Source organism: Chelonia mydas, chromosome 22 (assembly GCF_015237465.2).
Source record: "Chelonia mydas isolate rCheMyd1 chromosome 22, rCheMyd1.pri.v2, whole genome shotgun sequence".
Lineage (NCBI taxonomy): Eukaryota > Metazoa > Chordata > Testudines > Cheloniidae > Chelonia > Chelonia mydas.
In genome coordinates this window covers 5,170,377-5,242,465 of record NC_051262.2, presented here as the reverse complement: position 1 = coordinate 5,242,465, position 72,089 = coordinate 5,170,377, and positions in this window count along the sequence as shown.

Genomic DNA, 72,089 nt, shown 5'->3' with positions numbered 1-72,089 from the left:
TATTTTTGAAACAAAATTTTTGGTTGAAAAATTCCCAGTGAGCTCAAATTGACAGTAATATCAGAGGAAAAGGATTAGTTCAACCCAGCCAGAAGGGAAGAGAAAAAGATTAAATAAATAAAGATTCGCTTATGTGGGGCATAATTCTGTGAGGACTGTGATAAGGCAAGGAATACTAATACCTAACATCATAATATTTATCTTATTTAGAGCTTTTTGTCAACACATGTCAAAGCGCTTCGCAATCTTTAATATATTTGTCCTTACAACACCGCTGTGATATAGGGAAGTTCCGTTTTCTCCAGTTTACAGAGGAGAAACAGCCATAAGTTTAAGATAACTTGCTCAAGTCACACAGGAAGGGTATGTTTGAGCAGGGAACTTATCCAAGATCTTTCCTGTCCTAGGTGAGTGCTGTGACCACTGGACTAGCCGTCCTCTCAGAATAATGCTATTTATCAAGTACCTCCCAAACTGCTGGTAAGTCACTCGTGGTGCTGCACAAACAATTAAAATAGGATCATCACAAATAAAAAGTGATAACATGAAAGGCAACCTAGAGGGGGTTAGAAATTAGTTTCCTAATGAGATTGTACAATAAAATTGTAAAGTTTTTCCTTTCACCTATTCTTCTCTTTTCCCCCAATTTCAACTGCCCAAAGAATGGGTATATCTGGTCCAATGGTAACATTTCTCTCTGGCTGGTTCTCTCCAATGTGTGACAATAAGTGGTCATTTCTGCAGGGCACCCAGTTTGTCAACCCAGGAAAGGCATGTTTTAGCTAAAGATCCAGAAAAAGTTGACAAATTTTATGAACAGAGATCTCTTTCACCACTGAAATGCAGCCACCTCTGGGGTGGGTGGATGCTATTTAACAGCACGCAGCAACACTGTATAGCAGTTTAGGACAGGAAATTGAGTAATTACAATCTGCAGCCCTAAATTACTCTTGTAAATTCCTCAAACTGGAATTTGAACAGGACACAGGGTTGCTACCCCCTTCTTGCAGAAAGGCCATGAGCTCTTGAATGACTGCAGATGGCCAGGACCTATGTTTTATATCTCATCTGAAAACTGGTGTTTAAAATGAGCTACGAATGGAGCTGGCTCTGTTCCATCTCTTCTGGTGCTGCACCACTCTAGAGATTGGAGAATGGGAGTTGAATTTTCATAGGGGAAACCCATGAGGTGTCTGATCTCAGATGGGATCTGTGTGTCCCCACATCCACTGAACTGGACAAAGTCCCCCCCAATACCCACATGACCGTGGCAGAGAAAAAGTCAGCATCAGCATCTGGGGCACTACACTAAGCGCAGGTCATACATGCAGCAGTGGCCTGTGTAGGGGCGTGCGAACCAGGCAGCTCTCCATTCCCCCCACTACCACCCATTATTACAACACTATCACTGCATCATTCTGCTTCACTGAAGCCAAATTTCAGCAACAACAGCCTCCATCTATAGCATTCCCCCCCGGCAATACTACTGAAAGATAAGCACTCGTAGGGGTTGTTCTCATCCCTCAATCTCAAGGTGCTTTTCAGAGGGACTCAGGAGCATGGCTCCCATTTTACTGATGGGGAAACTGAGGCACAGAGAAGGGGAGCGACTTGCATGAGGTCACCAGCAGAGATGGGAACAGAAACAGGTTTCCAAAGACCTAGTCCAGGGCTTTCTCTGCTAGGTAGTGGTACCTGTTGTGTATGCTGACCAGCATATTGAGAGGGAATCAAAGTCACAACTGCTGAGCCCAGAGGTATCTATTTGCCAGGCAGCAATGGCTGAACAACTGGGCACCTTACCCAAGACCTGGCCTCAGATGACTTATTGCCAGGGGATCCACCCTGAAGAGGGAGGTGCATACATTGGTAAATTCACCCCCCTGCAGAGGGCCAGAGCCAGTCCTAGGCACCCCTTAAGTCTCACTTCAGCCCTTGTGCTGCTCCTGTGCAAAAGGCTAAATTTCCCTTTTGGAAGAGGGAGATGCCCCCCCCAGACAGTCTATCCAGCTCTGAGCCTTGAAACAAGGCAGTCTGCCCCAGCTTCAGTGCCCCACTGAAGCACTGAGCCACCCTGGAGGGGTTCTAGAAGCACAGTTCGGCCTCTCATAATAAGCCTGGGAAAGCACAGGAGGGAGAGATTATTTGAGAGGGCTCCATCTGTGATTGCACTAATGAATTCCAAATGGCTGGCCAGCCGCGAGCCGCTATCAATCACGAGACGAGGGGTGGGCGTAACAGATACTAGACAAACACTGCATTTTTCTGGGTCAGCAGGATGCTAACGCTGCCATGCGCATCAGGTTACAACGTCCCCTGCTCCAGCACCACAAGGCACTTGGGTCCAGAACCAACCAAGATGGAGCCATGGGGCAGCTGAAGGTTTGAGCGGGCAAAGGGCAGCTGCCACTGGAGAGGAGTGCCGCAAAACACGCTTGCCCTCAAGACCCCTTTTGACGCAGCTGACAGGCCCCGGTGCGAGTCTGGGCTGGAGTGGCACACAGAGGCTGGGGGCTTTGCTAGGCGCTGAAGTGAGCTTCAGTGTCTGGTCACCAGCCGGCAAATGCAACAGCCACCCATTTAAATGCAGGAGCACAGTAAACTCTGCTTCCTCCCTGGAATAAGGAACAGGCCCCCACTGAGCAGCTTGCCTATTTGAGTGACGCCGAACTGGCATGAGTCCGAGCTGCACATCTTAGACTCCAGCACGATACGAGGGTGCTCAGCACCTCCTGGGACATGCACCGTCTGTTGCAGGACTGGGCCTTTGAGTCTCAATTCAGAAAAGCACTCAGCACAGGTATAAAGTTGAGAGCAGGAGATGTTATGGTCAGGGTACGCACTGAGCTCCTTCTGTGTTCAGCTGCTGGATGGCCCCTTGGTGACTGCTGTAACCAGGGCATAAATTAGAGCCTCTGAACCAGCCCCCCAGAACCCCCACAGTCCAAGAGATACAAAGGTGGTGTTGACTTTCTAATTTTTATATTTGGGAAGAAAATCTTCTAAAGCAAACTGATGCAGTGCTACCTTCCTGAGCTTGTAGACAACCCTGAACCAATGCTCTAAGAAAGGTGTGACCTTTCCCATTCATCCCAAGGAGCTGTTGATTCTGAAACCTAAAGATGGCTAATTGAATGTCGACATCGTTAGGTGATTTCACTGCTGATAATGTTAGCAGGAACAGAGAGTGAGTGTGATTTTTTCCCCCAACACTGCTTTCCATGCCCCATCTCAGTGCTGAGAGCCCCAGCTCTTCCCTACTCAGTTGCCAAAACCTTCAGAGTCCTCTTAGACTTCTGTGTTGCCAATAGAAATATCTTTGGCATATTGAAACTTTAGGGTGAGTGTCAAATGAACTGAATTTCATATGAAAACAAACAAATGGGGAGCTACCAATTATTATTCATTCAACAGCCGGCACAGAATTTCCAGGTGGACATACCAGAGAGCTGCAGACCCCAGGCACCTTGCTGATGGAAGCTTGGCCTGGAGTGCTATGGAGTCTCTTGCTTATGGCCAGAGCTCAGCAAGTCAAAGTGACCCCAAGCCCTCCCTGCCCACCTGAATAAACACACCAGCTTCTCCCTCTGCCTTCCAACCCTCTTCAGCAACCCGCTCCCATTCCATTCCTCAGAGAGCAGGTGACCTTTGTGTCACTCAACCAGCGTGGTCATGTACTGAGACTCAGAAAGCTGGGCTCTGTAGCTGGCTACACCATTGGCTTTCTGATTCATTTTGAGCCTGTCCTGTCACCTCCCTCCAAGACAGCAACGTCTGCCAAATCCAGAATACCCATCCCTCTAAACCAGGGGAGTGTTCAGTCAAATTCTTCAGCTAATTGCCACTGCTGTTGAATCAAGCAGTGGAAGAGGCAGGGTCTGAAACATTTTGGGCTTTATAGATCAAAAAGCAACACCTTATCCCTCACCTGGAAAGGAACGCCAGATTTTTAAAGGTATTTGGGACCCTAAAGTTGCAAAAGCACCAAGGCACGTAACTTACCCCTTTTTGACCTAAGCACCTAGTCAAAGTTCAGGACCCCGAGGGCGTTCCCCTATACAGTAGATATTTACAGAGGAGTTTGGTATTTTCTTTGATGAAATCTGATTTACAAGGAATGTGCAAAGTCCTGCTTCTCTGAATGCAGGAGGAGCCAAAACCGGCGGGGTGAGAGGAGGGAATCAAGAGGAGTTAGATGGTGAAGCACTTTTGAAATCTCCATGAGGTGCCTACCTGCATCTTTACATGCCTAGATACCTTTAAAAATCTGGCCAAATGCTGAGACTGGACAACTGGGGATGGATCACTCAATTACCCTGTTCTGTTCATTCCCTCTGAAGCATCTGGCATTGGCTACTGGGAAAAGACAGGGCACTGGGCTAGATGGACCATTGGTCTGACCCAGTATGGCCGTTCTTATGGCCCTAAATGGCATCCAGAACAGATCCTACAGCACAGATGCAATGTGCTAAAGTGATGAATACCCTCATGCAGATCTAGCAGAGCTCCTGTGTCTGACTCTGATCACCCTCCTCAGTGCACCCCAGAGGTGGGGCAGTGCACTGCAGGACAAGGAGATAACTTCAAGCTAATGAAATTCCAAGCAGAGAGCAACATTTGGGTCATTAGTAGAAAACCACAAGCTGCTTTCCTGCTTAATTGGAGCTGGTGCACGGAGCCAAAAAACAAGGAAATAGGGAAAAAGACCTGCACAGAGAAAAATTAATTTCAGTTATTTCATGCTGCTTAAAGAATCTGAAAAAGAAAAAGAAGAGTGGAATGCAGAAGAAATGTTTAGAATTATTTGGCTAATACTTTAGTGAGCCCCCCATCATTATGGCAGCAAACCAGGATTTTGTCCTGGACTGAAACTTTGATATAATTGGCAAATTTTGCAAAGCATTTGGATGTCTATGGAACTGCGTTGTCCACTGAAAAGTGGTACCACCAAAGCATCCCCAACCAACTCCAATGGGGAGCATGTTCCTCTTTTCAACCCCAGTGGTTGCTGCAGCATCCCCTATTGCCAGCCACAGCAGAACTGTTCCATACCATATCCCGGAGAGGAGATAGGGTCCCTCCATAGTTAAGTCTTATTTCACTCACCCACGCCCCAAACTTCAACAAAATTAACCCAACCTTCCAGTGATTTCCAAAGTAGCAGAGGGATTTAGAGGTCCCATTGCCTCAGTGGCTGCACATATACACAGTGAGAAACAGTCTCAGCCCTGAAGAACACATCGTCTAAGTAGGAAAGACAGAGAAAGGGGATGGGGGGACGACAAAGGGGCACAGAAAAGGGAAGTGACTAGCCAAGATCCCACAGCAAGTCAGTGGTACAGCTAGAAACAACAAATTTTCAGACTGGTTCGCTGCCGACTAGACCACACTTCCTTGACTTGGTTTTCCAGAAGATTGAATTCCACCCATTGAGAAGTGGGCCTGCCACAACAGGGACTGGGTATACCGGGAGGGCTGTGTGGAGGAAGCTGGTCCTGCAATGTTGCAATTCTCTGGATAGGCAGCATCAGTTTCTGAGCTGTCAATCTGGCGTTCACACAGCAGAGGGGGTAAGTGGGGCATTGGAAAGTCTTCTGCTCCGTATGTAAGGGTGCATCTCCCCTGCAATAAAAAATACCTGCAGCACTGTCTCAGAGCCTGCGTCAATTGACTCTGGCTCGCAGGGCGAAAAGTTATATTGCAGATATTCAGGCTTGGGCTGAACATGGGCTCCAAGACCCCAGCCCCCCTTGCAGGGTCTCTGAGCCCAAATATCTTACACTGCCATTCTTAGCCCTGCAGTTGGAGCCCTGGGAACCTAAGTCAGCTGATCTGAGCCAGCTGCAACAGTGCCACAGGGCTTTTGCTGCCGTGTAGACATACTGTAAGAGGTCTCAGGTGCTAATGGGTCACAGAGGTGGTGAATGTTCCCTGGCCCCTTTGACCAGCATTAGATTTCCTTCCATATGCAAAGAGGGAAGGAATTTGGTTGTCAGTCATTGTGCTAATTCCTTAACGACAATAGAGCAATAATACAAGGGTTATTAACTTCTGAGCCAGCACCTATCACCTGGGTTTTAAATGGGTGCAATCATTCCCTTTCATATCCCTCAAATATGCACCAGGGCCATCCAAAGGAAACGGAAAGATTTCCAGCAATGGACGGGGAGGGTCTTTTCTTCTTGCAAGTTCCAGTTTTACTTTGAGTCAAATCTATGGAGAAGAACAGGCCTTTGTCAAACCTCAGAGCAAGCCAATGTCCCAGTGAAATCAATTCCAAGTGCTGAAGCACTGCCATGGGCTTCATGCTGCCTGGATCCCCCTGTCTTTGAGGACAGCTGATGAGCTGCTAAAGGGCATCTCAGACACGGAGTTGTTTCTTCCATTGCTGCCACCCATGCCAAATTGGAGGGAGAAGGTGGAGGCAAGGAAGCAATTTGATTTGTGATGAAAACAACGGGCTAAGAGCGCTGGCAAGATGCATACTGACATACTCACTCTGGCAAACATACCTTGAATCCTGACCCGGAATCCTGCCCAGCTCAGCCACTGCACTTCACACCTGATTGCTCCACCACCACCGCACCCAACCTCCCCTGGCCTACTAACCCCGGTGTGGCGCTCACACAACAGCCATCCTCAATTCTGACCTCTCACTCCCCAGCTCCTGGCTTTCAAACCCATCTCTGCCAATGCACCCCAATCCTGACCGGCACTGCCCGTCATTCCGGATATGGGCCTCCCCAGGGCAGGCGGTCACCTGTGACAAAATGATGTGGGGTTTAGTGTAGAGCTGGTCTGCAATTAGCTGACAATATTTTTTGGTCGGAAAATGCTAATTCATCGGAACCAGAACGCTTCGTGGGAAATGGCCAGTTTTTACGAGTTTCCTGTTTTAAAATTGTATTTGACGTTGTTGGAACAGAATCCGCTAGTGTTTCTGAAACATAGATGTTCCATTTTTCAGTTCAAACTGACTTTGTTTAGAAACAGTTAATTTATGACAAAAAAAATGTAAAAAAAAAAATTTAGAGGTCAGAATTGAAACAAAAAAAAATTTTTTTTTGATCGACCGGATCCCTTTTTTCCAGATGTTCAGTTTGTTAAAACTTTCAGGATTTCAACTTTTTATCCCAATTTGGGAGGGGAAATTTTTTCAAAAAGCTCAAAAATTCTCCTGGGATGGAAAAAGAAAAGGAGGACTTGTGGCACCTTAGAGACGAACCAATTTATTTGAGCATAAGCTTTCGTGAGCTACAGCTCACTTCATCGGATGAGTATGCATGTAGCTCACGAAAGCTTATGCTCAAATAAATTGGCTAGTCTCTAAGGTGCCACAAGTCCTCCTTTTCTTTTTGCGAATACAGACTAACACGGCTGCTACTCTGAATCCTGGGATGGAAAAACCGTTTCTCTCACAGCTCTGCTCAAATGTGTCATCAATTTTGTAAACTGGGATTTGAACCCAGGGTTTGAGATAGAAAAGGTCAATGGCTGACATCAGCTATCTGCAGCCCCTGAATTAGTGATCAAGTGTGGCTTACTCGTTTAAAAAAAGCAACCCCCCCCCCACCCCTCCCCTCCCGCTGTGAACTCACCACTAGTGTTACTCAGTTATACTCTCCGCAGAGACTTCAAACAGGACTGGAGAGGTCAGGATTCAAGGGGGTGGAATGGGATGTTTAAGCATTACCTGTCTGCACTCTGTCATCCACCACTGCTCTCAGCCCTTACAACGCTCGGGGCTGTCACAGCCAGAGAGGGCTATTTAGGGATCAGTGACCCGATTCTGCAAGGTAGCATGCACCCTCCACTCCCACAGACTTTAGTGATGGATGAGAGCATCAGTGTCCTGATCCTCAAAAGGTATTTAGGCATCTCAAAGGAGCTGAGCACCTCAGTACCTTGGAGGGTCTGGGTATAAGGGCCTGATCCAAAGCCCATTGAAGCCCACGGGCATCTCTTCATTGACTTCAAAGGCTTTGAAATCAGGCCCTAAAACAGAATCTAATTGAATCACAAGTGCGTTATAATTATTGAATGAGTGTGCCAGGTGGCTAATTAATCACTTGCCTGTAAAGTGCTTTGAGATCTTTGGAGGAAAGATGCTATCAAAGTAGTTAATAATAATTAAGACTGACACGTCAACTGAGCTAGGAAGCAATAGGCAAGCAGCCAAAAGGGGAATAATGAAAAAGAAAGGGGTATTAAAGGGAGCTACTCAGACAGTATATGTGTGTGTGTATATATAATGTATGAACAAGATGCAGGCTATGAAAGGTAAATGTCTGCACATCGCAAAATGAAGACTAATAAGCCTCCTTGTTCTGGATAACGCTGAGCAAAGCTCTGGAGAGAAACTGGATGAAATAAATGTTTGTATTTTTCTAATGCATTTTGAGCCAAGGCGAAGGGCTTAGACGGTTTTCCTGAGAATTACATCCCGTTAGTAGCAGGAAAATAGCTCCCTGCTCTGACAGATCATTAGAGCTGGGAAAAGACCGCCCAGCTGTGGTTGTTTCATTCAGACACCCCTTGTCGTACAGATACAAATTGATTTATTTCCTTCTGTGCCTAATATTATTTAACGGTTATATGGTGGGGAGCGGGGCAGAGACTGACTAGGAGCTGTACAAACATGTCAAAAAGGACACTGCCTGCCTCCCTACCCGAAGGGCAGTATGACAATCCACGTATCAAAGGCCTAGGCACTACATAAGTTCTCAAAATATTGCTATTAGCCTGCAGAAGAGATTTCCGGTTGTGGGTGTTCTGTACGCTGCAATACATGCCCACTTACAGTGGTACTGGCTAGTGGCATAGAGTATATAGACATACACACTATATTTCTTTTTAGTCACTTTGGTGTTAGTACAAGATGCCGGACTGATTCACTTGCAATGACTGAAGCCCTCTATTTATCTACAGGGCAATTACTATACGGACAACAGCAATGCAAGCTTCCTCTAGGTTGCCCCACTCACCCCTTACAGGGCACCCCTATTGGCAGGGATAGTGCTGTTTCCATGGCCTAGTCCATCCTTCTCCACTCCACTGAGGTTGCCACGAAGGGGGTCCATCTGTGGCAGTGGGGCTGTGGTCAGAGGGGCGGTCCATAAGTTACATGATTCTTTTCTGAGAGTATCAAGACCTGCCCAACCCCCTTGTACCACTTTACAACACGGAAATAAACATGCAAAGTGAAACTCCTCATGCGTTGTGTGATTTATGGACCGCCCCATAGCCACCAGGAATGGGACTGGGACTGACCAACTCATGTCACCCAGGCCACAGAAGAGTTATCAGCTTGGTGATGCCAAGAGTTACCAGCTGGTGAGCTGAGCCAGTGACCTGTATCCCACTGCCGACCTCACAAAACACCCAGCACTGCCAATGCATTTGCTCCTATGCATCTTCTTACATAAAGAGGGAGAAAGCTTTGTTTCCCTCCTGCCCCCATCCCTGCATGTCTCACTCTGGCCAAGCCCATTTGCCAGTGTTTCCTACTCCTGACCAAGAGCAAAGCAAGGGGAGGAGGGTGGGGGAGAGAAAGGATCATATGGACATTTCTGGGCCCCTCCCGGAGCAGGCTAGCAGCTCTGTCAACCAGCACCTGGCAGTTTTGTGATGTGGGCTGTGTAATGTCCCATCTGGGAACAAGCTGTGTCCAGGCTCCCCTGTTCACATATTTTCCAGATTTGTGTGACTGCACATGTGTTTGGAATACAGGAGGAACTTGTTAGAGAGATAACCTTGTCACACCAGAGCGCCCTCCTTCACAAAGCCCTTTTCCTCTTACAGGCTTGTTCTGCTCGTTTTGGAACCATAGATCACAACCCCATTTAGCCGTAGGTCTCAGGAGGCACCCAAAGCCTTCAGATCAAGGGAGTTTTGAATGAAGAGGGGAGGGAGCTAGCCAGTTTGATGTCAATGAGCCAATCCCTAATCTGAGTTACGCTGGTGTAAATCCATGGAGTAGCTCCAGATTTATACTGGTATAACAGAGAGCAGGATTTGGCCTAGTGGAAAACTCTCATTAGCATCCATGTAGTAGGTTCAGCATTCAATCCCAGAGCAAAGTAGCTAATAGGACACTATGGCAGTTCCAGATTGTACAGACACTTATAATCTGCATTACAGGTGGGTTTTCCAGAGCACACAGACAGATATTTAATGTTATTTAGGCACCTAATACCCATTGATTTCAATTCCAATCAGCTGCCTAAAGATCTGGCCGTCAGTGCTGATCTAGTTCTCCTGCCCTGAAACCAATGTGAACAAAAAGCTAGGCCAACACAGAGTGCTTTTGAAAATTCCACCTCCCAGGGTTATAATCTAATGGCGAAAATTCTGTTTTCTTTTAAACTCTAAAGGCCATGTTCTACTATTTCCTTTACTCCGGTTTATATCTGGAGTAACTCATTGGCTCTGATGGAGTCTCTCTGGATCTCCACCATGGTCGCAGACAGCTGAATTTAACCGGTCACCAAGAATATTTTACTTAACTTCTATTTTAGCAGGATCAAGGGTATATTTGAAGTGATCAAATTCTCACTCTTCTGATGTTTAGCAGGAGAGGAACGTCAGAGCAGAGTGATTCATTTGATTCACGCAGATAAATCTTCCAGAGAAAACGGTCACAGGAATCTTCATAGATATTGATCCACTTTGGACCCAGTGGAAACTCATAACTGAGTTTTCACACCAAAATCCCTCCACCATTTGACAGATGGGTTAACTGAGGGCGGTGAAGTGACTTGTCCAAGTTAGAGACAGAATTCAGAATAGAAGGCAGAAGTCCTGACTGCCTCTTCCCTGTGGAACCCCAGGCCCTTTTAGGGCCAGCAGAAGAGGAGGCTGAAAACAGAAATCCTTTCCCACAATTTTTTTTTGCATTTTTGAATAAAATTCATCCCAAATCTGGACAAAAAAACCAAAACTTTTTTTGAAGGGGAGGTGGAAAGAGGCAGAACAATTTCACTTGTAAATAGTTTGGGGCATTTTCCCCATTTTCACAAGAGCTGCTTTGGATATGGCCCTTGGGGAGCTTCAGGGAGTGAATCTGACAAAAGAGTTTGCTGCACGACATCCCTGACGGAGCTAGGAAAGCAGCAAGGGTTTGGCCAGCAGCTTTATCATCTCTACACATCTCGGGGGCCAGCTGCCAAACTGCTCGGAGGTCAGTGAGTTGGGGAATTAGAGGGAGAGCTGGATGTTAGAAGAATATAGTTCGTAGATCATTCTTTTTGTGGTATCATGGAAAACATCTCTTGTTCATCCTTTTTGTTTTACACCAGGGTATATCATCTCTAGACTGCAATTGGCAGGGCCCTCTTCATAGAGTGCCAAGACATTTTATGCACATACAAATAAAATAAATCACTTGAGCTTTTGGATGTGTAGAGTGCATCTTACAGCCCCCTTGTTTCGCTGAGTGCTGGACCCAAGGGCTAGAGGCAAAATCCACTCCAGCTGGGTGCAGAAAATGTGATCCAGCCTTCCTCCACTATGTGCCACTGATGGAGTGTCTCATCTAAGGAATTCCACATTAGTAATGGCACTAGCACAAAGAAGGTTCTCTCAGTATGTGAGCTAGGCAAAATGTGGCCCAAAAGATGTACACACTCACAAAAGCCACCTGTTTTGCAGGGTATGTAACGGATATACTTGTATCACACCTTTCCATTCGGAAAGGCTCTGCTAAGGAAAGGGTGAGGGAGCCATTTTGGGCTCAGTTCAGTGCAGACTGTGAGCAGAGAGGCTCACACCATGCTCTCTGTCAGCAACTTTCCTTTTGCTTTTTCTGGGGTTTGGTGCTCTCAGTCTAAACAAAGTCATTCTGAATGACCAGCTCGCTTTGTGTAGGAGAGAAAGCTAAATAGCCTCCTTCTCCACTGTGTTACAAAGATGTTACTCCAGCATGACTCTGCTGACCTCAGCGGAATCACCTGGACATAAAAGTGGGGAAAACACAGTTAAGAATCAGGCCCAGTATTTTGCGCGGGGGGGGTGTTTAGAAACCTACTTGGAACTCAAACGAGGGATGAAAAAAGTAGAGGTGTCCAGTGCCTACTTCATTCATGGGCCTGATCCAGCCTATATGCTGTATTTCTGTGGCCTACATGACATGATCAGATTCTGATTTTATTTTTTTAAAACGACATTTCTGGGTCTTACAATTGCAAAGAAAACCTTCCAAATGTAAATGGAGTGAAAACCAGGTCAGTGACATCTGCCCAAACCTACAGACTTCCTGAAACAACGGCTTAGAGAGAGAAGAATGGCCTCACCCCACATCGATTGCATGGGGTTAATGTCAGCATGAATGATTTAATTGCTGATCATTTTAGTGGATGGACTGGAGAAGTAGGAGGAGTAAAGCTGAGGACGGTGGAAACTGAAAGTTGCTGAAGGGAAGGAAATGCAGAGGAAAGAACAGAAGAGAGACACGCTAGAGCTGGCTGAAAAATTTCCACGGAAACTGATTCAGGGGAAATCTGTGGTGTCTACTAAATAATAGTTTGCATGGACCTGGCAAGTGTGTTACATGATGGGCTTCTATTCTCAGCAATGTTTTATGGAGGGAAGGTGCTGGTAACAATGGAGAAATCATGCTCATTCCCATGACTGGATCTGAAGTTGTTAACAGTGCTTGAGGATGGAACAGACTTCTCTAGCTAGATAAAGGACAGGGAGAGAAAGGTCAGGGCTATCATATCCAGACATCACTGGTGCCATGTTCCAGATTTATTCAGGATCTGGATCTAAGTGCCCTCTAAGCTGTGTGCTGCCTTGCAGCAGCCTATTAAGTGCCATGCAAGTGCTCAGGCATCTAGCCGAAAGCCACCACCTTGTTGCCTTCCTTACCAAACTTTGTGAGCACAAGCCCACTCTGCCTTGAGAGTGACAGCTCTGTAAACCTCATCCTGACTGATACTTCAGATGCTGGGCCACAACCTCAGTAGCCAAACTATGCCGTTGCCGCACATGAAATGTTATCTCCTGGTCAGATACCAGCCACAGACCGTTGTAATTCACAATGGAATGAGAAGACAGTGCTGTGGAAGGGGAACCTCAGCAGGGTGGGGAACCATGCTGGGAAAGACAAAGGCACATCAGGCTGTCAGCAAGGAGACTGGAGGTCACAGGTTAACACCATCCACCCAGCAGCCACATCCCACTTGTCTGCTGTCCCACGCCAATTGCCTGCTAGGCTTTGTGAACCAGCCCCACCTGTTAAAAACCAAAAAACCAGAGCTTTGTTTTCAAGAGACAAGTCATCCAAGGAGCAAGGAGATTCGGCAAAGCACTTGCTCACATGCCTGAAGTTAAGCATATGCTCATCTTGTTGACTGCACCAGGGCTATTCACATGCTTACAATTAGGGGCATGCTTGAGTGTTTGATCAAAGCCTTGGTCATAAGGCAATGGTAACCACCTACTGCAATCAGGGTGGTATCAAATTCAACAAAGAAACTACATAGACCCTAAATGGGCTGGTGACAGGTGTCTGTTTGGAGCCTGAAGTTCTGTCCATCACCAAGGCAGCTAAGTCCCTCTAAAAAAGGCTCCAATTTGTGTTAATTTTTATGGTCGTTCTTCGAAGGTGGACTCCTGTTCACGGAGGACTGGGCTGAGACCAAGATGCCAGACAGAACTTGGCCTCAAGGACCAGTATTTTAGATACCTGCAGCAGGCTGACTTCTACCCACTCTCCAGCGGCTGTTCCCTCCTCCCCCAAGCCATCAGGATCCTAGCAACCACACTGAAGTTATGGCTCTCCCTCTGCACCATGTCTGTCGCGTGTTGGGGTTTTCTGTGGCTGCTGATACATGGGTGGCAAGGCATGGGCCCCAGGATAACTCCACTTGGAGAACCCAGCCACAAAAGCCCTGCTCCTGCAGCACTGAAGTCAATAGAAACTTTGCAATTTTACTTCAGTGGGGGCAGATTCAAGCCCTAATGCCCTATTGCCCTCCACAGCACCAAACCTTTCCAATCCTCCCACTCAGGGAGCTCTCTTACTCATCCTCACAGCATCCTCCTTATCATCTGGCACTGGCTGTTTCCTTCCCTCATCCCAGGAAGAAGCAAGCCCCAGTGCAACACTCCTTGAGCAGTGTTTTGCATCCACGTGCAGCAAGGAGGCAAAGTGCCAACTTGCCATGAGCTTTTCTACAAGTCTGTGACATGGATTCCCCACAAGACCCCCTGAGCTCTCAGCCCCAAAGGTTTTGCACAAAGGACGTCAGCCATCCATTTGTTATTAACATTCATATAAAGAGAAAGCACTAGAGAAAACAAGGCACAAACAACACAGCCAGAGAGTCTGGCTCCTATGACTAGACTCTAGAGTCCTGGTTCCCCTCTGCATTGTTGCTAGAGACGAGACAGGCAAGTTGGCTTGCACCTCCCTGACTTCACATCTGCAAGGGATTCTTTTGACCCGACTGCTAAATTCTGTCCCTGCTGCGATGATCCCAATGAAGCCAGTAAGACTATTCCACAGAATAGCTGCTCACCAACACGAATAAGGGTTGCAAAAATCAGATTCAGGACCAAAGAGATGTTACTCCTAGTGGTGCCATCCTTGTCCAGCTATTATCCAGTCTATGGAAAGACTGGGTAACATTCCCAGTCACCATGTTAGCTAGACATGGCACTGGGCTCAGGCTGGAGCCTGGGCTCTAGGACCCGGTGAGGTGGGAGGGTCCCAGAACTTGGGCTGCAGCTGGAGCCCAAACACCTGCCCCGCAATTAATACAGCCTTTTAGCCCGAGCCAGAGGCAGATGGCACGGGCCAGCCACGGGTGTGTAATTGCAATGTCAACAAACCCTGTAGTCCTTACACCCCTGATATCTAGGAGCTTTCACTCCACCTTCCTCAGTGACTGGTAGGAGAAGCCAGGCCCTCCCTCTACTCTGGATTCCAGCCAGGGATCAGGTAACAAGCAGCTAAGGTCTGCTCTGTCAGCCTCCCTCGACTCTCTACCTCAGCCTGTCTCAAGTCCTTTTCCTGAGTCCCTTCCTGGGTTCACTCCTCTGCAGAGCCTGGGAAGGGACAAAGAGTGCTCTCCTACTCTTGTCCAGAGCTTTCTCCCTGGAGACCCGGCTCCCGTCTGCCTCTCCCTGGGCTCGTGTGTTCGGTCTCTTTCCTCCAGAAACCCCGCCCTTCAGGCTGCTTCCTTAGGGTCTGGCCCTTTTGTCCAGGCTCATCACAGGATCTCACTGCGCTCCTGGTCCTTCTCAGTGTCTCTCCTGGTCTTTTGCCAGAGCTCCTGCTTAGGAGATGGTCCCAAGGCCTCCTCTCCCCCGGGCCTTCTGCCTCCCTCTTGAAGTCCTTCCTTTAATAGTCACCCCTCTCTCCTCAGCTAGGCCTTATCCTACACTGGGCCTGGCCCACCATCCAGGTGCTACCTGGTACAGTCTTTGCTCTCTGGCTCCAGTTAACTCTCTCTGTCAAAGGGGGTATAGTCTCTACCACAAGAATCCATGGGGGGGGGGAAATTCTCCAACACTGCCAGTGCTCTCCCCTGCTAAGACAGGTTGCTCAGGCTGACCCACAATGCCATCTACACCATCTGCCTCCTGCACTGTCCAGGCGTCCTTGTTTTCTGCCATGTTTCTAGATAAAATTTGACTCTGGGGTGGGGGGGGGCAAACGTTCCAATGCAGCCTACTATTTTGTGCTACAAAATTGCTGGGTACTGATCACCCCTGCAAAATCATGCATTTGCTTCTTCCAACTAGGGAATTGCCATGCATGCAAATACCTGACTTATGAACCCAAACAGTGTGTGCTGTGTGCACAATGGGTGCTCCAATGTACTTTAAAAATAAATACAAAAACCTGACCCTTGGCATAGCCAATATGAAGATGTGCCTTGCATTTGTCTCCTTTCAATCGATTGTTGCCATCTTCCCGACAGTTGTTTCAATAGATCGTCTCGGAGCTGGGGGATTCTGTTCTTTTACACCACAGCTGTGGACCTCCTGCAATCTCCAGACTGTGGGTTCTAAACATACATGGTGTGATCTTTTACAGCATTCCTCCACAACTAATGAAAAGCTTAAGCTTGCAGCAGGCTATTAAAGTTTGCTTGGACGTTGCAGACAGACAAGCCTGAAGAGGGAAAGGATATTTCTAGGATCTCTTTCCTGGAATTGACTGAGACGATTTGTTAAATTAATCTTAATTTTTTAGTGCAAGTGATTTTCATTATTATAACAAAAAGAAAAGGAGGACTTGTGGCACCTTAGAGACTAAGCAATTTATTTGAGCATAAGCTTTCGTGAGCTACAGCTCACTTCATCGAATGCATCCGGAGCCACAAGTTCTCCTTTTCCCTTTGCGAATACAGACTAACACAGCTGCCTCTCTGAAACCTTTTATTATAACAGCGCTTCATACTCCAAGAGCACCTGCCATGGCAAGGAATGGAAAGCATTTGGCAAATATTACTGAATTAGACATCATAATATTCCCTCCCATGTGGCAGGTAAATATTAGTCTGCATGTTACAAATGAGGGGAGGGGAAGCGACTTGGGCAAGGTCACACTTTGCATCTACAGCAGAACTAGGAATAGAACAAAGAACTCAGGTACTTTTATGGCATCAGAGCATCGGGCCCTAAATCAGAATAGCTTCACTGAAGTCAGTGTTGTAAAATCCATCCACCCAGCTACCTCCAAGTCCCGCATCTCGCTAGTATCTGAACACCTCACAACCATTAATGAGTTCATCCTCCCCAAACCTCCATGATGTCATTTTACCCCCTTTACAGATGAGGAACAGATTAAGTGTCTTGTCCAAGGTGACACAGGAAACTTGTAGCAGCCTTAACCACAAACCCACCCTCCCTATACACTAACTCCAGCAGAGTTCACACCAGCTGAAGAATTGCCTTGTAAGCCGTAATTTACACTTCTCTCCATACATGACAAAAAGCCAGGAATTGCCCGGGCCGTCTGAGCTTCCACCTACAGAGATGACTTTGAAGACCATACAATGACGTTTGACACTAATAAGCATCCAGCTATCATCTGTAAACAGTATATTTGGCCCAAAAAGCCAGCAACAGCGGCTACATGCATCTAGCACCATGCTTTGTGTGTAGGTAAAGGAAGGAAACATGTTTTTTGAGGTAGATGTGAAGAACTCCCCCTCCATGCCACCTGCCAGTCCAGACCCCTCTCCCTACACAAGCCTTTTCTCCACCAGGCTCCCATCACCACTATCTGATAAGCCCCCCGTCTCTGCAAAGTTCAGCCTCCTGCAACTGTTATAGGTTGCATGGGTTGAGTGAGGAGTTACCTGGTGTTTTCTTGGCTGCTGCATGATGTTCTGGAGATCTGAGGCAGCATCTCCAAGGGAACAGCAGCCCCCCTGCACCAATGCTGCAGCCCAGAACTTCCCCCCAAACCCAACCCCTCCACATCCCTGCTAACCACCACTGGATTCCCAAAGCCCAGGCTGGGTCATCAGCAGTGAGAAACTGAACCTTAGATAGCTGGATCTTAAAGCATGAGCCTCTACTGCCGGAGCACCAGGGCCAGCTCTGTCAGCCAGGGCTGCAGCAGGCTCATCCACCAGCCACCGTGAGAGTGGGACATCATAACCCACATGCACTCAATGTGATGCTATCACCTCTCGCCCTCTGATGGACATCTAGAGCTTCTTCTCCCGCCCAGAGCCCTCTCCGCCTCCCCCAGCCTAGCTCTCCATGGCACCTGGGAGTAATGGCGTGGTCATTCAGGCAAGCAGCCCCAAGGAAGTGAGACAGATCCACTGGCTAATCTTTTAACTCAGGAGTTCTCAAACTGGGGGGTTGGGACCCCTCAGGGGGTAAGGAGGTTTTTACATGGGGGGGGGGGGTCACCAGCTGCCAGCCTCTACCCTAAACCCCACTTTGCCTCCCGCATTTATAATGGTGTTAAATATATTTTGAAAGTGTTTTTAATTTATAAGGGAGAGGGTCACACTTAGAGGCTTGCAATGTGAAAGGGGTCACCAGTACATAAGTTTGAGAACCACTGTTCTAACTCGAGTCATCTACCCCGAATGAGGGTGTCACCGGATCCACTCACCGCTTGTGGCTCCTCCTCCTGGCTGCTCTGGGGATTGGCTCTTCCCAGGTCCAAAGCCCTCTTCTATTGCACGCTGCATGCCCCATCACCGCTCTCTCCCTGTGACTCAGGGGGCTTCGTCTTCATGGCTTGGCCTTCTGGCCAGGTACTAGAGTCCTCCCCTTCCAGGGTATCCAAGTCATTCCATACCAACAGTCTCAGGCAGTCTTCTCATTCACTGCCTTATGGTGCCACTTCCCCACTGGCTGGTAGGGAACATGGGCCCACTTTCTACTCTGGGTTCCAGTCCAGGGACCCTGTACCTGGCAACTGTAATCTGCTTCTCCTCAGACCCAGTTGCTTTTTCCCTGGACTTCTTCCTACGGCTTCTGTTCCCCCCACTGTGGGTGTACCGGCTCACCTGCTCTACTCCAGGGAATAATTGCAGACTACTGAGCTCCATAGCCTCAGACACACCTCCCTACTCCCAAGGAGTGACTGCAAACTACTAAACTCCATAGCCTCAGACACACCACCCAGGGAATGACTGTAGCCTGCTTCCCAGCAACCCCTTTCTGTTGTTGGCTTTATCCTAGCCCTGTCTGTTCCTTCTCAGCTGGGCACCATCATCCTTCAGGGGATTATGTAGGCCACCTAATTCCCCTCAGCTGTGGCCTAGCTGGTTAATTGGCCCTCTTCAGCCACGTTAACCACTCACAGATGGGAACTACATTTTGGGTCCGGGTGGATAAAAATGTATTACTTTTTTAAAAAAATTAAAAATCAGATTTTTTAAAATTTAAATAGAAGATTTTTTTTAAAAAAAATAGCCAACTTGGAATGGGCAATTTATGTTAAGGCCTAAATTTATTTTAATCTATTAAAATAAATTATTTTTAAAAAATAATATTGAGCACTGCACATTTGCTAATATGCTTTAAAAAAGGTGAAACCACTGAACTGGTGGAAGTCACTGGCTAAGCACCTGGAGCCTGCTTTTGACAGAGTAGCCTCTTCAGGTGCAGAGAGAATATTTTCTTCATTTCAGTTTATTCAAATAGTTCTGTTCAATGACTAGTTCGTTCAAAATTAAGAAACCAATCGGGAGTTAAAAATTCAGGAAAACTTGTTTTCCTCTTCCAAGCTATGAATTAGATGCAAGAGGATGAGATCTACTAGTTCTAAAATCTTGAAGGGCACAGTGATCTGAACCAATCAGTTCAATTAATCAACTACTAGTAATAGTACCTGTGTTTAATACATCAGGTAGGTTTAAATGCAAAACATGTTTTGATAACAAGAAAATTTTATGTATCCAGCACATTTAAGGTAGTTTTAATTAATTTTAAAAAACCTGTTTTTGTTTTGCATGTTTATTCAGTTTGAGTTTCCATACAAATAGAGTTTGACACAGATCACAAGTAAAAAAATAACCATAATCTAATAAACAAGAAATGCCCCATTTTACATTTTCTAACATGATAAAAGTATAAAAATTAGGAATCTGAATAAATGTAAGTTAAGTTATATAATTGCTTAAATAAATGTGTATAGATATAGTGTATCCTCCTGGTTAGCAAAAAGGAGGTCAGAAATTAGTATAAAGGCTATTATTTAGTTGCAAATTGGCATGTTTTAATGGTTATCAACCAATGAGAATCAAACTTTTTTGGGGAAAAGTACAAATGCAAAACATGATTAAAATCACTTATTTAATTCAAGGTTTCCTGCTTGCCGATTTCAATCATGATTAAAAGCAGTGCTATACGTCACTTTAAAGTAAATCAATCCACTCTGCTTTGGGCGCTTCACTATAATATTTCAGAAGTGGCCTATGTCTGAGGTGTTATCAGAAGTGGTGTGCTGGGTGGGTTGTGGTTTTCAGCTAGTGGAACCAAATCAATGTGACAAAAATAAAGGCAGAATATCAAAGAGGGAGTATTTTATAATTTATTACACAGAAAATTCAACTCTTCCCTTGAAGAGTCATTGTGCCAAATCTGGAGACTCAATTCCATCAGTAAAGTATAAAACAGAGGGATTTTGGTCCTGTTTGAAGTACAAAGCTCAATACACCCTTCACAATGGAGCAACTAGCAATGCCTCCAAAATACCCTAATCTGTTATCTCCAGTTGTCGTCCTGGAAATCTGCAAGCCATTAGCAAGCTTGGGGATGGAAGGTAAAAGAAAATGTGTTTGTCAGTTTCACCAGATGTGAGAACAGAATCATGGATCCATTTTATGGTTCTATAAATACCAGGGACAGAAGGTTGTTATTAACCACTCTGTAATTAATAAAATGTGAAATAGCCTCAGATAAGGCCCACCACTTAATGTCCAATTAATAATGCACTGTCCTCTCCAGCATGGACTGTGCCTCCCAGATGTTGCTCGAATTCTTTAGACGTGGGAGTGTCTTTCAAAAAGATTCCACTGTTGTACAGCCTTGAATCTTGGGTTCAGAAGATGAATCAATCTGAAATTAAAGAGATTGCTCAGGGTCCCAGTTTTCAAAACTCTGTATATCCATATTTTTGCGCACACTTGAAATGCATGCAAGGAATGCCCAATGTGTTTGCAAGCCAGAGTTGCATGCACAAATAGACATTTATGTAAGCAAATCCCAGATTTGCACATATACATTGCATGCTCCCAAACTGGGTGAATGCACATTAGCACTATATATAAAAACCCCAAACTTTAAGAATAGAGCTGGGAGATTTTTATTTTCCAGTGAATTTTTATTTTCCAAAGTGCATGTTTTGGGACACTGAAACTATTCATGAATATGGGTCAAATTTGGTGAATAATTTTGACCAGGAAAATCAAAATGTTTTTAAAAAAGGAGAAATTGTTCATTTTGATCATTTCTAAACAATGCGTTTAGACTTCTTGTTTCAAAACAAGCTTTTGTTTGAAAACACCCAAAAACAAAACAAAAAAATTGAAAAAAATGTTTTGGTTTGTTTTTTTCGTTTGGTTTCATTTTTTAGTGTTTTTTCTGTCTGAAACAAACAAACAAAAAATCAGTTTCGGTTTGAAAGGGACCAAAATATTTTTGGGATTTTTCAGGTTGCCCCCTCCCCCCAACCAAAAATTCAATTATTCCCTCAGCTCCTGTTAAAAAAACATTGAAATAAATTACATTGTTACTGTTGCTACTCTTAAGAGACAGTAATGCTGAGTTTCATTTCTAAGACTGGATGTTTGCAATGGTCTGCATAAGCGTGAGGAATCACAGGGTTTTCAAGTTTGTGCTTAAAAAAGTCGATCTGGAGTTTGCACATTTGGGTATTTGCGGGAGCTAGTCTGAAGGTGGATGGGGGAGAACAAGCACAAATGGAGAGGTCACAGATAGATGGGCAAGTGCCTAGGCAGAAGAAGGAATTAATGAATGTACAGGCCATCCTTGACTTTATGATGTTTGAGTTACGATGAATGGCACTTATGATACTTATAAATTGACATCCTATTTCAACTTTCCAAGGTCGGTTTCAACTTTATGATGCTTGATCCAACATTGTTCCAATGGGAAAATCGAGTTACGACGTTTTGACTTAAGACGCGATTTTCTGGAACCAATCGTGTCATAAGTCTGAGGACTGCCTGTGCAGGCAGGTACAGTAAGTAGATGAGTTGGCAGGGAGGTGGGTGAAGGCATGAGTGAGTTCATGGGCATATGCCCATGTGAGTGGGTTTCGGAGTGAATGTCAAAGTGTATGAGAGGTAGTTGGGTAACCATGTATGCAACTGGGTGACGGAGTGGGTGAGTGGATGACCAGCTGGACAGTCATACAATCTGTTTTGAGAAAAGAGTCCATAGGAGTCTATCAGAGAGTAGACAGACAGAGAACATTATAGGGACAAAAAGGACTTGACTGGAAACCACCAGCCCATCCTTGTGGGCACCAGCAGAAGATCACAAAGGTCCAGGAAAAACAGGTGGAGGATTAGGGTTAGAGTTACTTCTCAGGCAAGGGTCCGGGATAGGATTAGGCACTTCCTGAAATTTAAGACAATTTCAGTAGCCGAAAATACAAGTCGTTGTGTGAGGTACCCCCAAAACAAACAACACCTGCACCCAGAGGCCACTTTCTGCAGGGGTACCTGTTATTTGGTTCCCACAGAACATGTCCATGACTTCTTCACATTCTTACCATGGTCTCCATGACTTGTGATGAGCTCACCCAAACATTCTTTCTTCACTTTGCCTCAGATATACCATGATAAACCCCTATCACAGGTTAGTGTGTAAATTCTCCCCTAAACTATCAGATGTGCCAAACCTGGTACTTGCTAATCCCATGTGCTGTGACAGGTTCCATGCTAGGCTGACTGGCCCTGACTATGAATGGGCACATAGCTATAGAAGAGGCCCCAGGTGGAACTATTCATTGGGGTGTCTGTGCATCCTCTTCTTCTCTTTCCACAGTGCTATCACCATGGACAGATGCCTTGAGCCAGGAGTGGCCCTAGCTATTTTGCCAGCCAGTTGTGGAAAATATTCTTAGCACCGCCCTGTTTGCGGGCTTTCCCTTCACCCCCTCTCCGGTTCTTGTCATGCAGACAGAAAGCAGAAGACCGGAAGTCTGAAGTGCAGGCAATGCAATGTTTACTGGGGTTAGTTCCAAGCAAGCATATCCATAGCTCCACACGCCAGCAGAGTCTGTTTCCCAGTGTTCATTCCCAGTGCTCCATTCCCAAGTGACTGGGCAAAAAATCTCCCACAACCAGCAACTGACCAATGCTGAGTTGCACAGCAGTTTGGTACCCCTGGAAGGTGGCTTCTAGTGCCACTGCCCTACTCGCCTTGCCCCTAGAACCAGCCCTGACTTGAGCCTCAGGACTGCAGGAAACTCTTTGGATCTGCCACACAGGGAGAGAGAGTGAGAGAGAACTGCATCCCGAACTGGTTTCCCTCCTTCAAAATAAAAATAGCATCTTCTTTTTGGTGGGGAGGGGCATTTTCCAGCACCTTTCTTGGTATCCATGGCTGGAATTCTCCAGCTCGATCGGCTCCTTCCCTCTCCTGGCGTCTGTTTCAAAATGATCAAATGGGAGTGTAGTGCAGTGTAAGGGGACCACTACGCCATGACATTTCTCATGTGTCTGACTTCAATGGGCGTACCATCCAAGGGCTGATCTTGTCCCTGCTCATTCACAGTAAATGCTTCCCTGCATTCCATTTAGGGTGGATAGGTAACACACGTATTGTGTTACCATCTGTACCCATGGGTTCCATAAAGCCAAACTCCGAATTTCAGCACAGTAAATAACCACTTCATGGTTCTGCTCCGATGGTTAGGATGCTCCAGGAGTCCGGCATGCCCAGATAGAGTGTAGAATCCTGCTAGAGTGAACTTTGTTGCTGCCATTTCTGTTTCATAGGAATCTCAGCTAATTGAATGTTAGGAAGGCTTGTAAAAAAGAAAAAGATACTGGATCTTCCAAATCCAGCAGATCTTTAAGTTGCATTTATTTTGGGTCTCTTGATACAATGTATACATGTAGCTGATTGAGTGCTTTTCTAAATGACTTTAAAATTGTTCCTAAAAAGTTTCCCTGGCTACGATGATGGCAGATAGCACAAGCATGTCAACAAAACAATGCACAATCACCGACCCTGCCATTTCTCCCAGAGGGATAATGTAATTTGGCAAAAGACATGGACAAAAACTTCTGCTGGGGAAAGAGATGCATTTCTGAACATGTCAGTGTTTGCATTGAATTTTATTGCAAGCTGGAATGGTCCAAACTAAGGATTGTCCTGCTCCTCTGTGTTTGTATGGTGCCATCTTGGTTAGCCTTAGTGCACTACCATAATGAATATAGGAACACAGAACATGGTTTCTAACCATTGAATCCTGTCCCTTGATATTATGGGCCACTCCACTGTATAATCCCATTTAAAAATGTATCAAACCCCATCTTAAAACTTGTTAGGTTGTTTTCCCCCACTGCTCCTGCTGAGATGCTGTTCCAGAACTTCCTTCCTCTGATGGTGAGAAACCTAATTTCCAGCTTAAAGTTATTCAGGGCCAGTTTGCACCCAGCTGTTCTTGTGCCAACATTGTCCTTTAGTTTACATTTCTCTTCACCCTCCCTGACGTTCACTCCCCTGAAGTAGTTATAGAGAGCAACTAGATGGCCCCTCGGCCTGAGTTTTGCTAGGCTAAACAAGCCAAGTTCTTTTAGTCTTTTCTTGAAAGACAGGCTCTCCCTTCCCCTTGTCATCCTAATAGACTTTCTCTGCACCTGCTCCATGCACATGATTAATAATAAACACAGTGAATCATGCGGAAGGCTTGAAGTGATATGCACCTGTTCTGTCTTTCCGCCATAACTTTTATGACAGGATGGGTCTGTCCCGCTGTGGGAGCTCCTCCATTGTACAGGAGTCCCCACTTGCGTTGGAAAACTGATGAATGGCTCAGCAGAAACAAAAGACAGATGTAGTCAGCAAAGTTCTTCTCAAGGGATAATGTTTCCAACAGAAATCAAAGCAAGTTAGTAGTAGCAGCAGCAGTAAAAGAAGAAGGGAAATATGCCCCATTCTAGGGTTCAACTAGGTCCGCAGCACCTGGGCGTGAGGCTGGCCCCCTCGCCAAAGATATTCTCCCGCCCTGCCAGCCATGCTGCCAGCGTATGGTCCTTCCTGAGCACCTGTAGGGACCAGGTTGTGCATCTCTCACTTGGTCTCCCTTCATGAAGAAAGGAGCATTTTCTCAAATCACTGCACCTTAGCTAACCTAGGACACTTTTGGGTCCCAGCAGCAACTTGAACAGTCATTCTCCCTCCCCAACTGCCTAAGAGTAGCTTTGTTTTGAAGGCAACCAGTTTGAATGTGGTTTGGGAAATGTGATTATGGGATGTTTGTCGTGGGTATGCCAGCAATGGCTCATTTATCAAAGCAAGAGTGTGTTAGACGTCTTGTTCTTGTCCACAGAGATCTTGGTAAATATGTACATCACAGTGTGCATTGGAACTATTTAGATAATGTGAATATAGGCCAAATAGGGAGCACATGGAAACACAAGGGAAAGATGCCACAATTTCCAGGGTACTTGTCCATCCTGCTTCATACACGTACCACAGGTCAGCTGTGAAGACCATTCTGTATATCTTCTCTCACTCCTGCCCCCAAACAATCTGTGTGTCAACAACAGAGGCTCAATTTGTCTCCATTCCTGGCTCAAATGAAGGAAATTATATCATTCCCCAGGAATTACTTGGCAAATGCAATGGGATTAAGGTATGTGACTCCCGTAATCATTTTTGGCAAGGATCCAGAGCCACCACATACGTTATCAAAGACTCTCTGTCATGCTTTCTGCCTCTCACCTTATCGTGAGTGCATGATGTAATTCAGACACCAAAGATGGAGCCATAGAAATATCCCAGTATTTCAATGAGCCTCTCTCATGTGTTGATAGAAAAATCTGAGCTTTCCAGTAACTAACTTCACCCAGACATTTAAATGTTCTGTTTATTGGACAGACTGCCAGAAATAGCCTGGGGATGGGAACTTATTCCTGAAGGTCACCAATGTCATTACTTGGGTCAACTTGAAGTGGGACAAGCTGACAAGCACTGAGTCAAGGATCAATGTTGGATATGGAGAAATAATTATTAGGAACGTAGGGCTGGAAGGGGCCTTCTGGGTAGTTGAATCCAGTCCTCTGCTTTCACAGGCAACCCCGCATAGAATCCCATTCATAAACTTCCCAAGCTCCATCTTAAAACTAGTTAGATTGTTTGCCCCATTACTCCTATTGGAAGGCTGTTCCAGGACCTCACTCCTCTGAAAGTTAGAAACTTCTTCTAATTTCCAGCCAAAAGTTATTCATCCCCACTTGTTCTTGTGCCAACACTGTCCTTTAGCTTAAACTGCTCTGATGAACTCATTCAGCCAGACCCCTACAACTGCTGGGGTTTTTTCAGCACCACACATACTTTGGCTATCAGTCCAGTCTTGTTTCAAGTATCCCAAGCGATGGGGCATCCTCCCACCATTATTTCCCTTACCAGACTGTTCCACAGGCTGATAAGACAGAGTTGGCTGAAACACAGATACAATTGTTGTGGCTGAAATTTTTTTCCCATTGTTTTGCCTGGAAATTCAAAAATTTCAGTGAAACCTTCATCAAAAAATCCAAATTTAGGATAAATTTGACCAGCTCTACTAATTGGATAGGTTTTTTTTTCCTGATAGGCTTAGTGGGTACAGCTGTGGAGTAAGACTTATGAAACCTCTGTTCCAGTCATCACTCTGCCATTGGCTTGCTGGGTGAACTTGGACAAGTCACTTTGCCGCTCTGTGCCTCAGTTTCCCCATTTTACAAATGGGGATAATGATACTGACCTTTTTAAAGCACTTTGAGATCTACTGATGAAAAGTGCTATATAAAAGCTATTATTATAGTCACTCTGCGTTATCCCTTTCTTAAGTTCATTGGTTTATTCCTAGATCTATGATTTTATACCCTTCAATAATTTCTCTCCTCTTTGGAGGTTCCACCCTTCCTGTGCTTGAGCGGTTGTCATAGCCTGGATAGGCCATGAGCCTGAAGACACTTACGGAAATGCTTATCTTTCATAGGCCATGGTCCTGAGTCTTTATAAGTCAAGGATGGTGCCAGGTGAGAAAATATGGATCATCTATGTTACAAGGGGAAAACTACACAAACTAAATAATATACTGCTGGTGAATTTTAGCCATCTCCAAAGAAAAACACATCTAGTTATGCCAAGACCCTAGGCAACAGCTACCTCCCAATGTGCGTGATCAGAACCTATTGCTGGTATTCTAGACTGTAGATGCAGTGGCAGGGGAGAAGACCAAGAGGAGAAACCATTGTACATCATGAGAGATGCACTCTGACTAGAGAGCCCAGCATGTAGGGGGGAATGGGAGCAAAAAATGACTCCCAGGAGACACTATGGAGGAATTTCCCAATTGAAATATTTATGGTTTCGATTTTTTTGCCAAAAGGTCAACATTTGCCCAATTTTCTGGCCTGTGTTACAGAGCGTGTTATGTCCATAGCACTCCAAGCCCATGCTGGCCAGGGGAGTGAGAAATGGAGTCTCCCAGAGAGGCTACCCATATGGCAGTGGAGAATATTCAACTAAGCCAGCAAGCTGGCCCTTGGAGACTTCCTGTCTAAAATCCCTTTTCATCTCTCTTTCCCCTACGCTCATTACGATTTCTTCTCCTAACTCTGGAGACATCTGCTTTGCCCATGGCCTATAGAAATGCAGAGGGGGGGGGAAAGTTAATTTGGAGAAGTGTCATAGTTCTCTCTGGCTATAAACAATAACTTTTGAAAACATCTGAAACAGACATAATTCTCCTTTTCAAGCCCCCTATCTGAACAGCTTCACAAACGCTTGGCTCCCGCTTCAAAGTCAAAGCGAGGTTAGCTATAAATAAATAACATTTCATTAAAAAAGAGAGACTGAGAGAGCGCGAGAAATTAGCCAAAAATGTATACGAGTAGAAGCTTAACCAATGCCAGATAAGGGGGCAATATGGATTTTTATTTTTATCCACATCAAACCATGTGCTGTTTATCTGTGACTGTAATTTACAAGGAGTTATTGCAGTTAAATAGCACTAATAGTATTTACCTACCACAGAGGACGGTTGTGTGGGTTATGAGCTTTGAGTTCCTTAGACAAAAGATATTACATCCATGATTCAGCAGCCCATCACTTAAAGTTAGGCATATTTACGTGCTTGGCTGAATAGGAATAGGCTTAGACATTTGCTTAATTGGGGCTGATCGCAGTGCAAAGGAACATAGACATTGCCAGACTGGATCAGACCTGAGGTCCCTCTAGATCAGTATCCTGTCTCAGACATTGGCTAGCACCAATTACTTCCAAGGGTATAAGAATCCAACTGTAGCAGATGTGGAATAATCTGCTCCCCACCCTGGTCTCATCCTGATCTCTAATAGTTAGAGATTAGTTTAAAACCTGAAGCATGAGGGTTGCTATCCCTTCCAGAATAATTATGATAACTCACGATAGTCTGGATATGAGTATAAATGTCCAATCCCTAAGTGTTACTATAAAGTGTTAATCGCTGTTAGCAATGGGGGAGTCTTGCCCACTTTTGACTGCTATCACCATCCCTGTTTGTCTTGCCATCCTTGCATTCTGTGGTCTGCCAATGTGGCCAGCTTTGTCTGTTCTTTGGTTAGCTTCACACACAAGCATCGCTGCACCTTCTTCCACGTTGCCCCGATTCATGGAGTGCCCTCTCTGAACTGATCTGCAAGGCGACTGTCCTCTCCTTCAAATCCCTCTGCCGGAGCTACATTTGCCGTGTAAGAGATCAGGCCATTCATGGTGGCTTGGTGGAGGCGTGTATGGTAATAGCTGGCACTAGCTCTAAAAAAAAAAATCTAAAAAAGTGTATATATGCTTATAAATCAGGGCTGGTTGAAAATGATCTGTCCAAACTGTTTTTTTATTGAAAAATTGGGTTTTTGATTAAATGAAAATTTTCATTTTCTACATAAAATTTAGATTTTTGTCGTAAAACATTGCACCCTAAGACAAAAACCCTGAAATGTCACTGCAGAGCCTCACAGGAATAACGGTTCAGGTTTCTGAACTGGGAGGAGAAATAGATAAGCTGGAGGGTAGGGATAGGATACAGAGGGCCCTAGCAAATGAGAGGATTGGGCCAAAAGAAATCTGATGAGGTTCAACAAGGACAAGTACAGAGTCCTGCACGTAGGACGGAAGAATCCCATGCACCGCTACAGACTAGGGACCAAATGGCTCGGCAGCAGTTCGGCAGAAAAGGACCTAGGGGTGACAGTGGACGAGAAGCTGGATATGAGTCAACAGTGTGCCCTTGTTGCCAAGAAGGCCAATGGCATTTTGGGATGTATATGTAGGGACATTGCCAGCAGATTGAGGGACGTGATCGTTCCCCTCTATTCGACATTGGTGAGGCCTCATCTGGAGTACTGTGTCCAGTTTTGGGCCCCACACTACAAGAAGGATGTGGAAAAATTGGAAAGAGTCCAGCGGAGGGCAACAAAAATGATTAGGGGACTGGAACACATGACTTATGAGGAGAGGCTGAGGGAACTGGGATTGTTTAGTCTGCGGAAGAGAAGAATGAGGGGGGATTTGATAGCTGCTTTCAACTACCTGAAAGGGGTTCCAAAGAGGATGGATCTAGACTGTTCTCAGTGGTAGCTGATGACAGAACAAGGAGTAATGGTCTCAAGTTGCAGTAGGGGAGGTTTAGGTTGGATATTAGGAAAAACTTTTTCACTAGGAGGGTGGTGAAACACTGGCATGCGTTACCTAGGGAGGCGGTGGAATCTCCTTCCTTAGATATTTTTAAGGTCAGGCTTGACAAAGCCCTTGCTGGGATGATTTAGTTGGGGATTGGTCCTGCTTTGAGCAGGGGGTTGGACTAGATGACCTCCTGAGGTCCCTTCCAACCCTGATATTCTATGATTCTATGATTCTCATACCCTCATTCTCCTGTACAGACCAGGCTCTCCAGTCAGACCTCAACTCCCATGATGCACCAAAGCCATGGGAGTGCCATGAGACCCCAGCTTCTTTTGCCAAGAGGGGGAGACCCGACTGCAGTGCATCATGGGAGACGTAGTCCGACCAGGGAACACACACTGTAAAAGAGAATAGGAGCACAAGGCATTTCAATATCTAGAAGGGGTTTTCTGCTGAAATATTATGGATTTTGATTTTGTGCAAAAAATAAGACATTTCCTGCAAAGAAACAAAAAAGAAAGAAAGAAAAGAAAAGAAAAATCCATTTTCAGACCAGCTCTATTGTAAAAGTGAGCGTCTATTTGACTGCACAGCTCTGCCCTCACCCTTCACATGTCACTTGTCTTCTAGGGTTCTAATTTCCTTAGGACAGGAATCATATCACTTTTTGTGGTTACTCTGCATCTAACATAATGTGGTCTCAATCCGGATAGGGCCTCTAGGAGCTATGGCAATATAAATATTAAATTATATCCATATCCTTCTCAATCTTCAAAAATTACCCCAGAAATGACTCTTTTGTAGGATTTTGGCTACTTCTGGCTTCTGATCAGAAGTGTCACAAGAACAAACTTTCTTGTGAAAAGAAACAGCAAAGAGCTTGGTAGGACCAGAAATAACAGGTGACCAAACATCAAATTAATAAGAAGAAGTATTAATAAGCAGTTAGCCTTCATTTTTTAACCTTCAACAAATTGTTTAAGGCTTGATTTGAATTTCTCACACAGCTTTGGTACCGTTTTTACTTTCAGCAAACCAAGCTGCCTGCCACTAATCCAAAGCCAAACAACTGTTCACTGTTATATGCACTTTATATTCAGAAATGCTAAGTATATGCTGTAAGAGGCTGTGTGGTCTAGTGAGTGGGTAGGTAGCTAGACTATTAATTAGGAGATGTGGGTTCTATGTCTGGTTCTGCAACTGACTTGTAAGGTACTTGCCATGCCAATTTCCCTTCCTACCTTTTTCTCTGTCTGGTCTATTTAGACATATCTCCCTATGTGACAATACAGCACCCAGCACAATGAATCCCTGATCTTGGCTGGACCCTCTAGATGCAACTTATACAAATAATTAGTTAAATAAAAATGGTGAGAGAGGGAAGAGTCTGGACAACATTACTGGAGTAGAGAACAGCAGGGAGATGGGGGCTGTACAGTCCAGACACAGCCTATCACATTAAATGTAGGCCAACGAAAAGCTGATTGCAATTTTTATTTTTTTGGTCCTCCACCCAAGTGCTATTCACAGTCCCTGCCTCGCAGCTCCCATTCATGATAAAATCTCTACTTGACTCCTGACCGGGTTCATAATTCCCCTGTCGGACGCTAGAATTATGACGTCTAGGAAACAGCGGAGTTCTTTAGAAAGTGGAGCCACTTAGGCCTCCTCTCATTGTTCGCTCACTGTAAACCTCTCCCGCCCCAGTCTCCTCCCTCCCCTGTCCTTTGCTTAGATATCCATCATGTCAATTTCAAGCCCGCCGCTTGAAACATTAGGGGCCTCTGTGTGTTTTGTTATTTATGGGTCTGGTGACACAGAGGCCAAGCCGCAGACTGTTTTGCAGCAGTCCCGTCCCAGAAGTCACGACATGATGCTGAAGATTCAAGTACAGGATGCCGGGATGCCGTGCCAGCAAGTGGCACAAAAAGGCATGGGACTTTCAAGAGGCCAATGAAACAGTTAGCTTTATAAAAGATGGCCAGGAATGGAGGCACTGATTTCATTCCCTCTATAATGATATCATTCAAATGGGACTTGGGACTCTAGATCAGCTTTTCAGACCACCTGAATATTTGGCTGGAAAACCTATCTTGCTGAGGTGAATCACACAGGTGACATAAAGGGTCTGATTTTCAAGGCACTGAAGTTGCACCTACACAATCAACATGTGCCAGTGCAAACGGCAATGATGCTGCAGGCATATTATGCCCCAAAACAGACCAGCTTCACACTCAAGAACCCGTTTGCTTGCACCATTCCCCGTTACGTGCATGCGCTTGTGATGTTACTGACATAACCTGTGACCGTGTCGATCATTGTTGCAACCCCGGTGATATATTTGCAGAAAATATTGTACAAAGGTTGTTCTGTAAGGTGTCTAGGGAAAGATTATGATTTGCTGATTATGATTATGCTATCTGTATATGTGTATCTTTTTTGTAGTTGAAGTTATGAATATTAGCTATGTACTTGTATCTTAACATGATTTGATTCTAAGTAGCCTCAGTGAAGCATTTGATCAGCTTCTTGAGAAGGGGCTATTCTCAATAAGTGCCCAATCAAGAAACACTTAGCTGACAATGCACTTTGGAGGACGCCAATCCACATCTGAGCTTTCCTGGGAACGTTCAAACTAACATGTAAACAATGGCGTCGGTCTATAAAGGACTGAGTCATGCATGGACATGTGGCTTACCCATGTGACTCCAGGCTCCATCTTGCTGCTGTGATCGTCCACAGGGCAGCGGATATAAAAAGCTGCTGGATCTCCTCCATTTTGTCTTCAGTCCTGCTTCTGACCTCTGGAGGGACTTTGCTACAAGCTGAAGTTCTGAACAAAGGACTGAATGACCCATCCCAGCTGTGGATGTAGTCCAGCGACTTGATTTGTGCCTGCAGTTTATTCCATCGCTGCTACAAACCTGAACAAAGAACTTTGCCATTACTGTATGTAACTGATTCCATTTAACCATTTCTAGCTCTCATTTGTATTTCTTTCTTTTTATGAATAGACCTTTAGATTTTAGATTCTAAAGGATTGGCAACAGCGTGATTGCGGGTAAGATCTAACTTGTATATTGACCTGGGTCTGGGGCTTGATCCTTTGGGATCGAGAGAACCTTTTTTCTTTTACTGGGGTATTGGTTTTCATAACCATTCGTCCCCATAATGAGTGGCACTGGTGGTGATACTGGGAAACTGGAGTGTCTAAGGGAATTGCTTGTATGACTTATGGTTGGCCAGTGGGGTAAAACCGAAGTCTTCTCTGTTTGCCTTGGTGTGCAAAGGAACCCCAGCCTTAGGCTTTAACTGCCCTGCTCTGAGCAATTTATCCTGAATTGGTACTCTCCATTGGGTCCCACCAGAGGCAGCATCGTTACAGTGCTATTCCTGGCATGGGCAGAGTCTGAATCTGGCCTGTTATTATTACTGTATTACAGTAGAGACTCCAAACGAGATCCAGACCATCTTTTGCTAAGCACTGCACAAACACAAAGTATGAGACAGCCCCTGCCCTGGAGACCTTGAAACCTAAATGGACATGAAAACCCGCCCTTTGTCTATTACGGCTATTTTACAAATGGGGAATTGAGGCACAGAGATCACGTTTGCCGAAGGTCACACGGAGTTTGTGGCAGAGCTGAGCATTTAACTGAGGTCTCCCAAGTCCCAGTCCACTGCCTGTAACCACACAATATGCTTCCTCACCTCGTACTGCATGCAACTGAGTACTCTCTCAATGAAGACTGAAGCCAATAGGCCTGGTTCCTCCCTGGCCCTTCCATAGTTTTCTATTTTTCCATTGTCCTTGCCTTAATTTGGGGCCCAATGCTACAACTCCTGGCTACCAGGGGGAATGGTTATCTTCCTGAGCTGTCCCATTGGCTTCAATGGGTCTGTTCCTGATAGTAAGAATGCCACATGGCAATAAGTGCTTATAGGATCCAACCCAGCCTCTGACTCAGATGTGAGCCCAAGTCCCCTTTCTACCCACACATAAAACAGTCTGACGCAGGTCAGTCAGGACTCAAGACCCAGGTTCTAGGACCCTGCTAAGGGAGTGAGTCAGGGTCCAAGGCATGCAGCAGCTCAGTTCCAAGCCCTGTCATCGTGCAGTGTGGCTGCAGCCCAAGTTGCAGACATGAGGCGAAAGGTCTGTCCAGTGCAGTCTGGATTGTGTTAGCACAGCTGTGAGACCTGGGTCCAGCACTTATAAACCCAGGTTCACAATGCAGGGACTCTACAAGCCCGGGTCTCTCAGACCCAGCTTTACCAGACAGTGTCGACATACTCTAAACTCTTCTGGGCTGCAACTCCATCTTCATTTGTTTTGCAAAGGGCAATGTGCATCTGTGGTGCTGTGTAAATAATAACTAATTACGGAAACAAGCTTCAAAAGCGCCTAAAGCCCATCAAAAGTCACCTAGATGCTTTTGAAATGTGTACCCTATAATCCCCCAAATCCCTGACCATTTCACAAACTACACCTATGGGAATGCAGAGAAGGACCTAGGGGTGACAGTGGACGAGAAGCTGGATATGAGTCAACAGTGTGCCCTTGTTGCCAAGAAGGCCAATGGCATTTTGGGGTGTATAAGTAGGGGCATTGCCAGCAGATCGAGGGACGTGATCGTTCCCCTCTATTGGACACTGGTGAGGCCTCATCTGGAGTACTGTGTCCAGTTTTGGACCCCACACTACAAGAAGGATGTGGAGAAATTGGAAAGAGTCCAGCAGAGGGCAACAAAAATGATTAGGGGTCTGGAACACATGACTTATGAGGAGAGGCTGAGGGAACTGGGATTGTTTAGTCTACGGAAGAGAAGAATGAGGGGGGATTTGATAGCTGCTTTTAACTACCTGAAAGGTGGATCCAAAGAGGATGGATCTAGACTATTCTCAATGATAGCAGATGACAGAACAAGGAGTAATGGTCTCAAGTTGTAGTGGGGGAGATTTAGGTTGGATATTAGGAAAAACTTTTTCACTAGGAGGATGGTGAAACACTGGAATGCGTTACCTAGGGAGGTGGTGGAATCCCCTTCCTTAGAAGTTTTTAAGGTCAGGCTTGACAAAGCCCTGGATGGGATGATTTAGTTGGGATTGGTCCTGCTCTGGGCAGGGGGTTGGACTAGATAGCCTCCAGAGGTCCCTTCCAACTCTGTTATTCTATGATTTTATGATTCTATGAATCACATGCCCCACTCCTCAAATGCAGCTCTTTCTCTCTGTTAAAGCCCACAGAAGCATTACTCAACAGTTTGGGACAGAGTGTGGCGTGTGTTATTATACCCAGCAGAAACTGCAGTGGGAATTCAAAGTGGAAAAAATCTTGGACTTTGCCCAGAAGAGCCACACACAAAAGAAACTGAGGGGAAAAGACATTATTAAGGTTGCAAAGCCATGCACTGGGTTAGGAATGGTTGGATTTAAGGTTGCCTGTGTAACGCTGTCCAGTTTCTCAATATGTTTTCTGGCAATCAGGTGACCACAACTAGCCGGATCAGTCAGTGGAACTACGCTGATTTATACCTGCTAAGGATCTGGCTCAATATTCCCATTATTCCAGGTGCAATTGTGCCAGAATTACATAGGGTGGAATTTAACCATGTGGAGGGTCAGTCAACAGCCTATGCATCACTTACATAACACTTAGTTCTTGAACAGCACTTCTCCTCAGTACAGCTCAAAGCACTTTACAAAGGAGGTCAGTATCATTGTCCCCATTTCACAGATAGGGACACTGAGGCACAGCAAGGGAAGTGCCATGCTTAAGGCCACCAAGTAGGCTAGTGGCAGAGATGGGAATAGAATCCAGATCTCCCAAGACTCAGTCTAGAGCTCTATCCACTCAGCTTCTCTTCCGTTTTAAATCACACTTAAGACCAACTTTGAGGGCTAGCATGGGATTCAAGTGTCACCTAGATCTTATGTTGGCGCTCTACACAGAGCTGAATTTCACCCATAGAGAGAGACAGTTACGTCCTTGGTTGGTTGTGTGATGCTTTTGCATGTGTTGTATATATAACATACTGCATATGTAGCACTGGTCATCCTGCAGCCATATCACATTACAATCACATGTTGAATTTGTTGCCCACTTTCACCCCTAGGTCTCTTTCAGCATTTATATTCCCTATGCTCCTCCTTCCATTGAATATTTGTATTTCAATTTATTTCCCCCAAGTATGTGTTAGTTTGCATTTCTTTTTTTCATTCTGAATTTTATTTTTAAGTGTTTTCTGCCATGTTTTTAATCTCTGTCTGCAAACTTTCAGGAACTTATCTAGCTCATTCCAAACCACTGAACCTTTGCAATTCACCCATCAGTGATTAGAGCCCAAGACCAAATCTTCAGCTGGATTAAAACTGGCGTAGCTGTATTAACTTTAATGAAACGGTGTTGATTTATACTGGGTCAGAATCTGGCTCATTTACTTCCATGAAGCTATGCCAGTTTTCACCATATGAAGATTTGATCTGTTAACTTCAGTCGAGCTATGCCACTTTATAGCAGCTCCGGATCTGGCCTACAGAGTCTTCCTGCCTATATGTCTTTTGATGTAAAGGTCACCAGGTCACATGGCATTCATGTTCTATGTAAATCCTTGGCATCTATTTAAAGTTTCAATCAACCCTGTGCAGAGCGCTCGAATGAAGCCTACGGACCGTTTACACCCTAGTTTGAGAACTTACATGGGACAAAAGTGGTGCATAACCCTTGCACTGGCCCCCTACTTAGGAGTGAATGTAACCTGTGCCATGAATTTATGATGAAACGGAGAAAAATAGAACTACCCTCTGAGTGCTAGACTGCTTGCAGACCTGCTGGTTAGCAACGCATGCATTTTTTTACCTGGGTTGGGTATCACCATGTTTTCCCCTGCCATCATTCCCAGAAACTCCAGTCTGATGGTGAATGAGATTGGTACTGGAAATGCTGAGTGGCTGCCATGGCATCATACCCACGATGACATCATCAGTTGCGTTTGTGGGTATTTCAAGAAGGGGTGCCCTAGAGGAAGAACATCAAGGGACAGTGGGTATTTCCAAAGTGACTCATGTCTAATGCATCTTGCAGCGTTTTGCATCTTGAGGTGTAGAGGAAATATAAACAGCAGCAAAGCTGGCCATGTCTTTGAGTGAGGGTTTTCCTGCAGTTACTAGCTTTTTCGGGTTTCTTATCAAGCATGCCCTGAAAGGTTGGTGGTTTTGGGGCTTATTTCTCTGAAAATGCAAGGTTTCCTGGAGTCCACCACAAACAGCTTCTGTGAAACTCCCTTTGGACTGTCTTTGTGAACATAGCCCAGGATTTTCCATAGTGACTAGTGATTTCTGGGTGTACAAATCGAGACACCTTACAAGGGCTTGATTTTCATAAAGTGCTGAGCACTCACCCCCTCCAAGTGAGACCTCTTTAAAGGGTCTCAAGTTGGATATCCAGAAATGGAGGCTCCTAAATCTTGCCTAGATTTGTCAAACCTTCAAAAAATGGGCAAGAGGGTTAGCCAGCTCTGGACATCATCTTGACTAATGCATACTGTGACAGGGTCAGACCAGATGGCTATAGGAGAGTAATAGAAGGCAGATATATTAGCCCCAGGCTAAGTAGATCCCTTTTCCCTGGGTAAGGTAACAGGGAAGGTTCCAGAACAATCAGGAACCTTCTGGAGACAATTAAGACAGGCTGATTAGAACACCTGCAGCCAATCAAGAAGCTGCTAGAATCAATTAAGGCAGGCTAATCAGGGCACTTGGGTTTTTAAAAAGGAGCTCACTTCAGTTTGTGGTGTGCGTGTGAGGAGCTGGGAGCAAGAGGCACGAGAAGCTGAGAGTGAGAACACAGACTGTTGACTGAGGTGTACAAGCATTATCAGACACCAGGAGGAAGGTTCTATGGTGAGGATAAAGAAGGTGTTGGGAGGAGGCCCTGGGGAAGTAGCCCAGGGAGTTGTAGCTGTCGCACAGCTGTTCCAGGAGGCACTCTAGACAGCTGCATTCCACAGGGCCCTGGGCTGGAACCCGGAGTAGAGGTCGGGCCCGGGTTCCCCCCAAATCCCCCCAACTCCTGGTCAGACACAGGAGGAGTCGACCTGGACTGTGAAATCAGAAAAACGGCCAAGCTGAGGGCTGCCATGAAGCTCCAAGGCGAGCAAATCTGCCAATAAGCGCAAGATCCACCAAGGTAGAGCTGGAACTTTGTCACAATACATACAACCCAGGGAAATAATAAATGCTTAAAATATGCACAAAATGGAGGGAACCTTCTGCTCTGTGTTCTCAGCCAACACCTCACCAACAAAAAGTCTCATCTCAGATCCGTTACACAGGATTTCAACTGGTATCCCTTTTCCCCTAAAATGCTCAGGTCTGAAAGTGATGTCAATGAAGGGGTTCTCTAAAGGTAGACGCTGAGGCCCTACATTTGGTTCAGCAGATAAAGGACATTCAAAGTGCCCAATTTTCATCTCTCGTACGCTGGTGTAAATTAGGGGTAACTCCACTGAAGTCTGTTTGTTCCTAACAGTTCCTTAGCCTTAACAAAACAGCGTTTGGTGAGTCTCCTATTGGAGAAATACCCAATTCTCAAAAGCCACAACCACCATAGGTGGCCCCATTTGCTGATGATCTCCCCAAAGACGGAATGGTCCATGGAGAAGAAACTTCACTGTGACTATTTGAGGGGATCCCATGACATCAGTTCAGGTGCACCTCGATGTTGGACATTGCTGGGAGGGGGTGGGGGGAACTTGCTATGGTGTTATAATGCTGACCCTGGTCTGTGAGTAAATTGAAGACTCCTGGCCCCAAGGCTGTCAATCCTGCACATTTCATGAGCCAAAAATAAATTAAAAGTAAAAAGACCCCTTCTATATTTCCCAGTATGAGAATCAACCACTCTTGATTGCCCCTTAAAATATGATTCTCTAGTTTAGCATAAGGAATAATCATGCTTTTTTGGACAGGAAAAATAAAAACCGTCCTTTCCATTTAATTTAATTAGCACTCCCTCCAAATAAAGCCGGTAGAAGTGAAAGATTCGTGCCACATTCTGCCCGTGCCTCATAAAATGAGCTGCTTTCCTGCCTCTTTGGGGAATTTGTTGTCCATGCAGGATAAACTTGAGAAGATTATTGTATGAGAATTCTAAGTCCACCCTGAGTGCACACAGATAAGGGCTAAAAATACCACTGCCTTTGGTATGTGCCTGTTTTCCTTTTCTGGGGGAGCATGAACGTTACTCTTACCACCGAATTCACAGGCCCAGCGATAAATGAAACCATGTGGCAGTCTAACAGCGCCCCCTTTTGGTTCTTGGCACGACTTGCAGCCTATCGCAGGATACAAGGCAATCCCAGCCCACTACACGTCCTATTTTATGAACACGCTTCCTTGGTTATTCCTTGACATGATTTCCCTGGAGAGTTCAGGCTTGGGGTATGATAATATACCTTAGGTCTGCAAAGCATTAAAGAGAGGATATTGTCAGATATATGATCTAGCCATGGATACAGGCCAGACACATTTGTTTCTAGGAGAGAAACTACTTCTTGCCTTTGTCGTTATTGTGATCTATCAGCACCTTCCCTACTTATTTGGAATGGTTCAGTTAATTTAATTCCTTGACCTTCTTCTCTCCTGTATCCTCAATAACCGCCATGTGGCCTGATCTGTCACGTAAAGATGGGAACCCTTTGTAAAGAGCCCTCTTTATACCCTTGCGAGGTTGACTCTTAATATCTACTGACCAAGTGGATTTTGGCCAATTAATTATTTATGGCTGCAGGGCTCTTGTTTTGTTCTGTTTGCATTTTTGGCATTAGCTGAAGATCTTGTCCGTTAAAAAAAAAAAAAAAAATCTAGGTCAACCTGTCACAGGAAACTTCTAAAGCGCACGAGACAGTAAGTCTGTATCTGCTCTTTATGGCATATGGTCAGAGTGCTGGCAACCAACCTGCCACATTTCAGCAACCTGGGTTTGTTTTTTTCTGCTCACTGCAGAACAGCAGATTGTCAAAGTAGTGCTGGGAAAAGTGGCTCCCACACAATAAGATCCTCAAAGAAAGGTTTGCTTCAGACACACACTTAGAAGTTTGGAGGCTTATGTGGACAAGTCAAATGTCTTGGGTCTGCAAAATTAAAGCCTGATCTTGTAAACGGATCCATACACGTATGGCTCCCATGTGGAATCCCCACTGATTTCAGAGCAACTCCATGCAGGAGTAAAGAGACATGTATATGGGTCCCTATCACAGGATTGGGGCCCTAAGAGAACACATCTTGTGAGATATCTTTTTCTTATGGTGTTTTGGCTTTTCCACCTCCAGCCCAAGATAGAACTCAGAACTGCTGCAAGAGCATGTGAAACTGAAAAATTAATGTGAAAAATAATTAGGAAATAATTAGGAAAGGGTTTGCTTTTTTAAACAGAGCAAAGAACTTCCTGAATCTTACTTATATGTGAACTAATTCTGTTTGGTTTTTTACTTTTTAGGTCTGAAATTTAAATTGAATCCAAAAGTTCCTGAGGTTTGGAAATTTTCAAGTAACTTTTTACCACCACTTTTATTTTTCATTGTTGTGACTGTCTCTGCATTTCTGTGTACTGGTTCAAAGCAGAATCAGCAAAATATCTCAAGAAGGTCCATTTTCGTGTGATTTGCAAGCCCAACTTTGCAAACTCAAGGAACCTAATTCTCCACTGTGTTGTCATTTATATCTCTGCAACGTGGATGTAGAGAGTTACCATACTCAGAATTGCAGAGTTTTATGACCACTTTGGTCAAGAATAAATGACGACACAAGGTACAGGACAGTGGAGAATCACATTTATGGTGTTTAGAGAAGCACCCATGTCCGAATTTCATCCAAACCAAAACTCCAGATTCTTTTGGATCCATCACTACTTCCAGCCTAGCAAGGACCCAAATATATTGCAAAGATCTAAATGAAAAATAGCAGGGGAAGTAACATAAAGTGATGTTAGTTCAGTTCCTTTAAGCTGTAAAACATTTTCCTGAAGCTTAGTTTCATAATTCATAAATGAAGATAATTATTTATGGGAATGAACCATTCCATAAAAGATCTCATCCCAGTTCTGGTGAAATCAGCGGTAAAACGCCCAGGGATTTTACTGATGGCAAGATCTGGGGCCAAAGGTCTTGGGATACCTCATGTGGTTGAAAATGGGCAACTATGAGAGCCAGATCCCTAGGGATGTAAACTGGAAATATGCAATTGGCTCTCTGAGCATGGAGTGACACCAGTTTACCCCAGCTGAGGATTTGGCCCATTCTTGGTAGAGTAGAAGCACCTTTCCTTCCCCTGAACAGGTTCTAACCTGGACAGGGGAAGAGAAGAGAGAAGAAAAAGTTCCAATCTCTGTGTAGACCACTAACTTGGATTTGCTCATTATCAGCAGTAGGAGCAATAGTATAGAGAGAGCGTGTAAGAGCCCCAGTCATGGACCAGGAGACTCTTGTGCTAGGTGCTGTACAAACAGAGAATAGTCAGTGCTGTGCTTCCAATCTAATTGTTCCATGTGCACAGGGGCAGCCGCAGGCCTGGAGTGCTAGAACTGGTGGGGAAAAATAAAAAATAATTGGCATGAAAATTTTTTGAAAATTCAAAATCATTTTCATTTGGCAGTTTTTAGATCAGAGCAATTTCATTTATTTGAAACAGTTGAAATTTTTTCTATAGAAAATTTTTATATTGTTGATCTTCATTTTTGAAAAATGGCCACTTTCCTTTTTTTTCTGGTTTCCCTTACTTTCTCTCACTTTTTTCTTCCCTCCACCCCCATTTCCTTTTTTAATTCTGCCCCTGGAAATTTTCAGGAGGTGAGGCTAAAGGGGGGTGGCGGGAGAGAGAGAGAAAAGAGGGAACCAGGAAAATTGATAAACCAAAAAAACTGCAAAAATATTTTTAAAAATATTGAAGTATTAAAAATAGTTTATCAATTATATTTTCCCGTTTTATCCCCAAATGGCAAATTAAAAAGAAAACTGCAAAAAACTGCAATTTACAAAAACATTTTCAATTAAAAATGCATTAACACCATTGCATTTCACTCTCCCACGCTTCATTCCAAGTCCCACACAAGCCCTATTTTTACTGGGCACAAAGCCCCTGGTACAACCCAGTGCTGGGCCTCTGCACAGGAGTTAATATCACCCTTGACCCTTTGGACCACTCCCCCAGAGCAGCAATTCACAATGTAGGAGAACATTTGGGAGAAGGGATATGAACATTCTTCCAATTTTCCTTTGTACAGAACCAAGCCAAGTCAGTCCCTGATCCCGACTGGGCCCTCAGGGCACTGCTGTAATGTAAGTAGACAGGGCTTCTGTTTGCAGGGTGGGGTTATTAATTTAATTGTGTGTGTGGGGGGGGGTATTTTTAGCAAATTTTGAGTTTTTGAAGATGTAAAAAATCAGGGGGGTTGGGTCTCTCTCTGTATATACTGTAATGAGCAATACTTATTATATATACTACATATTATGTACCTTATACATTATTCATTCCAGTAGTATACACAGTAGTGAGTAATCTCTTTGTAATGTTCCACAGGGCACTTTAACATTGTACTGTTGCAAACAACACTCAATCCAAGCGCACGAGGGGACCTTTCACGGGCAGCAGCAGGGCCTAGGTGAACCCGTTAATGCTCACCATGTTAGTGCACTCTAGAAATTACACCCCCATATTCTGAATAACTGCTCCAGAAAGGCAGGTTTCAGAGTAGCAGCCGTGTTAGTCTGTATCCGCAAAAAGAAAAGGAGTACTTGTGGCACCTTAGAGACTAACCAATTTATTTGAGCATAAGCTTTCGTGAGCTAAGCTCGCTTCATCGGATGCATTCCCCTTAGATACAAGTAACCATTTCCAGTATTTTTCTCATGTTTATGGTACAACCACCAATTGCTTTCTTTCCTATTTTGTTATTGGGGGTTTTTTTCACGGTGTTTGTCGGTTACAAGCGAAAATCGGAAGCTCTAAAATAGTAAACAAACGATGATAAATTCAGGGAAAGTCCCTTAATATCACTTTGCCCGCTACTGACTCCTACGTATATATGCCAATGCTGCCCTCTGCTGGTTGGATCTCACAAGGTCGTTCACTCTAACGGTCCATTCACTCTCATGCGGGTATGAATTTGAACCACTTTAGAGAAGGGTGCTGAGGATCTGCACAATCTGGGTTGTAGCGTCTCTTTCTCTACTCTCACCATTTATCTGTCCGAGCCTTTCCCACGGGCTGACTGGGGCTGCTGGGACATCACCTGCCACCTCAACAGCCTTCCTGGATCAGCTGTAATGGAACTGAAAGCAATGTACCTTTTCTCCCCGGCTAGCACCATATCAGCTCTCCCTACAATGGCATTATTGAACTCTAGCAATCATTTAGGAATACAGGGACAAATCCTGGCCCCTGGACAGCTGCCCTAAAAAAACAGCTAGAAATTCCCCTAATTTAAGTCTCCTGGAGGCAGAAAGCTGCACATTCACCCACCCTCCCACTTTCCTAGGGCAGTGCTGTGTCTCATGTAACCTAAAGCCGCCTTTACATTGTTCTAAATTACACCAGGGGCCAATTCAATTCTTAGCCAGGGCCAGGATGAGGGAAGCAGAAAGTTGGCATAGAGATGAACTTTCCACAACACCCTAGGCTTTGCACTAAGCACAGCTCAGCTGGACCTGGCCAGTTCAGTTTAAACAGATGATGTCATGCCAAAAAACAGGGCACTGTTATGAGGGGAGCTCAGGTCCTTCACCTTTCACATCAGCAAACCATGTAGGCTGGAGAACACAAGCTCCGGCAAGCACATCTAATTGCCCTGAGCAGACAGCTTCTTTTCTAGCCTTACGCAATGCTCCTCAGCCTCTGCTTTTCCCAAACAGTTTAATCTGTTTATTTTGAGTCCGCCATTGTAGCAGCGGACACTGGGCCTGAATTTTGGCTGTTTGACAAATGTTTGCACAGAGCGATAAGGTGGATCATTGGTCAGAGTCCTCTTAGGATTCTAATAGGAACTTTGCTATTGTCTGCCCTGGGAGATGTTAGATATGAGCCAAAACACGGGACACAGCCCTTTCCAATCTGCCATCTTCCAGGCCTGCTTTTTCCCTTTATTGTGCCAATGGGTCCCAGCAAACTAACACTTCTTCACTGAAGCTGTTGAATGATGAAAGACCCCTGAGGCCTGCTGGGAAATGTAGTCAGGTTCACCTCCGGTCTATCATGGAGCATATGAGAGGCTATGGGATAATTCCAATACCCTCAGTTACGTCTCATTCCAATCGCAGTGTAATAAAAATTTTGCACAGTTTAATGTCAATGCTGCCCCAAAACTGTATCCTCTGGCACTTATTCTGACATCCCAAACGTCTCAGCAGCTGCCAACAGACTCCTTTGCGCAAAATGCAGCAGGCTACTAAGATGCCCATGTAGTGGGATTTCCTCTCCAAAAGTTAAACCTGCCTAAGCTCCCGGGAACCCTGCAGAATTAGAGATGGGAGCTTTGGTCCCTGGCTTCCTAGAATGTACAGTGCTACAACAACCCTGGGATTAAAGTCACTGTGTTATGATGAACCGAAGAGCTGTTTTACACCTGGTTATTTTAGAGGTGTTTTGGTTTTACTGACTGGCTTCTGCTCTCAGTTACCTCACTGTAAGCCCAGAGTAACTCTACTCACACGACAACCACTCGGAACAGAATCTGGCCTTTCAATGTAAATGTTGCCATTCCTTGGAACTCTCTTGTCAGGTCAGTGTTAGCTGGGTCATCTGGGATTACAGGGGGAAAGAAGCAAGGATGATCCTGACAATGTTTCCTAAAACACTCCAAGCCATTGCTAAGATAAACTCTATCCGCCTTTATTTGGGACAAGCAGCAGAACCTACCCATCACTTTGGCACTTTTGAGGAAGGGTGGCTATCCCAAACCCATGATAATAGAGGGGGACATTTTCAAAAGTTCCTAAGAAATTTAGAGGCCTAAGGCCTTTTGCTTTGCAATTAGACTTATTTAATTATTATTACAGGAGTGCCTATGCTACTTTGTAAACCCAGATGTGAGAGACCTGAGCATGTGCATCCACACTGCACTGTACCCCTGGATTTACAATTGCTGCACCCAGATCACCCAACCATGCTGATGCATCCGAATTGCACTACACAGACCATCGGGTCTGCAGCTTCAGCTGTGTCCACACTGCAAAATGGCAGGGCTTCAACCCAAGTCTCAGCAAGACTCAGGCTCTGACCTACCACCCCCAGCGAAGTCCTAGGACCCAGGTCCTGAGTGCTTGTTGACCTGAGTCAGACTGATTTGTGTGAGAACGGAAGGGGGGGCTGGGGCACAAACATGAGTCAGATCCCGGGCTTAATGTGCAGTGTAGACATATCCTAAGAGCCCCAGTTATGGACCATGTCTAGGTGCTGTACCAACACAGACCAAAAGGGCTCTTAGGTGCCCAAGTCAATTTTGAAAATGGGACTTCAGTATTTTAGTCACTTTAGAATTTTTGAAAATCGTACACACAATCTTTATAGTATGTCGTGTGTGTGTGTTTTAACACTGCCCCCTGGTGGTGGGAATTACACCTAGTCCGTGTGTGTGGGAGGGAAACGGAGAGAAAATCTGGGCCCTGGAATAGAATATGCAGGGGATAGAGAGTGGAGGAAAAGGGTCACCCTTATGCAGCCTTTGATGGGCAAAAGGACCTTCCATTAGCATCAGTAGGAATGCAGTGTCTGGACCAGTAAGGACCGTTTATGAAGTGAGAGAAGCTAATCCAACCGACATTGTCAAGGGATGAAACTCTCTGCCCCAACCAGACTAAAGTTGCTGAGAGTCTGGAAATCTGCTCTGAACTGGGGAAATAAATCGCTCTTAGATCATTTTATTCCGACTAATTCTTTCCCCCCTTGCAGGTGGCAAGGGGAACTCAGTGGATCCCAACCAACTTACCTCCCAGCCACCATTAATTTGTACATTGTAAAGCTTTTGCCAGATCTTCAGCATCTCTCCCTTCTCCCAGTCTTTAGTTATGACCCAACAAGTGGGTTTCTCTTTTTTTAACCTGCAAGTCCAAACATAAAACAGTTTGGGGGAAACTGACTAATAATAAATGATCAGGGTAAACAAGAACCATCTTTTAATGGCCCAACAGTAGGATCTCCCCTCCTTCTTCCCCCCCTGCCTTCTTTCTTCAGCTGTGGGCAGGAAATTTTTCTAACAGCTGACCTACAGCACTTGGAATCAATTAACGGCCGGGAGTGGGTTGCCAAGTTTTATACACTGGGTTGCTGCTGGGAGTGTGTGCGCGCATGTGGGTCATTTCCTTCCACTTTCTTATTTTGGATTGTTCTCTGTCTGTCTGCAAGGCCAAGGATTTGCCCATAGGGAAGACAAACACACTTTCTGGTTACAGCCAGGCATGTGAGGTAAGACAACCAGATCCGCAGGGAATGCATTTAGGTTTGTACAACGCATACAGATTCGTGACTTATACATGATTTGTTCGTTGCTGCTGAGAGTATGGAAAGATCTTGTTAATGGTAATAATGGCTGACAGCACATGAGCAATTGCTGCTCCCTTTTAGCCAGCTGGGGTTTGCTCTGCATTTTGTGGGCTCACTAAAATCAGGGGACATATTATATTGTTACACTGTGGGGATCAAACCTTGGACCCAGAGGCGATGCATGGTGGGGACATGCGGGGTCACGTGCCCTCAAGATTTGTTGGTTGGCTTGTCCTGAGCATGCTCAGTAACACTGCTGAAGCCGGCAGCCCTCACTCTGCCCCCTGCTATTGGCAAGCATGGGTCATCTTTGCTTGGACCTCTGCATCAAGAAGGCCATACATCTCTACTACCTGAGCTGAAGGACTCACCTCTGGTAGCAAAGGCGATAGCAAGGTCATGAACCTCTCTCTCTGACCCAGCCCCCACTAGAGAGTGACAAATTGATTGGGTTACATTTACACAACAAAACAACATAAAGAAGTCACGAGGACACAACTGAGTCCCACATAACCACGTCTACTAATTATACACACCCAATCAGGCCCAGTTTCTCTGGTTGATTTCCGATGGTTTGTAAACCATAGAACAAGGGGAGTGTCACTAGAGCGCTCACAAATTATTTAACAGGGCTCAGCACTACAGGTATGGGTTCTTGGTTAAGGGATCTCGCTTCACCTTCGTCCACCTGCTCTTCCTTTCTCAATTGCTTTGGTTTGGATACCTGTTTTCTAAAGCTGAGCTGAACAAACAACATTCTGACAAAATCTTGCATCTTTTCCAAGTTGTCCATGAGCAGTTCATATTTCCCCTAATGTCTGCTTCCCTGGAAACTTTCCTTCCTTGCTTGCCAGATAATCTCCACCAACAGTTCTAAGTTCATAGCTTGCTTGCAAGCAGTTCATTGTGAATATTCAACATTCAACACCCATACTCTGCTGATCCAGGAACACATGGTGGGCATCTCTTCCCTGCTTGGATGAACATAACTCTTAGAAGGGCCAATGCTTACATTTCCCAAATAGAAGTTTAAATGTTCAAAGGTCCCCTGAGCAACTGAGATGTGAATTCAGAAGCAGCCGGGCCCTAGAAGGTTATACTCCAGCAGGAAACTGCAACACATCCTGCAGGATGTTATGCAGTGCAAAGCTTGCTGTGTGTTGATTCTCTCTCTCTCTCTCTCTGTGTCACACACACCGAAAAATGAGAGGGAAAACACAGCCAGGCTAGATCACAACAGCCTCGGCCTTGTGCTTATTTTATAAGCTATCTCATGCTGTTAGTTAAATAAATAAGCGGTTTTAAAATCTGCTTCAGTCCTCATTGAAGTACCACATGGCACCAGCAAGGGTGCTGTTTCGGGTCCTACAGAATGTACAACAACTTTGATCTTTCTGCTGCGGAAGCATAACCTTACTTGGCACAGCAGCCATTGCTATGCAAAGGAAGGATTCTGTATTGTGATCATCGTGGGCGAGATTCGAGTGAGTGGTAAAGAGGGAGGTGAGGCCCATGGGCATGTTGCAGAGGCAAGGCACCTCAAAGGGACAGGAGAAGCATGCAAACTAGTGTGTGCTTGCTTGAACGGATGGGGTTAGGGGTTGACGCCCAGAGGGACCGAGCATGCCCAGTTGCAGCTGAAGTCAGTTCTGGGAGATGCAGGTGCTCAGCACCTCTGCCCTTAACATGGGGCCTGAATTCTGATCTCAAGTGTACCCACACAACCCCCTTAAAGTCACTGGAGGTTGCAAGGCTATGAAGAGAAGCAATCTGAGGGCCAGATTTATATGTGATTTAGGTGCCTAACCTGCCGATGCCCTGTTGTAAATTGGCTACCTCTTTGGGCATCTAAATTGCTTTGTAAATCTGGCCTTTGAGGTTCACCCAAAAATAATCAGAGTATCTTTATTTTCAATTGTTTTGCGTGGGGGGAGGAGGTGGTTTTTTTGTTTGTTTGTTTGCTTGTTTGGTTTTGTTTTTTTATTAAAGAGTTGGTTTTCTAGTTAAGGCACTGGACTGACAGTAAGAAAACCGAATTCCCTTCTCTGCCACCAAATCCCTGTTTGATCTTGGGCTAGTCACTTAATCTCTCTATATCGTATGTGGATACTCTTTCCCCCACACTTTGTCTACCTAGACTGTAAGCTTTTCAGGGCAGAAATGATCTCTTAACATGTGTATGTGCAGAGCCTACCACAATAGGGTCCTTGTCTCAGTGAGAATCCACTGTAATAGAAATAATAATATTCATGGATCTCTTTTTAGGTCTTTTTTTTTTTTTTTTTAAAGAACACAAATTCCTTCCAAAACTGTTCTTTGGCAAATAGTAAAATAATTTGCAAAAGGACTATTTGGTTCAAGAGTTTTTTTGGCAAATCATACTGGGATGAATCATAATGCACTATTTTATTCTTTCCTCTTGCAAAAAGTAACAGGCCAAAACTGAATAACTTAGCAGCTGCCTTCACCAGTTTTGACAGTTAGTGTTTTTGATAGAAAAAGGCCATCTGGGTTAAAAAATTTACAGAGTTTGCAGACAGAACTGAAAGGAAAATGATTCTGAATAGTGGCCAGTGCTTGTATAACACAATATGAGAAGTCAGGGATTAGATCCTTCTGGGAATACACACTGGAACGAACCATTTGAGCCAGCTATTCTTCTAAAGAGTTGGAATGCTCTGCAAAGTCTCCTAGGAGATATGAGTTGACCCAGCAGAAAGAAGGGCCATTAACAGCATGTAAGATGTTCAACAAGGTGCAGAAGAACTGGATGGGGAACTGAAGGAGACTATCCCCAAGGAACACAACCGAGTAGATTACAACATGACAGAAGGGATGAAGAAAATAAATACAAAAAGTTAGGGCAATTTACTTTGATAGGCCATTCTGATTTCTAGAAGTTCTAAAAGGATCTAAAATCTAGAACCCAGGAAGTTCACCCTCCCAGAGATCATAAAGTTCTAAAAGGGTTCTAAATTTGAGGCTCAGAGCTCACTTATCCCCAGTGGTGTGAGAGTAAGTTTTAGAATAATGGAATTCTGTTGAGTCCTGATCAGTGTGAACGGAGGAGATCCAGGTCCTCAGCCTAAGCTAAATTGCATTGGAGTCAATCGGAGCCATCCTGATTTGCAGCAGCATGTTATGATGATGGCATTCTCCATGGAATTTGTATCTGGGCTACTTTGAGGTCACATTCCTAGACACCTTATTCCGAGTTGTCAGGATAATAATGACACACCAGAGAAGGTTCCAAAAATAAGAACTTCAGTGGTATCTTGGCCTGAGGAAAGGCACTAGGTACTCCCGAGTTCTGATCTCTCCACACAGCCATTAACTGATGGCCTTGGGCAAATTGTTGAGCCTCTCTATGCTATATTCAGACCTAAATTCAGTAAGCAAATTCCTAGGGAGGTTTCTGATCCAAGTTCAGCCATGGTGGTTTGAAAGGAATTGCGTGTCTAGCGTAAACTGGTCAGAGAGGAAGTGTAAGTGGTAAACTGCTGCTGCTTTTTGGCATTCAATGAGCATTTACAAGAGGGCCAAATCTATTCTTCCTCAAACTGGAGTACTTTGGGAGTACCTCCATGGAAAATCAGTGGAGTTATGAGGTGCAAGAGAGGATCAGGCCCAACAAGTGTAACTGTCACACCCACTGGGCAAAAGAACAATTTATAGGAAGTTAGTGTTTTTTTTCTGCTATAGTGTCCCCTTCCTTCCAGCCTGTCCATCAGGCTCATTTTCTACACTCATTGAATGCCACAAGTAACTTTATCACTTACACCCACTCCCTGGCTGTCTTCCAGCTGGAGTTGAACATGCTTTCATCAGAGTCAAATAATACACGCTCTATTCAATCTTTACTGAGGCCAGTGTAAATCAGCAAAGCTACATTGACATCAGTGGAACTAGCCCAATTGACACCAGCTTAGAATCGAAATCAAGGACATCTTCTAGGAGAAGCATCGGCGCCTATGAGCTTGATCAAAAACCTATTAAAAGCATTGGTGAACAGGGAAGGACTTAAGCACAAGTTTGGCATGTGTCTAAGTGTTTTGCTGAACTGATTGAGCTGGTCAGAAAAAATGAGGGCTCTTTTCCAGGAAAATGTTTGACCTTTTGTCAAAACAAATTGACCTCCCCCTCCTCCCCCCAACTTAAAATATTTAGCTGAAAACTGCCAAAATTAAAAAAAATCAATAAAAAAAAATCAGCCATGAAAGTTTTCTTTTTGTCAAAACCCCAATTTTCCAAGTTTTGATGGGGAATTTTTGATCAGGCCGAGGGATGAGGTTTTTCCAATTGTAAGTAAGCCAGAAGCCTGGAATTTAGAGAAGAAGGCGGCAAGGGGGTGGTTTATAATTTCACATTCATCACTCATCTCTAGGGTAGCTGAGCCCATTTACCACTGGTTTTTAACCACACTTTTATACAATGCTTTTGGCCCACATCCTCAAAAGTTATTTAGAGTCTTAACGTCCATTGATTCCACTGGAATCAAGGAGCCTAAATACCTTTGAGGATCTGCTCTCTCTAAATACATCAGAGGGATAAACATCAGGGAGGGAGACAAGGTATTTAAGTTAAGTGCCAACGTTGACAGAAGAACAAATTGCTATAAACTGGCCATCAACAAGTTTAGGCTTGAGATTAGATTAAGGTTTCTAACCATCAGAGAGTGAAGTTCTAGAACAGCCTTCCCAGGGGACCTGTGGGGGCAAAATCCTAACTGGCTTCAAGACTGAGCTTGGTACATTTATTGAGGTGGCCCATCTGGGACTGCTGGTAGCAAATATCCCCAATAACCAAAGATGGGACATTAGACGGGGAGGGCTCTGAGTTACTACAGATAATTCTTTCCCAGGTATCGTCCTGTTGGGTCTCGTTGACACACTCAGGGTGCTAGCTACTTATGCTAAACTATCTTTTCGACCTTGTATTTATCTGTGACATTCGGAGTACTTTCCCCAGACCTGAGGAAGGACCCTGTCTAAGCTCAAAAGCTTGTCTCTTTCATCATTTGAAGTTGGTCCAATAAAAGATATTATCTCCCCCACTTTGTGTCTCTGATATCCTGGGAACTGACAGCTACAACACCACTGCATTCATGATGCTGATGCAGGTTTCAGAGGAGCAGCTGTGTTAGTCTGTATCTGCAAAAAGGAGGACTTGTGGCACCTTAGAGACTAACCAATTTATTTGAGCATAAGCTTTCGTGAGCTACAGCTCACTTCATCTGTAGCTCACGAAAGCTTATGCTCAAATAAATTGGTTAGTTGCTAAGGTGCCACAAGTCCTCCTTTTCTTTTTCCCAACACTCATGAGACTGTAACGAGAGTCTCTAAGGTGCCACAAGTACTCCTTTTCTTTTTCCCAACACTCATGAGACTGTAATGAGAGTGATCAGGCAAGGTGAATCCCCCCCAGGTAATAGCTCACCTTTCCTGATCACTCTCGTTACAGTGTGTATGATAACACCCATTGTTTCATGTTCTCTGTGTATATAAAATCTCCCCACTGTATTTTCCACTGAATGCATCCGATGAGGCGAGCTGTAGCTCACGAAAGCTTATGCTCAAATAAATTGGTTAGTCTCTAAGGTGCCACAAGTCCTCCTTTTCTTGATGCTGATACAGTAAGTTATATTGCAGCGACACCTAGTGGCTCTTAGCAATTGCTTATGCAAGGAGAAGGCTAGAACAATGTTATCTTGACAGCAGGACTGAAAATACCTGTTTGTTACAATCGGTGGGTTGAATTCAGTTACTCAAGGGTAAGGGCCTATGGGAAAACTCCAGCGGATGTCTGTGGGAGAAGGAGCAGGCCCTTACTTCAGAACAATCACCACTTTCATGTCAGTGAAATTGCTTCATATCTGCAGAGTTTGTCCCATCTTTTGAGGAATTGTTCATTATTGCTTGAAAAACTGACTCCAGCCAATGTGATCTTATAATATTTCCCATGTCCATACATAATAGCATCCAGCTAAGGGCTTCAGTAGTGCTCTAACCCTCATCATTTTCCAGGCAGAATAAATGTCCGAGAAGTGACAATGATGAGTCACAGTTCTGTGAAGCTCGCCTCTTTGAGGCGAAAGCTGTCTATCTACACTGTAGGCTCCAGGTTTTCCAAACAGCTTAGCTCACTTTAATGCATCTAACTAAGATGTCAGATTTTTCAGATGTGCTCCGCACCCAATGTACACCCACCATGCTGGATTCTGATCTGGCCCTGATTTGGAGTGCTGAGTTTCAACAGATCTATCTCCGCCTTGGTCCAACACCCAGCACAATGGGCCCCTGATCCATACTGGCACCTCTAGGGGTGACGTTAATAATCAATAGCAGAATCTTGTTGGATTCCCTGTTCAAACAGTGACCTCATTATGCTAATGCCAATAGACTCTGGAGGCTTGTTTTGCATGTGTAGTTTAATGTAATAAACTTTGGCGTATAATCCTCCCCCCCCCCCCGGATTTGCTTTTCCTTTGGGCTCCAAAACAGCCAGGTCAAATCAGTCTTAAAGCAAAGGGACAAAGCTAGCATTCACTTGAATGCTTGGTATTATATCCTCATCGGTCAGAGATCACATCCTGCTGTCTTTTTAAAGATCATTCCGCCCCCTCTTTATCTCCCTGGTCCCTTATAAACCCTGGCCCAAAACATAACCCGTATAAGCAAGAATACTCAATGCAACATCTTGGATTAGTTAGGAGCTTTTCAGATGAGCTCAAACTCGTATTTCATATCATTCCTCCAGTCATAAGATTGGAGCTTGTCACATTTGCTGAAGACTAAAGAACAAACATGTTTTATTCATTATCTGTTCTCATCTCTGAAACAAACACCTGCAAAACATTTCAGACATAGACTAGATGAACAAGGCTTCATTAGGCATGACACTTTCTCCCTTGCTTAGATTAGGAAACTGCACTTTATTGCAAAACTTTGGTGCTATAAATTGCTTTGGGATCATCACTTTGGAGGAATGCAGACTCCTAAAGGACCAATCATTTTAGCTGATTTCAATGGGAGTTAGGCATCTAAATGCCTTTGAGGATCTGGGAATTGAAGCCTGATCTTCCAGTGCCATTTCCATTAGCCCATCAGTCATGTGGCGGGAATTGGGAGAGTGGGTATGAAGCTTTTCAGAATCTGACGCTGTTTGTTTTTTCTCATTTCCCCTTCTTCTCGCTGGCCCTCCCAGGTTCTCTTTGTGAAAGACCCAGTCAGACATTAGGAAAGATCAACGCCCTGAACCCAGTTTAGTGCATATCTTCTTTCAATCTTCACTAAAAAGGGTAATTGTGAGCAAACACTGAACACAATTAATATTCACAACAAGGGGGAAGGAACACAAGCCAGCAAAGGGAAAGAACAGGTTAAAGATTATTTAAATGAATTCGATGTATTCAAGTCGGCAAAGCCTGATGAAATGCACTCTAGGGTACTCAAGGAAGCTGAAACAATCTTAGAACCATTAGTGATTATTTCTGAGATCTCATGGAGGATGGGAGAGGTCCCAGGGGACCGAAGTATTTATTTAGCAGCGGTTTGCTGCCAAATTGGGAGGATGTATCTAACAGTATCCCGCAGGGGGTCTGTCCTGGGTCTGGCGCTAGTCTAGAATTTTGTTAATGACTTGGATAATGGAGTGGAGAGTATGCTTATATTTGTGAATGACACCAAGCTGGGAAGGTTAGCAAGCACTTTGGAGGGCAGGATTCAAATTAAAAACCACCTTGGTAAATTGGTCTGAAATCAACTAGATGAAATTCAGCAAAGACAAAGGCAAAGTACTACACTTAGTAAGGAAAAAAAAAAAAAGCAAAAGCACAACTATTTAGTGGGCCCATTCTGGAGTGGAAGCTCCACCCACACGCAATTTTGTTTACCTGAATGTTGGAGGAATAGGGGGAATAACTGGGTTGGCTGCAGTCCTGCTAGAATGAGCTGGGGGGCTTAGTGGATCACAGACGGAATATGAGCTGACAATGTGATGCAGTTGCCATTCTGGGGTCTATTAACCGGAGTGTCGTATGTAAGACGTGGGAGGTAATTATCCCTCTGTTCTTGGCTCTGGAGAGACCTTAGATGGAGAGCTGTGTCCAATCCTGGGCACCACACCTTAGGAAATGTGGATCAGATGGGAGAGGGACAGAGGAGAGCAACAAAAATTATAAAAGGTTCAGGAAACCTGACCTTGGAAGAAAGGGTAAAAAAACTGGGCGTGTTTAGTTGGCCGAAGAGCATGTCACAATCTTCCATGTACTAAGCCTGACAGCCTCCCTGTGCGGTAGGGCAGTTCTGTTATCCCCATTGTACAGGGAAAACTGAGGCATGGAGAAAGAGAAAGGGCCAGATCCACAAAGGGGATGTATCAGTGTTGCCACTCCTAATGGTTAGGTACCCTGCCACCCCGTGGAATTCCCCAGCCTTGAGTTAAGCAGTCAGACATCCAATACATTGTATGGGCAGAGTTGGCCTCCTAAGAACAGGATTCACAGAAACCTGCATGCTCAGCGGGGAACTGCCTAAGCCAGCCGATAGGAAATGCCAAAGAGGCTTAGGCCCAGCCCCCTCAACAGGAGTTAGGTGCCTAAGACTGGGTTGGAGGGAGGTGCCGTCCTCCGCTTGGGATTCTCAGCCGTGGACCCTCTCCCGGAGGTAGGTACCTAAGCCAGGTCAGCCTTTATCACAACAAAAAACAGGGAGGCTGCGTTGCCTCCCTTATATCCAATAGCCCAGTGGTTAGGGCACTCACCCGGGTGAGGGACACTTGAGTTCGAGTCCCTGCTCCCCTGAGGCAGAGTGGAGATTTGGAGCCAAGTCTCCCACATCCAGGGTGAACATCTAACCCCTGAACTGTTAAGTATGGACGAGGATCCCACCACCACCACCACCACATCGACTCTGATGCAGGGCCTGAGTCAGTCAGCATGCTCTAAGGTGGCCTTCTGAGCAGGTCTACCAGCTCAGGTGACGGGGGAGGGAGACACCTAGTTTGAGGATGTCACTGGGGCTGAGGTTCAAGCCACTCAGTAGTGTCAGGACTTAGGCAGCTATGTATGTGTGAGTGCAGTGTCAGAAATCTAGGAGCCTGTGGGACTTTACTGGCAGAAAGGAAGGTGCCCGTCCAGCAGGGGTAGTTGAGGATCTAAATTTTGGACCTATGCACCTAAATCCCTTTGGGATCTAACGCCAAGTGATTTAACCCAGGATGTCTGTGGAAGAAGAGGGACTCAAACCCAGCTCTCTCGCATCCTTGCCTCATCCACTAGACCACCCTTGCTCACTGGATAAGCAGCTTTGTCCTTTGCATTTGACCACATGGGTCAGACTTTTTTCCTGTAGCTGCTTTTGCCGCTACTCTGCCCAATGTTTAATGTGGCCAACTAACTGCTACATGCTGGCCATCTCTCCCGAAGGTCTGAACTGGTGCCAATAAGAAAGTTAGCAAAAATTCCAAGTCAATGGATTTTGTTTCTTCACGGGGATCATATTTAACATTGCATTACTCTTTGTTTTCATTGCTCCCAGTCCTACACATCTGTTCTTCAGTACTCATGTTATGATACTTTCCCTTTAATTGTCTTCATAAATGCACATTTTGCCCTTTCCTAATCCCTGCTCTTCCATTTCCAAAAAGACTTTAATCACTCCCCCCACTTCTTGATTTTCTGATGCCTGCAATAAAAATGCCAGTAAAATATTCATAAAGAGACACTGAGATGGGGGTTCTCAAATGTTGTAGATGAGACAATACATCTGTATAATTAAAAGATACTGTCAATAGGGCAAGGTACTGTGACAAGCTAATGGTCTCCTGGGTACTTGATATAGGCCAGAGAAACAGATCTGATTTTCAAAAGTGGGGCCATTCCCCTGTTGCAATGCACCTGTCTTCACTGGTATTCTACTGGCCAGTTTAAACGATCGAATAAAGAACAGTGGGGAGAGAGATGTCATCACAAGCCAAGTCACTCTTCTAGGAGGTGGATCAGTGGCAGCTGTTTTTCCTACTGTTATAAAAAGGAAGCTGATTGGCTAAAGCACCCAACAATGCCTTTTCTCTAAGCCAATCAGGAAAAAACACTCATACATAAGCACACGATGTGTTTTTCAGAAGTTAACTTTCCTTATGTTGTGGTCATAACTGGTCTCAATTAAAAGTAGTTGGGGTAAGTCAGGGTGGGGGCACAGGGAAGGAAGTTGTGGGGGTTTTTTTGTTGTTGTTTTTTGAAATTTCCCCTCTATTTCAAAATTTGAAATGTTGATTTGTTTGAAATTTGGAAAGAAGATCTCTAGCTAGTGACGGACGGAGAAGGGGCATTTCACAAAACTGAAATTAAAGTGTTTACCTTTTATTTTTAAATTTCAAAAGGCTGACAAACATTTTTGAACTTCAAAACATTTCAGCCCGTGCTAGTTCTGATTCTGCAACGTGCAGTGCAGGAATACTCCTATTGTCACCTCAGTCCCTTTGTTCACACGCGGATGCAGGTATCTATGAAGAGCAACATTCAGGTAAACAAAATCCCGCATGGGTGGAGCTTCCACTCCAGAATGGGCCCACTAAATAGATCATCCAAACTTACCGTCTTCCTGGGGATGGGGCTACGTTTGTACTCAGGCAACAATAATAAATAAGAAGTAGTCAGGGACTGGTCTTTTAGTTCTGTGTTTGTGGACAACAACAACAACTAAACGGCATTGTAAGTTCTCTCTTCAAGCATAGCTGTTCCAAGGTTTTCCCTGCAGCAGCGCCGCTCTCTGAGTGGCTTGCTCGTTCTGCCTGTGCGAGGCGTGAATAAAGGGAAGAGAACTGTTGAATAATCTGCTTAAAAAGATACTCCAATACTGGTCATGTCAGTTATTCAACATTAGGATGCAACTTGCTCTGCTTACAGGACAGCTGCTGGAGACTTGGAATATCTGGTTACATGAGGCTTCTGAGGAGGAAGGGGAGTTCCCACAGGTACCAGCCTTGCTACACAGCTAAAGAGAGGGGTAGGCCAGATGCCCCAGTTGGTGTCAACAGGTACAACTCTATTGCAGTCAGTAGGGCTACATCAGCTGAAGAGGTGGCCCAGCATAGCTAACGTTGGAAATATATGCATTTCAGTTTCCCTATGTGCAGTGCCCACTGCCTTCAGAGTGGACTAATAGGGGAAGTGGCCTTTAATCTTTGCCTGACTTGCTTGTTACTCCCAGCCTGGCCGTACACAATTGGCTTTTCTTTTTTTCCCCATTGCAACTGGTGTTTGCCAGGCGAAATATCAGCACGCCAGCCAGGCCTCTGATTAAAGATGTCCCTGGGGCACCACAAGGTTCTGCTTTTAACCTGTCTTCACTCCCTGCCCTTCCCTCCCCACCTCCAGCTCCTGGTTCCCTGCCCTTTCCTGTTATTGTCCTGCGTGCTGGTGATAAGATTAAATCCCCACCCACCCACCTTATTGTTCTTCAAAGATATGTGGAAGACAAGAGCCTGATCTAAACTCCAGCTGAGAAAGAGACCAGGATCCAGGCGGCTGAATAAATAACCCTGGAGTCCCTGCAGTTCCTGTGACCAACAGGCACCTTGGTAATTGAAATGCATTAAAAGAAAGACCTTGGTTCTTGCTTTCCTAATTCAATTCCAGGGGTGGGGTGGTGTTTTGTTTTGTTTTTTTAATATGAAAAGTGAACTAACAGTCCATAGGCAGCCTGCTGACTATTCAGCCAGCAGAACCCTTTGATTCTGATTACACTGAAGGTTTATGGTGACTCAAGGGAGTTATATATGCCATGCGTTTGCTAGAAGCAGAGCAGGACTGCGTCTGGAAAACACATACCTACAGGAGAATTATGGAGATTCTTTGGATTTCGGCAAAACATCCCTGACAGGGCTGAATGGTGAGTTAGCCTTTCAACTCCAGAGACACGGATTCGAAGGAGACCCTGGGTGACACAAATCGGAGAGACCTCAGTCTAGTTGAATGGCTTGCTTCTCCAAGCTGCCAGGGTCTCAGGACAGGAATGCAAGGGCTGTTGCACTGCCAAAGCCTCATAGGGGCTCAGGATTCTAACAGGGAGCCTGTAGGATTATTTATCTTTCCGTAGCACCCAGCAAAGACCAGTGTACTAAGCACTATATACATGTATTGTCCTGGCCCTTAGCAGCAAACAATCTAAATAGACAAGACAGGCCTGGGGGGGAGAAAGGAAGTGTTATGACAGCTCTACAGATGAGGAAACTGAGGCATAGAATGCCAAGTAACTTGCTCGAGGTCTGTGGCAGGACCAGGAAATTAAATCTGGATTGAAGAGTCCAGAGTTTTAACCTTAAGTTTATTCTTGGGTGATTCTCCATTGTAGAGCAGGGTCAATAGTTTTCCTTTTTTGGAAAAAATCCCCCCCTCCCCCCCAGTATGAACTTTTCAAAGTGGATCTAGAGGTACCCTTGCTTTTTCTGGTAAAAGGAACAGAGAGAGCTCCTAGGGACATGATAGATATCTTCCATGAGAATTTTCAAAAGAAAATAATTTAATTCAAAAGCCCTCCCCGCCCCCCCCCCCAAAAAACCAAAACAATAATAAGCCTCCAAGAAATAAAAAAAGCGTCGTTTCCACATTTCCAGGTTCTGCTTTTGGAAAAATGGAAAGTAGGTTTCATTGAAAACTGAACAAAAATCCTCATTTAGGGGGAAAAAAGGGCCATTTTCATAAATGTTTTCACCAGCTTTACTAATATAGCAAATGCCATCATCTTGGAAAGAACAAAACCTGTTGATTATATTTGATAGTTGCATTAATCATAGCTATTAATGTAATGTACACACTAACCACCAGTGCCTAGCTTACCTAAAATAGCAATATGCCTAGATATCTCCCCTTATTTTAATTGCCTATGTTTGTATCTCCCCCCACCCCTACCCCACTTTAATGTTTTATTGATGTTCAGAAGGCTGAGGGCAAGCTGCAAATAGAGGAAACATGAACTCAAAACCACAACTCAGCTGACAGATTTCAACAGGACATTGAAATGGAGCATTAGAACGTTGATACTTGTACCATTGTTTGTACTGTGGTTTGGAGTTTGGTGGGAGTTGTGTGGGGAATTAGGACTAGAGAGTACCTGTAACAGTAATGGAGTCATCTCACTAATCTTATGTAATAAGACTTCTGATAGGGTCATCTGCAAGGATTTAACCCAGGAGCTCTGCATTTGCAAGCATGAATTTCTATTGCTTGAGCTAAACGATAGGCTTCCTTCAATTGCAGCAGCAACAGGTTCTAAAGTCTCCATATGGTTCAGTTTCTAGAAGGGGGCAAAGACCCACAGTGCCAGCATGTTACACTTGGAACTACCAGGGGCAATCAGAGATTAGAGACAAAGAATCACTAAAGCAATTGAATCTCAGGAGCAGTGGGATCATAGATGTCCAGGTGATCCAGAAACAGAAGTGTCTGAGTATGCTGAGATGATGATAGTTTGTTCCACTGATGCTATGAAAAGCGTATCATACTGCAGCTGTGTCACTCCTAACTTCCAGTTCATGGGTTCCCAACCACTGCTGCACATGCCAGTACTAATCCTTCAGGGGTGTAGGACTGGTCTCCAGGCCTCCTCCTTGCCTTAACAAAGCCCCACTGTGCTGTTGCATCACCCCAGCCTGTCTCCCATTTGCTTCCATGTGCTGTATGGGTTGCTATTGATAACAATGCCAGAACTAGGACTCAGAGCATGGGTGGCATATGGAATGAACAACCAAACGAGAGGCTGAGGGCACTGGCTGGTGCAGACAAACTATCAAAGAAGGTTGGCAGCTATTTACCATAGACTGTACTTGGTCTTTCAGTAGATAGCCTCAGGAGATCTTTTTAGCTACTCACCTGAAGTTTAGTGGTGAGTCTACTGCCCCATAATGCAATTTCTTGGCAAGTGTCAAGGCCAGGTCATGGGCATCTGGACTAGCTGCTACAGCCAGACTCGGGCATCAGGAATTGATTAGATCCAGTAGGATTGCCAATTTTGGTTGGACGTATTCCTGGAGTTCTCATCACATGATAATCTTTAAAGATTAATCTTTAATTTCTGGAGACTCCAGGACAATCTTCGAGGGTTGGCAACCCGAATCCAGAGTCAGGGGTCACAATCTAAAGCAGCACCAGCTCTGTAGCAACAGCTAGCTTCAGACAAACTTCCTGTATTCTCCCCAAGCTTAATAGTAAGTCCAGCCCAGTCAGGAATCAGGATGTCCTCAGTTGGGACCCTCCTCATGAGCAACACACCCTATGGTGTCTGGGCCCCTGAGCCTCACGACCTGCTGAATATTTCCGCTACCAGAGCGGTTAGGTGGAGGTGGTTGCTGTTTGGGGAAATCTTTAGAGCTCCAGCTCCTTACAGCAAGATTGTAAGGGGCAAGCTGAGCCCATTAGCAGTTCCTCTCGCCCTGTGGTAGCAGGCTGTGGTTATCCTTAGTGTGCTCATGCTAATTTACCTACAAATACTTTGTGCTGGTATTGTACTTCTAACACGTCTCCTGCCAGTGCAGCCCACTTCAAGCAGTGGTGTGTTAAGCTGCTCTTAGCGAAGGAGGCGGCAGATGAGTCTCAGTGAGACAGAAGTTTCTTCCTCAGAAAAGCCAGCTCGGCAGTTGAGACTAGAGGATGAAAATTACAAAAAAAAAAATTTCAGCTATGGGGAATTCAGCTGTCCATTGTCTAACTGGGATGAACAGTGACAACAAAACAATTTCTATTCAGAAATGTCAAAATATTTCAATTTGGGTCAGCATTGATGGGGACATTACATGAGCAGCCATGATGCCTCATGGGAGCTGTAGTTCTAGGTCCTACAGGATCCCATTGCCCTCGGCAGAGGCATAGGCCTTAGCCAGACTATATTGTCCATGAGGTAGTGTGGTGGCTTAGCCGCAGGGAGAAACCATTGTGCATTGTCATAGGGGAAGACAGGAGCATGTAGGACCCAGAACTACAGCTCTACAGAACCCCTGCGGCACATCAGATGGACAGACCCATTACCGTCAGCCTCCACCAAAGCATTTAATTTTCCTGACGGAAAGTTCTGTCACGATTGGTCTCTTGGGGAAGATTTCAATTTTGATGACACCTCATCTTCTCCTGGCAAAAATATTTCACTCTCAAATAGGGATGGTTGAAAAAATTGGAATGACAAGTCTTGGAGCTGGGAAATACCTATTGCTTCATATTGTCCACCTCATCCTTCCCCAGCCTGCAGGACATTCTGCCTAGTCAGGTTTTAAATGGCCCTAACAATAGAGATTCCACCTCTTCCCTTGGGAGACAGTTGCACAGTCTGACAGATGACACATTTGTTCAATTGTCCCTATATGTACTCCCTATGCCCCTGAGAACAAATGATTTGGCTCTTTACTGGGAAGACTTTAGAAAGATTTAGCAGAACACAAGCTGCTGGATGGTTATTTACCATGGCATGGTATTCTCCAGGGAAGCAGCAGTCTGTTCTGAAATCTGATATCCTATATGGACTGGCAATCAACCTTTAGATATTACTCCAGCTCTGCTTGGAGACTCCATTGTGTCCTAAACACCCTGGAAACCTTGCTTCCCTCCTCTAAATAGTTTGCCTACAGGCCTCCCTGCACTCAGGAGCACTTTCCTGTGCTAAAGTCTCAATGAATTTGACAAGCAAACAAGTATCAGAGGGGTAGCCATGTTAGTCTGGATCTGTAAAAGCGGCAAAGAGTCCCGTGGCACCTTATAGACTAACAGACGGATCTGACGAAGTGGGTATTCACCCACAAAAGCTTATGCTCCAATACGTCTGTTAGTCTATAAGGTGCCACAGGACTCTTTGCTACTTTTACAAGGGAAGTTTTCTTTCTAGTGCAACTAAAGAGTACAATCCTCTCCTCTTGCCACCGGGTTAAAAAACCTCTGCTTCCCAATTAACCCAGCTCTTTCCCATCCCCTGGGTAAGAAAGATTACCATGCAGCTAACATATAATACTCCCCAGAGCGTGCTCAGAGCTTGACAGCCTTCAATAGGTTAATTTTTCAAAGTGGTAAGCTGATATTTCTGCATAAAATGCACATCTGCAGGGTAAATGCTATTAAGTGTCAGTGAATTATGGTCCCAGAGTACGGATCACTTGAGCTTTAATGCTACAAGCACCTTAATGTTTTTTTGAATGAAGTTTCTACTAATTGCTTCCATATGTTTCTTTTTTTTTTTTTTTTTTAAGAAAAGTCTGCCCCAGCATCACGAGCCTAAGAGTAATGAGCTAGGAAATTGGACTTTATTGATTAGGCCAGATCTAATACATAATTCCCAGCATGTTTTCCATGCTTTGCTTTTGCATTTGGAGTTCAGACAGACATTCGATGAAGTCCCATGAAACTGTTCTCCTTCCTCCCCACACCCTGCTCTCTGGTTTGCAGTGCACTGGAGTATACATTTTGACTGGTAACAGGCAGACAGGCCTTCAGGTAGCCCAATAGTATCGATGTCTGGTGGAAGCTCAGTCTAGATTTCGGCATCTTCCATTCCAGCAGATTTGAGTAAGAGCCAGAAACTTACTGTTGTTGAAATGGAAGCTTCTGGTAAGGGCACCATGGGTCAAGAATCATAAGGCAAAGGTTTTCTTCCCATCCTGCGAAGTAATTCTGTGCATCTAGGTACTGTCATGGTAAACAGGACTGGAAAGGACCTCTGAGGTTACCAATCTCAGTATCCTGCTATCACAGACAACCCCATCATATAACCCCATTCATAAACGTTTCAAGTGATGGTGCTAACCGCCACAGACTCCCACAATCAATGGATTCATCCTCAACACCCACATGAGGTAGTTGGTTATTATCCCTGTTTTTCAGATAGGGCACCAAGACCCAGAGAGATTAACTCACCTGCCTTACATCACACAGGACGTCTGCAGCAGAGCCAGGAACTGAACTGACTTCTAAATTCCAAGCCAGTGCCTAAATCACATCTGCAGAAGTGACTTTATGAGTGCCCATACTTATTCCCTTTCAATGACTTCCAGCTCAAATTTGTTCAGTTCATGAGTCAAAGGTGGATTTCCCTGCCCCCCCCAACCCCAACTGCTAGCATTGCATGCTCCATCTGGATATGAAAACCTGCTTGGGTTATTTCTGCCTGCTACAATATCACCAGCAATAAAGATACTGTAAGTGAAGATCAACTGAGAATTGCTCTGATGCATGAATAGAATCCAGCTCTCTCCCATGGCTGCTGGTTGCATATGGCCATTGGGAGTAAAAAAGTTTGTTGCAACAAGGCCAGTAGATCCGACCCATTGGCCTGCAGCATATCCTTTCAATGGGATGGTGCCATGTTTACATAGGGACTTTTCTAACCATAACTAGACTTTAATGTTGCGGTATCTGCCCAGGGGAAGGCAGAACAGGACTCTTCTTAAGCTAAGTTTGTCTCTGTGCTTTTAAGGGTAGATCTCTCTGCTTCCCATCCCACAAGATCCTTCCTAGCAATTCCTTTGTTTTCTGACCTCTCAATATTCACGGCCAGCAAGAAGAATTTAAATATATGGGTAATTCCAGCCAGCCAAGTCTCACTTATTTGACACAGGATGACACTTTAGCTTCCATACTGGATTTTTCATTGCCCTGCACCTAGTATTGCACACCAAGGCAAAAAATAGGCTAGCACACAATGAGGGGAGCATGCATCTCCCCCCATCCTGCTCTGATCTAGGGCTGGCTGGAAAACAGCTATTCTGTTTCACAGCAAAAACAAAAATAACCTTGAAGTATCAAAGTTTGTTTTTGTTCCTATATGGAACTGCCTGTTCAAAGTTGTTCATGGAAAAAAAAATTAATAATGAGAGCATACTAACCAATCAGGAACTAGAACCAGCATCTATACGACCTGTCAGACCTTCTGCATTAGCATGGATGGGTGGATTGAGTCATTGGGCTCGGGGATTGATTTAATGGGTATCACCGATTCCCTTTGAAGTTGTAAAGAAATTAAAGTGGGAATTTTTTTAAGGAGCCTAAGGGATTTAGGCACCCAACTCCAATACAACCCATTCCAGAACGCTAGTTGATGTTATCCCAAGTTGTGGCAAATGAGATGCTCAGTTAAATAGAAATCTTTGGCTCTGGAGGGTTTTCCCACGGGAGATGCAGGATTTCACAGGAAGAGCTGAGTTTGAGTCCATCTTCCAACCCCTATATTTCTAATCTATTCAACTAGAAGAAAAATAGCTAAAAAAAATAGCTTCTGAGACATTAGTTTGTGTGCTTTGTTTTGTTTATTTCATAATTGCCTACCGCAGATTTCTTCTTTTGATGCAGTTGTTACTGATAGTCAGTAACTAGCTGGGCCATTGTTCTGATATAGTCTGGCGATTCCTGTGCCACTCGGTTCCAATTCATTAGAACCTGTCAAGTGGGACCTTTTTGGAATTTTTTTTTAATTGACCCATTTCTTATGTAAATTCAAAGTTTGGGTGAAAAGTGTCAAAATTGCAAATGTTGAAATTTTTTCCACCAGCTATACATAAACAATTACAGACAGTTAGGAGCACTCTAACCCCTTTCCACCCGCAATAAGAATGGTTTTCCTTTGCCATTTGCGAGGCCAGAGGTTTGGAACTGAAGTCCTGGATGGAGTAAGGGTTACAGTCCTTGCGCCTGAGACATTCTCATACAGCCCAGATGGCTCCTTCGGGAGGCCAAATGACTTGACTGAGTGAAGCTAAGCAAACCAGCATGTGGAAGTAAAGCAGAAGTGGGAGACTACACAGACAGCCTGGAGTTGGGTGATGGAACCACTGATTTACTGTCTATTTTTATTGCCAAGTCCCAAGGGATTACAGCTATAGTATAGTAATACACAACAAAAGTGGCCAGCTGACTTAGTGCCATTTGGAGGCTAGCAAAGAGAGCACAACGTGCTGGAGGCCGTGGCTGCACACAACCCTTTAATTAAAGGCACAAGTCCCAATTTTGGTCACACACTTGTGTAACGACTGACTTGAATGAAATTATTCCGCCGCTCCACTGGTGTAACAGATCAGAATCTGACACAAAGCATCTAGATTGGAGTTGCTAGAATAGCTTTCCTCTAAGTTCAGTCCAGGTCATAGCTCTTTTGGTCTTCCTCTGATTGTTTACACTGCAGTAGCACCTACAGGTGCATAACTGAGGTCCAGTGTGCTAGGTGCTGCATAAACTTAGTGAACAAAAACCCCAATCCTTACGTCAAAGAGCTTACAATTTAAATAGGCCATGGGAGGTGAAACAAAACTACAGAGATAAAGTAACAGCTGCAAGAGCACATTAGGAGCAGAGCTAGGAATAGAACCAGGTCTCAGAAACTATAGTAGAAACCAATTCACTGGACCATGCTGCCACCTAGAAAGCGGATGTTTCAATTTAGTAGAAGCCAATATGTAACTTGGGTTGAGGCAGGGGGAAGGCTGATCCAAAACCAGGCAAAAACTTGATTCTCATTCACACCGGGCTCCTTTTACACCACTCTGACAGTGCAAAGGAGCCTTACAACTAGGTACGAATGTAATTGCAAGTCTCATGTAAACAGTGATTTTTTTTTTTTTGTTGCAAAACTCAGGAATTGAGAACTTCATGCAAACAAAACTGGAAGAACGCCTTTGCAGGAGCCCTAGCAAACTGTATCTGCTGAGTTTCTCAGGGCTCGATGTAAGACAGCTCCATTCATTCATGCAACATTTATGTCAAGCCTATTTTATTTCCACCTGTCTTCATGTCACTTTAAAGTGCAATTCTTAACGTGAAAGGCAACTCTGCAAGATTGCCCTTTGGGCTATGTGCTTGGAATCCTAATGACTCCCACTCCAGTGTGCTCACGTTACAGATATTTTTCTTTTAGCTGCTAGCCCTACAAACGTAAGACACTTTTAAAGTGTGTGCGCACCCCCCTTTAGTGACTGGTCCACATACAGGGTAACAGGCTACCGTTAGCATTAGCAGTACTCCATTAGCTCAAGTGGCTGAGGTCTGTGCATTAATGCTGGGGGGTTGAATAGTAGGACTTCTATGATGACTTGGGGGGTTGTTACCCAAGCTGACACCCCAGCCTGCAGAATGCCATTTAATGTGTGGCCGGGGAGGGAGGAAGACAAATTTGCCACCCCCACCCCTCCCATAACTGATCTTCCTCTTTCCCTCTCAGGCAGGCCCTCACTAGCAGCCTGACCCACATAAGCCCCTACACCAACCCCCTCCAAATTTGAGGGTGTGGCCTTGCAACCTGGCACATGGGGTCATAGTGTCACTCAGGATTGGCCCGGCCAAAAAGTGGTTGGGCCAATGTCCAGGTGGCCCTGCCAGCTCTGCATGACAGTTGTCTGCCTGTAGATATCCTGGGGCAAAAAGTGGGCGTGCAAACTACTCATGGGCCTGAGGTAGTACTGAAATGTACAAGCCCTGACAAGTTAAGCACTTGTCTATACGCACCAGTTTAACAAAGTATGATTTGAAACGAATTTCATTAAGTTGGTGCAAAAGGCTGTATAGACAGTCAATCTTATTTTGACTCAAACAAGGCTTATTTCAGTTGCGAAAAGTTACCATAAACGGGGTTCACACAGGAAGTTGCGCTAATTGAACTAATGCAATTTGACATCAATTTAACTAGAGTAATTTAACTAAACCAAATGTACCTTCGTGTGTTGACAACCTTAAAGGAATCCAGATTGCTAAGCAGAGCCTGATTTTGTAATTCTGGGAAGACTTTACTTTTAATTTAATTTTCATTTATTTATTTATTTATTGGCCAGGAAAAAATTCCCACCTGTCATTTTCACCCACTCCTGCCAAGGGAACACAAAGGCTGGTGCTCAACTTCTCTGCATTCAGCCTTTTGGCAGCTGCAGAAATTCCTCTCCTGGTTCTGTAATTTGGAAGATTGATGGTCTTGCACATGACAGTTACATTTGGAGCAGCAGAGTGAAGGAATTCAGAGCTAAGACTGACACAGTGTTGCTGACCCCACTGGAGTTGCACCAAGAATAGAGAGAAGATGAGGCAACATTTCACTGAGAGACCATTGGCTTCTCTCCCCTGCCCCCACTCTCTCTCTCTCTCTCTCTCTCTCGTTATCACTGAGGATATCTTTGAAAGCAGCATCTTCTGCAACAAGACCCTGCCTCTCTCTCTATGGCCCCAATCCAGCAAAACATGCAACCCAGGCTTAACTAAGCACACAAGTGGGTCCTATTGAAGAACAGAGCTTAGGAGGGAAGCTGAGACTGGAGGGTTTAGATAAGTGGGATGGTCCCCCAGGTCGGGCTTGACCACAGGATGTTTTGATCTAAAAGCATGAGTCATTGCTGTGTAAGCTAAAGCTCAGATGCTCAAGAGATATTTAGGTGCCTAACTCCCTCTGAAATCAATGGGACTCCAGCACCCAAGAACCTCTGTGGAAGAGCCTCTCGAGGGGGACAAAGACGCTCATGGTGTTAAGGAACGGGTTATACAAAGCTGAACCGAGCCTGCAGGGGTAAGGATTTTCCATGCTTGGATATACAGAGAGCCATCTAAGTCAATCTTGGGGGGGGGTGAAGCAACACACTTTGTGCACCCCATGTCCTAGCCTCGTGCACCCCATGCCCTAGCCTTGGTCCTCCCTGCCTCCAGATCTGTTCTCGGACACATCTCTTGTAGATGGTTAATGCTCCTCTTCGTCCCAGGATTATGCTTCCTGTTTGTATTCCAGGGGGACAAAGGCACAATTTATTTGGGGAGTTGAGAAAACGTGTAACTTGCTTGTGAAGCACATTACACATCCCACCTCCACGGCTAGTTCAGAGGATAACTGGCTGCTACTGCTGCTAGCTGATGGGGTTAGTCCTTCAGCCCAAGTGGCCAAGAGGTCTGCACTTTGGTGTCGAAGCTTTCTTGGGTTCATATCCCTTTTGATTATTAACCAACTAGCCCAGGGATCTGAGAGACAAGGTGGGCTCTTACCTTCCTACCTCTGAGACAGATGCTACAGGCCAAGACCTTGGTTGGTAGAGGTCTGTGCTTTGGTAAAGCAGGATCTGGGTTCAAGCTTGGCTCATGGCCTGGGCTTTGATTCCCAACTAACACTGGAAATGATAGGTAAATGAGTGCAGCCTTTGGGGTCCCACTTGCCTTCTTGGGGAGCAATCAAGCCAATTTACCCAAGAGGTATAGCTGAATGAGCAAAGAAGTAAAACCCAGACCCTATGCTAGCTAGGTGTGCTGCAATAAAACAAGGGCAAAAGAATCTATGCTTCCCAGCACCCAGGGTGAGCACATTCCTCCTTCTCTGACCAATGATGAGTTATGCAATAGTCTGTCTTGTTGCAAGCTGAAGTCTGAGTGCAGGAAGGGGCAGATGATGTCATGAGGCCAAGATAAAAAGGGGAGGGAACATCCATGTGAAAGGGATGTGGTAGTGGTCCCTTCTGCTGGCAGAGGTCAAAACCACAGCTGTGCTGGCTTTGATCGGCTGGCTGCAGAACAGCAGGCCACTTGGTTGGGGCCTTGTAAATGGCAGCAGGACCCAAGCGAAGAAGACCAAATTAAAAAAAAAAAAATTAAAAAATCAGGCCCACTGACAGAGAAGATGGAGATCCAATCCCCTGCCCCCCAAATGCAGAGGCTGTTCTTACATCTCTGTCCCCCTGTGGATGCACAGTTGATTTCAGGTTGTTGTTGCTCAGATTCACTCAGTCTGTGCACACCTCTCTACAAGGATTCTGGTGCTGGTGAAAGGTGCTGGGTTCACATCCCTGGACATTCTGGGCTTATCCAGCTTCCCTCATGCACCCCATCACTCTGCCTGACTCCTGTCCTGGAAGAACCAGTCATCTGGGAGAAAGGGGACTTCGCTCTATACGACAGAGGTTCACATAGGACTCAGACCAAGGGCTGGGCCTCTGTGCAAGATCAAAATTCACTATCCCTGAGCAACAAAGACTCAGGAAATACTGAGTAGGCAAAACAAGATTAGGCATAGTGGTTTGTTTTTGTGTGCTCGCTGTTATAAGAATGCTCTAGCCTGTACATATGGAAGCTAGTCAGAGAACGTGCCAGCAGATGGTGTTCAGGAATACGAAGCATGGTTCACTGGTTTTGTAGGCAGAATAAAAGTGGAACCAGACGCCTCTGTGCAGTCTTACCTGCAGCCCTTTAACATTCCCAGCTGTCCATCTGGCATCTTCCACGTGCCCTGAATTCACTCAAAGACTGAAATAAAACAAGCAAACAAAGACCTCAGGGCTGGAATCTCTTGGGTCATCCTTCTAGCAAAGGGCAAAAGGAGGAAAAGGGTCGGTGCTGAGGTGCTGCAAGCCCAGACCCTGATCTATTGCCAAGAAATTACATTGTTTAACGGATGTACAGCCCTTTAAACAAAATGCTAGTGCATAGAAGGGATTTGCTCCTCTGTAGCCCTGTTCTCCATTTAGGTTCCACTCACAGGCAGGCTTGGAATGATCGATGGCAAACAAATGGGCAAAGAACAACAGAGATTGGAATCGCAGAGGGCAGAAGAGATGTAAAACTTAGTGTTTTATTGGACAGAGCTGCAGGGCCTTGAGATTATGGATTTCCACTTTCCTGAAGCCTGCTTGACCGTCACAGAAGCTGCTGCCCTGTGCTCACAACCTGAGCTATAGAAATAAGCCCTGGGAGTCTAGGCAGAGGTGGGGGAAAGTCTATTTATTCTTCCTTCATTTTAATTGCTTATTATAGAAGAACATCTGAATATGTATTGATCCTCAGACGAAAGCACAAACAATTGTTACTGCCACTTATAGCTATCAACAAGTTACAATTTTCCCCGTTGGCAGCCTATTCTGAATGAACTGAGGCAGCTCATAGGATGTTGGTACTGCAATGAGGTAGGCATTTAAGAGGACCCAGGTGCACGACGTCAATAATGATTGCTATCCTCATGCAACAGGGGTGGAAACAGACTGATAATAGGACTTGCACAAGGCTAGGAAAGGAGACAGCATCCGAAGCATGGTTCAGTAAGATACTTAAAGGTAGGTTGGTGTTTAAGCATGTGAGGACTCCCGGTCCTCACATACTTAGTACCTGGTTGAATTGGTGCCTCAGCTGAGAGTACAAGTCTGGCATTCCTGGCTCCGCATTTTGCACTGAGTACATCTCTCTCTTTACAGAGAAGTAGGGCACTATTCAGACTCCAGGTGGATCCATGTGGATTTAATGGGGATCTAAAGTTTGCCTCAATGAGAGGGGAGTAAGGTACTGAGACTCAAGCACAATGGGCTGCCTTTACAGTTGTCTAATTGCATAATTCCCAGGTGATCTTTGGCAGCTGGCTGGACTCAACTCAGACACGGATTTCCATGGCATGGGATGATTTTATTCGTCCCAAATAATGAAGCATTTCCTCTACCGTGAGGAGGTTGTTTCTTTAAATGGGGCCAAACCCAAAATTTCCTTCAAACACCCAATGGCTGCTCTGCACCATTGGGAGCTGGAAGGTTAATTGCTGTGGCCTGGACACAGAATGTTTCCCTTGAAACTACCGTGGGCCATAGTCAAGGATCCATCAGCACAGGAATAAGTGGCCTCAGTGGGGTTACGCATTGGCCTGGAAAATGTAGGAGTTTAATCACAGGAGATGCTCAGGGAGCTTTTGGGCTGCATGGTTTGTTAATCCCAGTCCAAAGCCTGTGTGGGCTTCCCAAAAACAAGGGGACTCCCAAAAAAACCCCACTCCAGACACTAAACCCCCTATAGACTTATTTTCTTACTGATTTTTTGTTGGCAGAGCTGAGCCCCCCCATCCCCTTTTTTTGCATCCATCTAACACTTTTTCTATCTTCTGCAAATTCTACAGCCAGCCCTTGTCTACCATCTACCATCTAAGCAGAGTTGGGTGGGGATCTCCAAGGGAATGGGAAATCTATAAGGTGCTCAAGAAAATGCCAGTGATGACTCAGCGGGGGTGGGAGGGGTGTACCTGAGTCACTACTCAGGAGGGAGCTGGGACTAAACTGCTGGAAGTTCCATTTGTTTTAGATCTCAGCTGAATAAGCACCAATAGCAGTCATTAAAACAATACCATGGGACTTTCCGAGTGTGCATGTTACTCCTTATTACAAGCATCTTCCTTGGTGGGGGACCATAGCCTGAGATTAAGCATAGGATCAAGAATAGACAGACCTGGGCTCTGTTCCCAGGTATGACATTGACATGCACTATTACTTAAGAGGCTCCGTTTTTACCCCATTTGTAAAACCCAAGGCACGTGCTATAACCATGCAGAAAATACAGTCTGTCTCACCTTATTGCTCAGGGAGCAGTAGAATTGGCCAGCACTCCAATATCATGCAGCTACGTAAGCCTTAAACATCACGTGTGGGTGCCAAGGATTTTATGTGGCAATCAGCTGATCTCTTGCTGTGTCTAATGCAAAATGCTGGGAGGGGCTGTAAGGAATTTTGAGATAACAGCCGAGTCTCCAGTATTTAGTTCAAATCTAGCCATATTTCCATCCTAGCAGAAAACCAAGTGCCACCAGAAAGATCACACAAGACCCTGACCTCACACAAGCTACAGCCCAGTTTCTGCACTGAAGGTTCAGATGAATGCAGAGGAACAAAGGAGGCAGTGTGGTCTAATGGCTAGACCACTGCACTGGGACTCCAGAGACTTGGTTCTATTCTCAGCTCTGCTACTAGCTTGGCTGGTGATGCTGGGTGACTCTCTGCACCTTGGTTCCCCACTCTGTAAAGTGAGGGCAATGATACTGATCTCCTTGGAAAAGTGCTTTGAGATCCACAGAGGCAAAGTACACCATAAGATCATCAATGCTTTGCAAGACTTAGGCAAACTGAACATCCAGCCTTGTAAAATTCACCCAGGTGAACAATCACCAGCTCCTTGGGCACCATTACTCTGTGTCCATACAGTGCCTCGCTCAATGGGGCCCTGGTCTTGGGTGGTCCCTGTGCACTACCACACACATTATTAAAGTAACCATTCAGAGCCCTATACAAACCAGAGATAATCAGTCTTCCAGACACCTATGTATGGTGGGTAGGAATGGCTAGCTCCCCTTTTGCAGTGGGAGAGGTTGAGGCTCAGAGAGGTTGAGGCCAACATTTTCAGACATGGATGCTCTCAAAAAAACAGGAGCCCACCAATCATAACAAGCTGAACTCAGCAACTTTAATGGCAAATCACTCAAAGGATGACCCCTAGT